Here is a 72089-nt window from a genome sequence, read left to right as displayed (position 1 = left end):
TCAGGGACTTTAATCGTCTCTAATAAGTGCTCCATTGTTATCTGCTGCCTCGGCCCATCCATCATACCCTCTACATACCATTCCATCTCCAATCAACACGCAGCACAATTAAATTACCTTACATACAAATAATACTCAGATGAATGCGTGATGAGTCAAGGATAAACAAGGATGTGTCAAGCTGTCAGTCGGTCTACTCGCTTATGCAACTCTGGTATTCCCAGAGTAGGTCAACATGGAGGGTCAGCAGCGCCGTTCGGACCAACTCAAAGCCCATTACCTAATTCGTCCGATGTCAGGAAGGCATTTGGCTGATTTGGAGCACAGTCCTCCTCACTGCCAGTCCATCTGCAGCAGTTTGGCCGTTTCAGATTTAATTACAGGATTTTGGCTAAATGTCGGCCGCTGAGGTCATGCAAGCTTTGGATGAGGAAGAAAATGAAAATAAATGGTGCCTCACGGTTCATTGTAGTGATATGTGGTAGTGATTTTTTTTTTTGTGGTCATCGGTTGATGGGGCGGTTCAAGAAATTATAATGTTATGCATCTGCGCCGCACATTTATATTTGACCATGTGGATTAAGTAAACAAACATGTGCAACAGGTGACATTATTTGGAGAGTTCATAACTTCTAAATATAAACTTACTAAAGGATGTTCAGGGATGTTCACTAGAGGTGAGCAGGGTCTATCAAGCTACTATCGTTTTATCAACGCGTAAAATTTTATGTGAAGCCAGAATTTTCTTTTTTTAAGTCTTTTGGGGGGGAGGGGGTCCAGAGAGAGACGAAAAAAATTAAGTATTTTCAGCTTCAACCCATTTTGAGATGATCCCTTATCATTTCCATTTGACTTCCAAATCCGCATTTACTACTGCTTCCCATCTAAAGGCCATTTAAAAAGTCATCCCCTAACCTGGAGAGCCACTCTACTAAATATATTAAAATTAAATGGGAAAGAGGGTAATTTTGTTTTGACGGACAAAGAATGGGAAAATATATGTACAATGGAGGACCACTGTCACATGGAAGGGTTAGGGTTAGGGTTAGGTTCTGGAAGGAATTCGTTCTTTATAACACCATGTCAAAGTGCGCATTCTTCACAGGGAGGGGCTGAATGTTGGAGATACTGTGTTTGCCAGGAGACAAAATGAAAATGGACACATTTGAAATGAGACAAAAAAATACCTTAACTTTCTTTCTTTTTTTTTATGCCATACCTTTCTAAATTCTTATTTTAACTTTAATCTGATTGGTTTCTCACTGATCTCGTCTTGTTTGTTTAATGTTTTTGAAAAAGAAAATATAATATTAATATAATATACGTATATATATGTACTAATAATGGCAAGGCAAGGCAAGTTGATTTGTAGAGCACATTTCATACACAAGGCAATTCAAAGTGCTTCACACAGCAGGAAAAATGCATTCAAATCACAAAGAAATTACAGAAACAGAAATACAATAAAATTAACTAAATTAAGAATTATCAATCCAACTGATTGTCTAAACTAATAAAATCACAAACAAAAGAGAAGAGTGCAAAGAAAAAATCCTAAAAATAATAATAATAAAGCCATCCCCATTCCCACATTAATGGGGTATAATTATAGAATTTGCAAATATGCAACATCACAGAAAAAGTTACATAAAGAAAGTATAAGACCAGGTGCTTAGTCACTGAGCAGCAGAATCCAGAGACACAATCCAGAAAATGGGGATCAAATGTAAACACCGTCTTCATATGACCAATGCTGAGTAAGTGCATGAGGAAGAATGAAACTGACAGAAACACTTCATATGGGCTCCTGATGTGTGATGTGTGTGTGCGCGTGTGCGTGCCTATGTGTGTGTCTGCGTGCGTGCGTGTGTGTGTGTGTCTGTGCGTATGCGTGTGTCTGCGTGCATGCGTGCACGTGCGTGTGTGTGCGCGTGAAAAGAGATGCTTCCCAAAGTTACCATGGACAGCTCTCCAACTCTGACCATAAAAGGCAGTTCTCTCACCAACAGAAGAGAAAAGGTCAGACGGCGGAGAAATCCACGTCTGTCCAAGACTTCTCTTCAAATGCAATAAATTGTCTTGAACTGAGCTCAATATGGGTGGGGGAAATGCAATTGAAGAAAATAAAATAATTGAACAAAATTAAGAGATCATTTTAACAAGCCCTGTTTACTTAAAGGGGCTGTATTTTCAAGTAATAAAGTAAAATCTGTTTTGCCACAGTATTCACCTTATTCCGGAAGCCCGTCCAGGCGCCGCCATATGACATGATCCTTCTTCCGGTTGTATTAGTTAACATAGGGATACTGACCTCGAGAGAAAATAAGTTTGACCCAGACTAAAAGTCATTTTAATGTTTTAAGCGCTGTCCTCTCGGTGTGAATATTTAGGATGCTCAGAATGCATTAGACGTGAGAAATACAAGTGGATTGCGGCAAACGGTTTAAAATTAACTTTTTTTTAATTCAGTTTTTAAGATGGTAAAACTCAGGTCCAGCACATTTAATTTAGTATAACATTAGATGAGACTATAATAGCAAATATTGCAATTAGAGTTGCGATGTATGTATAAAACTTAGGATTCTGTATGTTCATTTCGAAAACATCCAGGAGCAATAACATTTGAGAAAATAAATATAAACTGATTCAATAGTTCTGTGCATTTCAAAAAATGTTTGCAGAGGTCTAAAAACTAGAGGGGTTCGGTTTTTTTTTTCAATAACAGGATATTTTGTTATTTACATTATAAGTAAGTGCAGTCTTTGTGATTTGATAATTGGACCTACTCAAATTGCGATTTTGATTCAATTGTGACTTAACACTAATCAGACTTAATTATGTTGAGTAGTTGTGACCTTAGAAGCAGTGAGGCTCAATTAAAAACAAATAAATGCCACTGCTGTTTTCCTGATGTGTCATGTTCAAAGTTCTCACAGAACCCCATTCAGAGGCCTCACAAAATCCAAGAGCACTTTTCGATAATTACCCACTTTAATGACCCTTTCTGGGAAATTCCTAACAGTTTTTCCAATCAATGTCTCATAGTAATGTGGCATTTAGCTCTTATCGACCCATGTACAGTGCAAACAACATTAGCATTAGATTCAGTCAGAAGGGTTACACAGAAGACATGTTGTTAGGGCCGTAACTAAACGTTAATGAAAAAGTCAGTCAACATTTTTGATCAGTCCAATAGTCAAACAATTATTTATATACTTTACATTAAGACTTAAAAAAAGTGGGATAAAGGAAAATAATATATACTGACAGACAGCTTCTAGATACTTAAACTAAATCTGTAAACATAAACCTGTGACCAGCTGTTGTGTTACTTTTAAAAGGAATAATGGAGGATTTTTCGCCGATTTGAGAACTCAAGCGGAAGTGCGCATGCGCACTCACCCTCGTGCGGAAGAACGCAACAGCATCACTGCTACACGTGCGTTTGTTTATTAATGCCACGGATTGCATCGGAAATAATGAAGGTACATTAAACCATCCTTGAGGAAAAATGCAACCACATATGAGGCATATTACAGGCTTTTAGATAAAGGGCCGTCTTCTCGTATTTTGGACGGGGTATTTTAAAATGTGGACGGGCATTTTCAAGTGCAGGGACGGTCATTTTATTAATAAATCTTAGAAAAAAAGGGAATATTACAGTGTTCTCGCTGAGGGGTTTTGGCCGGCGGGCCCCCGCCATGCTGAAAAGATATAAGATATTAAGATAACCGTGCGGCGCGCTACCCAAAAGATAGCGTCAGGCTGAAAAAACATCCGCCAGGTTGTAAAACAAAGATCGTGTTTTTTATTCAAGTAACATACAACGCTATCATATAGTAAGAAAGCTACTCTCAATAACGTAGACTACTTCCATTCTGGTCCCAAATGTTTATTTGGCACCTGTTCACCAGATCACTGTCCGTGCGAGTGCCGTAGTGTAACTTTTCTGCTCACGCCGCCCACGGCGCTCGATAATAATATTATCAAAAGCCAATATGATCACACTCCGCCACTTAGGAGCGGGGTATGACATAAATTAAGAGAACACCGAGCGCAGTCTGGCGTAAATTACGGCGCTCGTTTATGGCGCATGTCATAACGTCAGACGGCGCACGCCATTAAAAGCGCTGCTTTATTTTGTAAAAGCGTCGGAAAATACGCCGCGATACGCCGCTCCTAAGTGGCGGGGTGTGATCATATTGGCTTTTCATAACGAGCCCCGTGGGCGACACGAGCGCAATTTTTTTCGCTTTTTATTAATCCGGAGAATGAAGATTTTTTTGCCTAGTCGGCCCCCTTGTTTTCAAATCCTATCTAAAAGCCTGCATATTTACCATCCCTTTAAAACATTCTGGGGAGAGCACTGCTACTGTAGTTGTACGTCTTCAAAGTATGTGCTATACCATAAGAAAAAAAAGACTCGTACCACTGTGAGCGTGGCGTGTGTGTTCGTGCCTCTGCAGCTTGCGATAACGATGTGTGTTAGGCCCATGGAACAAACTAAGAAGAACCAAGGCATGAGCCCTTAGCTCATTTTACACGCACAAAAACATAGATAGCACTAGCTATCTGGTACTACTCTGATACTTTTACTACACAGAGCCGAGATTCTGATATTTGCTCAGATGAACTTTGGCAGTAGCAAAGTAAGAACATCACACAAATGTGTCTGTGTGCCATCTTACGACTTTAAATTCCCCAAGTCTTGTAGTGTGACACCCATAAATGTTATAAGTAGGGATGCGTACCGCTCCGCAGGACCGGATCCGGACTTGTGAAAACTTTTCGGTTCAGGTCCAAAAAAACCGAAACCCTGATGATTCGGTTCTGGACTCATAACAAATAGCTCTCACATACCATATCCTTTTCGTTCTAGAATCTAAACCATCTTAAACCTTCCATAGATCGCGAAATTTGCGCTGGAAAAGACTTAAACTCTGACATCATTGTCAATGACAATGACGCACGCGTCTTCCGCGCGGCAGAAGTTGAAGCCGGCGAAATTAGACGCAAGACCGAACATTGAAGCGGCAGCTGTAAGATCACTGACTTTATTTGAACCGTTTTAAGCCGCCGCGTGCGTTGCCGCTTGTGCCGCTCGTGCCGCTCTGTGTGTTAGTTTAAGACGCTTGTTAAAGGAGCGGGTGGTTGGTTTGGGTGTAAATATTGTAAATTCTCGCTCAGGTCAGTAATGCTGGTTTAGTGCTCACAAGTTGTCACTTAATTTCTTGAACAGAGTTGGTTATTGTTGGCTGTAACCCAGCAGGGGCTGGTCCATTAAGGGCGCTGGGGCACCGCCCCCCCTGTCAATTTGCCAACTACGTCAATTTATTTTGTGTCTAAAAACAATATAATTTATTAAAAAATATCTTATATTCTTATTAGTGTAAATGTGTAAAATAATAATATATATCCATATATATATCTATAAATAGATATAGATGTATACTTTGTTTGCGCGGCGCGTGGTCTGCTGCCTGGCGCAGACTTTTCTACGTAGCCGTGGGGCGGTTTGAAAAGCGCCCCAGAGTCCCATAGAAAATCAATGGGGATTTTTAGCCAATCAAATCACAATCAAAAGTGACTACGTCACTATGGCTTTCTCCATAGGAAAATAGCGACTGATGGGCGTTTTACGCCATGGAGCTACACTTTTTACGCTAGAGACTGAGGCATGTGTGCGCGCCTACGCGGAAGTGCCACACACGCCGTGTTTTCCGTGTTTACGTCTTAAAACTGCATCTACAGACGTCTGTGTACAAAAGGTACGTCCGAAACAACTCATGAGCTGCTCAACTGTTTGCTGGCTTTATTTGTGTTGAAAGTGGCTGATTTTGTATCAATCCGAGCCGAGACATGTGTCAAACCTAGGGATGCAGACCTAAACCCACGTTCAGGTTCAAGTCCGGATTCAAATCCAGAGGTTTAGGTTCAGGTCCGGACCTAATGAGTCCGGACCTAAACCATGCACTTTTTGCATAATGTTACAACAGCGTAACACAAGCTACTTCGCTAGATTAAGTTGAAGACACTTGAACAAGGACGACCATCAAACACAAGGCTTAACTGCAGAGTGAAATAAACTCAACTTGTCTGGTTCATTCACAGTTTTTAACAGAACCTACAACTTACAAATCACAAGCTACTAGCTAGCAGCTAAACTATAGCTTAACAGTTAACACACATTCATGTGTTTTACTAGAGGAACAACTCAAGACTCAACTCAACAACAAGAGCATGTTGAGTATCGTTGACAATCTGGTCAGTCTGGGTCAAGGGTCAAAGCAGCTGTTTCATCTGATACAATGTTTTGCCTTTAGACTAGAGATGCACCGATCAATCGGCCGCCGATTTAAAAAGCCGGTTTTATGCTGAATCGGCCAAAATCGGTGACCGGCCGGTCCATGTCGTAATTGCCGGTTTTCGGCCGATCCAAACTGACCAGCGCGCGCATGCGCGGTGCGTAGCAGCTCAACGCGCCCAGAGCTAAACAGCTAAAAACTACAAGACTCTTTCAGAGCGCGGCGGCCAAAGTGTCCAGTTTACATTAAAGTCTATGTAAACGCGCGTCGAACACCTCCTGCGTTTCCCGCGGCGCGAGTCCTGCTTTTTCGGCGTGGAGCGCGGAGGGTGCGTTTTGCCGTTTTCCGCTCTAGACGCTTTGACAGGCATAAGCTTCAAAGCGTTAAAATTGTTCGTCGCAGAAAAGTTCAGATTTGTTCAACTTTGGTGGAACACAAGAAGGACGAGCCTGGAGGAGGATCAGAGGAGACTGGACTGTGGGGTAAGTTATTACAACTTTGAGACGATTACAATCTACGTGTTGATAGGTGATGCGGTCAAAATAATTTGCGCTGGTTTGTGTTTGACGAGTTCATGTGTTTATTCAGAGTTATCTGTAGAAGAGTAGGGACACATGAAGGGGCCAGAAGCAGCAGCAGGGCTGTCAGAAGAGTTAGTTGTTGTTGTTGTTCTGCTCAACTAGCAGAGAGCTAAGCTACGAGCTAATGCTAACAAGAGATCTCATCCACCTGAAATGAGACTTTAAAAATACTTTGATGCATTTGAGATCACATTACGTAGATACAAAACTTAAATTACTGACTCGAACAGCGAAATGAGTGACTACAATCTAATGTCAGGACTATTTAACTGTCCCACAGCCTCAAAGAAATGTTTACACAATCAGCTGTGCTCTAGAATCTATAGTGCTCTAGAATCTATAGTGCACAGCTCATTGTGCTTCTAGTGAGTGTGTGAAGTTATCAAAGAGCTGATGAAACTGGAAAATGATATTGGCAACATAAATGTGCCTCATTTAATATACTGTATTATAATAGTAAAAGTTTGAATAATATTGCAGTAAATGTACTGGGCTCAAATATAACTGCTGTAAAATGTTCTTTAAGATCTGGATTTGCCTTCAGCCCTCCCTGTTGCTCCTGCCCCTGCTGCTCCTGCCCCTGCTGCTCCTGCCCCTGCTGCTCCTGCCCCTGCTGCTCCTGCCCCTGCTGCTCCTGCCCCTGCTGCTCCTGTTGCTCCTGCCCGTGCTCCTGCTGCTCCTGCTCCTTCAGGGGATGCTGGCCCTTCTGCTGCACCCACAGGTGTAAAAGCATTTGGTTGGATTACAATTTGTTTTTTAGCCTGTGTCATCTAAATTGCAATGTTTGTTTATTTGTAGAACCACGAAGAAGAGGTCCTGGAGCCAGAGTCCTCCAGCTTTGAGAGGGAGGTGCTGGCAGCGTTCTGGGACTGACCCTCCTCATGTTCCACCTGCTTCCTCTCCTGCAGAGGGTTCCAGCTCATTCAAAAGAATGTGTAAAATTACAAATGTATAAATTACTATATGAAAATAGTTCATTTGATTTCAATCTGGAACCATTGGAGCTGCATCTTCTGCAGGAGAAATGGACTCCTTTATCCTCTGTGTCCCCCACTCTTCTCCAGGCCATATTAGTTAGTATATAGTTCTGTATTTATATATTATTTTTATATATAGTTATTTATTTTTCCACAAAATAAATTACATTTTATATTATAAAACGTGTGTCCTGTATACATGCAACTTTTTCATAAAATACTGGGTAGTTTGTGGGAAAATCAGTGGCTAGATAGAAAATCGGTATCGGAAAAATCGGTTTTGGCAGGTCAGACCTTAAAAACCGGAAATCGGTATCGGCCAAGAATTTTGGAATCGGTGCATCTCTACTTTAGACACATTTCCATCTTTAATGTTACAGATCCGTTGGCATCAAAAGTCAAGTAAAAACCTTCAAACAGACAAACACCAGTGTAAATAATTAAGTCAGTGTAAAATAACAGAGTTACAAAAACTAGCATAAAAGTCAACTAGAATCACTATAAAGCATCAATTTAGCAGTATCAAAAGTAGAATATGAAAATATTTTACACAACAAATCAAAATAATACATCATATTAGCAGCATTAAACACCAGACCATATTTAACAACAGTAGAATACAAATACAAAATACTATTACAAAATATAACCTCCAATCAATGAATGCAGCAATTAAGCAATATTGCTTTGACTTAGTATTTATTTAATGCCAAACACTTAAGTTATTTCATTCATATTTACACCCAAACAAGACCACGCTGACCCCGCCCCTTTAACACGTGACGACGCAGCACATTAACCATCACAACATCGCACGCGGCGGCCACAGCTTAAAACAGTTCAGATAAAGCCAGTGATCTTACCGGCTTCACTTCAATGTTCACATGTGGAAACACGGTTCTGCAGCTCGACACGTACGAGGCGCTCCCGTCTCTCGCATCTTTAAACTTATTTCGCCGGCTTCACTTATGCCCGGAAGACGCGTGCGTCGCTAATTAGGGTCCATGTGCGCTAATGACAGCGGCGCATCGCAGTGTTTACGTCTTTTCTTGCGTGAATTTCGCGATCAAAGAGTCCAGAACCGAATCACCGGGGTTTCGTTTTTTTTGGACCTGAACCGAAACGTTTTTACAAGTCCAGATCCGGTCCATCGTAGCGGTACGCATCCCTAGTCAAACCCCATGCTACGTTACCATGACAAACAAACACGCCGTTTTTTTAGTTTATTACTTGCATAAGGCTAACGCTAAGCATTAAGTATCACTTAACTTCTAACTTATCATTAACAAAAGTGGAAATAAAGTGTGTTTACTTAATTAATTCAGTTGTAAATGTGTATTTAAAATATGTATCCATACAGTCAATGTTAAAAAGTTCTATTTTGGACATTTAAAAAAAACAAAAAAAACACACACAGTCATGTCCTATAATTTGTACCACCAGCCGCCACTGCTGTAACCACGGCGATGGAAGAAGAAAATCAAAAATCACCTCGTCTCCTGAGCCCGCTCTTAGCTCCGCCCCAGAGACCGCAAACACACGCACACACACGCACACACACGCACACACACACATGGATCTATTATATTATCAATATGTAATGACCTGGACTCCACACAACAACAATGCATTAACAACAGTGTGAAAGGAACATTTAAACCAGATAATGCTTAAAGGTCCCATAACATGCAAAATCGACTTTTCAGAGCTTTTAACCTTCTTACACTGCTATTTGTGCTTCATATATGTACCCAGAGTGTTGTTTTGATTGATTCCCGCAGTGTTTAGCTATATTACAGACTATCTCCTTTCCTCCAATCTCCAAACTGACGGGGGGTGTTCACAGGACCGCGTCATAATCACAGGCACGAGTCATCATCCCCCCTCACCCTCCCCCTTTTTTTATATATATATATATATATATATATATATATATATATATATATATATATATATATATATATATATATATATATATATATATCTCTATCTATCGTTATAGTTTCTCACTCATTCGCGCGGCGCAGCGCGGAGCACACAGCTGTGGGGCACACACTACGTCACGGGTGGGCGGGGCACACACGCGCTCTGAGACTACGTCACGGGTTGGGCGGGGGAGCCAGATCGCTCTTCGCAAGGGTGGGGGCGAATATCAAACCAAGCCGTTTGCATTTCCGGGTTGGTGAGGGGGTCCAAGGTCTGGGTGATATTTCATAACTATTATGTTAAGGGTGTTGCACAACCCTTATTATAATCAATTATACACTTAGGATAGACTACGAAACGTGAAAAAAAACATGTTATGGCACCTTTAACATTAGGGTTGCTACAATATGAATAAAATAACTGTTATGTTGTGGTGTGATGTATTTAGCATTTATTTCAGTGGGTTAATGTGCAATATACATCATTATACATTAAGTAAATACTAAGTCAAAGTAATATTGTTTAATTGCTGGATTCATTAATTGGAGGTTATATTTTGTAATAGTATTTTGTATTCTACAGTTGTTAAATGTGGGCTGGTGTTTAATGCTGCTAATATGATGTATTGTGTAAAATGTTTTCATATTCTATTTTTGATACCGCTAAGTTGATTGATTTATAGTGGTTCTAGTTGACTGTTATACTAGTTTTTGAAGGTTTTTACCTGACTTTGATGCCAATGGATCTGCAAAATTAAAGAGTTGAAATGTATCTAAAGGCATTAAACTTCAAGTGTGGAGAACAGACCCGTCACCTAGGAGTTGTTTAGCTTGGGTGATCCTACCAGGGGCATGAAGCCCCCCAACAACATAGCTTCTATGAGCTGAACTCAAAGATATGAAACTTTATCTATATACACAAAAGACCAATATCTCCTCAATATTGTTGAGCTCTGGTGAGTATGCTAGCCAAACAAAAACTGGGATGTTTTCAGATTCGAGGACTTGAGAACAGATCCTTGCAACACGGACACGTGCATAATAATGCTGCAAAATGAGGCGATGATTGTGGATGTATATAGCAGAACAATGATGACACTCTGTCATAGCGATGACACTATGAGAGAGTGTTCCAGTTACTGCCAATATTCAGCAACTTTGGTGGCTATTTTGGTGTCACACCAGTTACTGACTGGCCTTTTATTGTGGCCAGTCTATGGCACACCTGTGCAAAATTCATGCCATCTCATCAGCATCTTGATACGCCTGCGAGGTGGGGTTATTATTATTTATTGCTCAGGAAAAAAAATAAAATTGACAGGATTGTGACCCATATTGGACAAAAAAAATGGCATTTTGTTTATCAAGACAAAGTTTCATATTTTTGAGTTCAGCTCATGAAAAATGGGAGCTGGGGTTTATATTTTTGTTCAATTTACAGTCTAAATTCCAGAATAGAGGCAAAATTGGAGAAATTGGGATTAACCCCAGAATATGAAAAATCCAGGTGGCTTTGTCAAAGTATAACCACTGAGATATATCAGAGCCTGGTTTAAACATATGTAACATTGTATTGTACATTATGTACGTAAATTATGACAGACACAAGGTAATATCCTGATTTTAGATTTTTCCAGACAAAAATATACAGATTTATTACATGCTTTATCACAAATTATACTTTTATTGAATATCAGATACAATTTGAGAGCTTGAAAAAGCTCACCAACACTGACATTTCTACACTGGGGAATAGAAAGTATGGGAGTGTCTGTAGACACTCCAAAGTGTATGGGTTTTTTGTGCCGCGGCTCCTGAAACTGCTGGGCTATTTGACCGCGCCGGGTTAGGGTTAAGGTTAGGGTTAGGGTTAGGGTTAGCCATGAGGCTATATGGCCGTGCCGCGGCTCCTGAAACTGCTGGGTTATTTGACCGCGCCGCGGCTCTGCAGCCACGGCCAAAAAGTATATCTTATTTTTGTTATAATACTTCAGGAATGTTTTACTTTCAGATGACATGGCATTTTAAAAAGAATAAATGTGTAAAATTTACCATTATCTTGTATTGTAAGATACACTTGTTAGATACTTGTACATTTTTTAAAGATTTTGTCACTCGTAGGCTTTATTAACAGGAAAGTACTGTGTGAAATTGGGGATGAGAGAGAAGGGAGAACATGCAATAAATTGTCGTTGGGAATCAAACTCACAACACTGCCGCCGGCTGCACCTGGAGCTTGGCATACGTGTGCTGTGCCTTAACCACTCGACCACCGGGCAGCACAAGTTCTATTCTATTTTAGTATTGAACGCCCATATGAAAGACCCATGGAGCTGATGGTCTGTCCGCTCAACATGGGCTCGGTGAACACAACAATGTCCCGAGCCAGCTGGCACGGTCTCCTGTCTCCCACAGACACCAGAACAAATGCTAAAACAGGCTTTTCTGGATTTAGGCAAATCTCAATCAGATCCTTAACAAATGCCACTTTAGAAACAGTATGAAAGATTCAAATGTAACTTGTCCATTTTCACATTTGACATTTTTGGGGAGGTAGTGTATCCAGTTATTTGAGTGGATTGGTACCAGGAGTAGGCTGGGAGACTTCAGGGGACCCTTCAATAGGAACGGGTTTCCCTTGATTTTTTTCATCTGCGATACAATCAGGTTTTCGGGTCAGGGCATGCTTTTAGCATGAACCTTTTTGTTTTTCATTTGATATTATCTTCCATTTCCTGTTTCTGTAGTTCTTGCGTTTATGTGTTGTGTTCAACCAGAGAATGTCATAGCATTGTAAATTAATAAGAGCAAACTCAATACAATCAACCCTAAGGCATCGGAAAAGACAGAAATACTTTTAAGCGAAATTTTGTTATACATTTTTTTTTACTATTCATCATACAGATGCAAACACAAATCAACACAAGACTCAAATCAAATAGTTTTTTAACAAAGTTTTGAATATAAAGACAAAAACTACAGATATGTACTTGTTAGAGAAACTATTAATGGAAAGGTTTAGTGGTGGTCGAGTGGTTATTAAGGCCACAGAGTCATGAGTTTGAATCCAGGCTCCAACCGTTTACTGTATGTCTTCCCTGCTCTCTAATCCCCAATTCACGCTCAGCTATTCTGTCTAATAAAGCTTTCGGGCCAAAAAAATCCAAGTGCATGCCAATACACCCACTTTTCTAATCTACATACACTTTACTCTAGAATAGACAACTTTTATTTTTTTATTTAAAATAAAGATACAGGCGCAATAGACTGAATTGATCATGCTCCTATCTACATTACGGAAGGGAAAAAACAAAAACTTGAGGTTCAATGCAAACCTGATTAATGATCCTTTGTTGTAAAATGACATTATGTGGAAGAAAATGACAAGAAAAATGATGGTGATGCTGCTAAAGCAGTTTTAAGAGGTAAATTTATAGCCATTGCCTCGACAAAAAAGAAACCAAGGGAGAAAAAGCTAAATGATCTGCAAGAAAAACTAAAAGTGCTCAAGGTAATTAGTGGTATAAAGCTTTAAAAGAAACATTCCTTTGCTTTTAATAACTTTTAACTGGGCAATTCAAAATTAAAACGTCACCTAGTTGGAATGAAACCAAATCTCTAATACATAAAGAAGGGAAGGCATGACTTGATTGTGTCCCATTGAGGCCCATTTCTATTCTGAATGTGGACTATCATATATACACCTCAATTATGTCCAAAACAATGGAACAATTACTCCCAAATTTAATCCACAATGACCAGACAGGAGTTATTAACAGATGAAAAATACAAGATAACAAAAGATGATTTTACACAATGAAACATACAATGAACAAGAAAAGCGAAGCTGTAATCATTTGGTTTGAACGCCGAGAAGGCTTTTGATTCTGTTAGCTGCCCTTAATTATTTACTGTAAAAATTTCAAAAAGACGACTTTATCATAACAAAATATTGGGGCTTTTTACCATGGTCAATGGGCACTTCACAATAAAGGGCTTGGTCCTGTTTGCTTTGTACTTGGGACCATTGGCCTAATATAAATTAGACAATCCAAAACAATTCACGGTGTTAAAATTGATGGGATGGAACATAAAATTGCCTGCTAAAACAAATGAAGTTCCATTATATTCGATCAACCCATACCTAATGTGATGCCTTCTTGGTCCAATGTCTGTCAACTAAATTAAATGTACAAAAACTGAAAATCGTTCTTTCTTGTGACCAGAATCTTCTAACCTCCAGGCAAAAAGCGTGCATCTGCAACTATCAAAAGAATAAAAAGATTGGGGTTTACCTTGTCTGAAAACTTACTTTATTTCGCGCTCAAATCAGAGCGTTGGTGTTCAGGTGTGACCCAGAATATGAAGCTTAATGGAAAATTGTTGTGATTAATGTTATGCCAGGGGTTCCTGTGCAGGCCTTACTGGTAGATGACAATGGTTGAGTCATTTGGAAGAAGTGGAAAATCCCTGGGTAAAATATGTACTTGCGTCCTGGAAGGAGCTAATCAAAACATCAAGCAAGTAAACTAAATGTAATATAAGATAAAATAAGTTTTTATTTGTCCCACAATGGGGAAATTCCAGTGTTGCAACACAAAGTAGGTACAGTAGTGAATAATAACAGAATAACAGATAACTTGATAAAAAAAACTCTTGGAAAAACCTCTTATACTATATTATAATAATAACAATAGTGACGCTCTTATTTACAGCTGTTATATGGACAGAGATTTTTTTTTAAACAGTATTGCACATGATTATGAAGATGAGTGACACATTCAGGGCTAACAGTGCTTGTTGTAAAGTCTGACAGCAGCAGAAGGAAAGACCTGCGAAACCTCTCCTTCACACAGCGAGGGTGGATCAGTCTGTCACTGAAGCTGCTCTCCAGAGCGGACAGAGTGTCCTGCAGGGGGTGAGACTCATGGTCCAGCATAGATATGCCACCACAGGGCCACTCCTGAAGTCAAAGTCTATGACTGTCACTCCAAAAGACCTAAGTCTCCTCAGGAGGTAGAGCCGACTCTGGCTCTTCCTGTACAGTGTGTCTGTGTTCAGTCCAGTCCAGTTTGTGGTTCAGATGAACACCCAGGTACTTGTATGAGTCCACCCTCTCAATGCCCCTTTCCTGGATGTTCACTGGTGAGGGGGCAGCAGAGTGGCGTCTGCGGAAGTCCACCACTATCTCCTTGGTCTCTCCTTGATGAGGAGGTGGTTCTGCTGACACCAGTCCACAAATCCTGCTCCAGTCCTCTGTACTCTGCATCATCGTCGTCCGTGATGAGTCCAATGATGGCAGAGTCGTCAGAGAACTTCTGCAGGACACAGCTGTCTGTGTCGTGTCTGAGGTCTGCAGTGTAAAGGGTTAAGAGAAAGGGCGCGAGGACGGTTCCCTGGGGCGCCCCCACACTGCAGGTCCGAGTGTCAGACACACAGTCCCGGGCTCTCACAAACTGGGGTCGGTCTGTGAGGTAGTCCAGGATCCACTCTGCCAGGTCATACTCCACACCAGCAGTCTCCAGCTTGTCCCTCAGGAGCAGCGGCTGGATGGTGTTGAAGGCACTGGAGAGATCAAAGAACAGGATCCTCACAGAGCTGCCAGGCTTTTCCAGGTGAGAGAGAGAGCGGTGCAGCAGGGAGATGACGGCGTCCTCCACTCCTATGCCAGGCCGATATGCAAACTGCAGCGGGTCCATGGCTGAGCCCACGGTGGAGCGGAGGTGGTCAGGACCAGCCGCTCCAGTGTCTTCATCAGATGGGACATGAGAGCCACCGGCCTGAAGCTGTTGAGGTCTTTGACGCGTGGTGTCTTGGGCACAGGTACCAGACAGGAGGTCTTCCAGACCTGTGGTACCACCCTCAGTTTCAGGCTCATGTTGAAGACATGCTCCATAACTCCACACAGTTCATCTGCGCAGGACTTAAGGAGCCTGGGGCTGATGCCGTCAGGTCCCGCTGCCTTCCTCACTTTAATCCTCTTCAGCTCACTCCTCACCTGTGCTGCTGTGACAGTCAGTGGTTGGCAGGGGGACTGTGTGCTGGGGGGATGGGTGCGTCCAGGGGGACTGTGTGCTGGGGGGGATGGGTGAGTCCAGGGGGACTATGTGCTGGGGGGATGGGTGAGTCCAGGGGGACTGTGTGCTGGGGGGATGGGTGAGTCCAGGGGGGACTGTGTGCTGGGGGGATGGGTGAGTCCAGGCGAAGTGGGGAGCTGATGGTCCGGGGCGGAGAAATGAAGCGGAACGGATGCAGGGCATTGTCCAGCTGTGGAAGAGGGAGCATGCAGTTGTGCAGGGGGAGGGGCGGGTGACCGATCAAATCTCAAGAAGTGAGCTTTTAAATCATTCACCCACTGTAGATCCCCCTCTGTCTGGGCAGGGGGGATTTTGAAGCCCGAGATGGTTTTCAGGCTTCTCCACACTCCCTGAATGTTCTTCTGCTGCAGCCGCTCCTCCATCCTCCTCATGTAGCCGGCTTCAGCCTGCCTGATCTTCCTCCTCAGCTCTTTCTGCACAGTCCTCAGCTCCTCCTTGTTCCCTGACCAGAAGGCTCTCTTCTTCTCCTTCAGCAGAGCCTTCAGTTCACGGTTAATCCATGGCTTGTTGTTTGGAAAACACCGCACCGTCCGGGAGGGAACAATGTTCTCAAAACAGAAGTTGATGTAGTCCGTGATGCACTCTGTAATGGTGTTGATGTCCTCCCCATGTGGGCCATAAAGCTCAGTCCAGACAGTGGTGCTGAAGCAGTCCCCCAGAGCCTCCTCGCTCTCCGCAGACCACATCCTCACCTCACGGGACACCACAGGCTGCCTGCGCACGATGGGTATGAACCCATCGTGCGCAGGCAGCCTGTGGTGTCACAGGCCTCAGATGTAAACGGTTGTGGTCCGAGCTGCCCAGGGGAGGGAGGGGGGAAGAAGAATAAGCCTCTTTGGTGTTGACAAAGAACAAGAACAGATTTAATAACATGTTAAAGTCTTTTACTGGTTGGCTTATGGCCAAAGTTTTGCAACTAACAGCACAAATCTGAGATTTAAGTTCTGGACAACAAAATTTAAAAAAACTTCTACCAGACCAGTAAAAGAAAATCAAATGAAAAGCTTTGACATGTTGAAAGAATCCTTTGACTTGGATAAACAGGACTTTTATATATGGCCGTGGCTGGAGAGCCGCGGCGCGGTCAAATTGCTGCGCATTTTCTAACCCTAACCCTAACCCTTATAGCCTCATGGCTAACTCTAACCTTAACCCTAACCCTAACCTTAACCCGGCGCGGTCTAAAACGGCGCTAAAACGCGGTCAAATAGCGGCGCAGTTTTCAGGAGCCGGCACATAAATAACAAGGCAGTTTCGGCCGCGCGCCGCGGCACTGCAGACACTCCCTTTATATATATATTTACAAATAAGGAATTATTAAATCCAATATGCAATAAACAACGACCACTCTAACTGTCTTTGTATTCGTTTTGATAGAAGAAGTGGGAAGGTGTATGTCAATAGAGAACCACAAAATCACATGGGGGGGAATTTTGTTAAAAAAATGTAACACGTTTCTTCATAACTCCATGTCAAACTGCACACTATTCACAAGGAAATTCCAACTACATTACCATGTGTTTTTGGGAACTGACCTGTTGCTCAAAAATGTTGGACTGAGATCAATAAAGGGCTACAAATAGTCTTTGACACCACCATCCCGCTTGATTTCAGAAATATGTATTTGACTCTAAAAACCTGTGCCATGGACACAATAAATGGATACCTTTAGAAACATACTCTGGTGGCAGGAAAGAAGGCAATTACAAAAACAATGGAGGATTCATACAGCATCAACAATCAAGGACTGGACCCAAATTATAACTGACATTCGAAAAATGTTATTTAGGTGGCGTCTTGATTTTGTTTACTTTAGATTAATATGCTCTTTTTCATATTACGCAGGAGAAGGTCCAGAGCCATCACTCGGTTAAATGTACCCATCAATCTGATGTATCCATTAGTCTTCGCGTGGACAAGTGCAGATCTCTCAGCGGCTGATGTTACAGCACAGAGCGACGCAGAGCGGTGTGGTTTTGCTCCGCATGGAAAAACAAACCAAAGACCGAAGACCTCGTCTGAGCTAAAAAAAAAAAAATTGGATTCCAATTTAAATAAAAAATGGTGCACTTATAGTCGGAACTGCCTGCCAACTTTTATAAATGAGACCAGCAGTACATTAATTACAAGTGCCCTCAAAAATCTCTTGCCACAGAATCAATCCTTCCTCAGTTGTGAATTCCAGAACAAGATGAGATGTGGTTTTCTACAGTATTTTCTGAAAAATATTTCCATTACAATCCAGCGTACAGTAAAAATAGATTATAGCGCACAGATTAGGCCTCTCATGATAATTACAATATTGACTTATTTGTATAAATATGCACAAGATAGATAGACTAGATAAATGTGTGTGTGTTATGCTTTCCCGGAGCAAAGCCAAAGCTAGTGTGTTTTGAGCATGCTACATGTGGCTGTGTCTATGTGTTTTGAGAATGCTACATGTCGCTGTGTCTTGAACACGCTACATGTCGCTGTGTCTATGTGTTTTGAACACGCTACATGTGGCTGTGTCTACGTGTTTTGAACACGCTACATGTGGCTGTGTCTACGTGTTTTGAACACGCTGCATGTGGCTGTGTCTACGTGTTTTGAACATGCTACATGTCGCTGTGTCTACGTATTTTGAACACGCTACATGTCGCTGTGTCTACGTGTTTTGAACATGCTACATGTCGCTGTGTCTACGTATTTTGAACACGCTACATGTCGCTGTGTCTACGTGTTTTGAACATGCTACATGTCGCTGTGTCTACGTATTTTGAACACGCTACATGTCGCTGTGTCTACGTGTTTTGAACACGCTACATGCCGCTGTGTCTACGTGTTTTGAACATGCTACATGTCGCTGTGTCTACGTGTTTTGAACACACTACATGTCGCTGTGTCTGTGTGTTTTGAACACGCTACATGTCGCTGTGTCTGTGTGTTTTGAACACACTACATGTCGCTGTGTCTGTGTGTTTTGAACACGCTACATGTCGCTGTGTCTACGTGTTTTGAACACACTACATGTCGCTGTCTGAGTGCAGCAGCTTTTCCTCCTCTGCATAAAGGTGGAAAGGGTTTTTGCATGTAACGCAAATCAGCAAACATCATGTTTTGGCCAGAAGAGAATAAGAACATCAGACATACTGGACTCTGTGACTAATCAATGCAAAAGCAGAATTCTCCGCCACACAGCCTATGTCAGCGCTTTTAGTCAACTTCAACTAAATATTAAAAAGCAAGTGCCATTTATCAAGATATTTTCAGAGGCAAATTATATTGACTGTCAAAAATGATCGGGACAGGCCTAGCACAGATGTGTCTTAAACTAATCTATGACTCCCAAGCATTTCAGAACATGTTTGTCGAGGTCTAACTAAACCACAGGGCTAACAGGTTATAAATACAGAATAAGACCCAATGGAGACATTGAGCCATTATAATTAAATAGTGTTATTTTGTGTTCTGTCCTTTCTTTTGCACACGCGTCAACAGGAAACCCACATTCGTTTTTCCATCAACACTATTAGATCAGAGCCGACTTTTTTTTTTAACATCTCTTTCATGCAATATTCAAAAGCTCTTTCTTCAATAATCCGCCTATTTGCTGGTCAAATGTAGCCAGAGCGGGTTCCACTCCCTCAGACTTTATATGGCTCGATGAGAAGATTTAATATGCTCTGTTGAAGCATTGTACACAGGAAAGACAACAAACCAACTGCCCTTTTATAATCCAATTAAGGTTTATTAGTTTTCCATTCCATCCATGAATCCCTCGTAAAATCTTCAATGTTACCTGCTACTGTACTTGTACTTTTTACAATCAGACACAACTAAATTGATATTTTTTAAATGTAATAGGACCACTTTCTGTAACATCAAATGTGACTGATAAGATTCTGTGGACTTATTCTCATCCATGAGTTTGTTTTGAGGAATTATCTTCACTCTATTAAATTAAGCAAAATGAGCTAGTGAGGCTAGACTGCTCCTATTAACATTTCTATATAGAACAATTTAAAATAAATGGTAAAAAATAAATTGTGTGGTGCTTTTTTGTTATGAAAAACAGCAAAAAAGCATAATTTGTCTCCTTAAAAAGTCTGCTTGGTTTTGTTAATGAACCTTAATTGGAAAATGTATTTGTTTTTCATTGAAACATTTTTTTGCCATATCACCCAACCCAGGGCTTGTGATCTCTTTTCTTCTAAATAAGTCACGATGTCATTCAGGTTAAAGCCATATCTGAGCGAGTTATGAGTTTGTTTTACTTATTTGTCCTCAAGCCAGGAAATAAAGATAATAACAAATCTCAATATTCAAAAACCTGTACACACAATTACCTGTATCCTCATAATACCAAGCCATTATGTGTTCCGGCAGCGAAGGGTCACGCCGAGTAGAAAGAATGTTCCACCCCTCTCTGTGACACCAAACATTTACATACTGCGTGCTCGTGTTCAGGGACGTCAGCAACACTGGAAACACAACGCACTACTTCCTTCCTGCACATCTTTCACTCAACATCCTCAGTATATGGAGCAATGACAAGCACCCAGCCACATCCACATACCCAACGCTGTTTCTATGCTGCCATCTTCACAGTAACTCTCCTCTGTATTGTGAAAAAACGACACTTTAAAAAAAGGACCTTGTGCCCTCATAAAAAAGTAAAATAACGTACTGAAGGCAAGATGTATATAGTTTTGTTCACTCATTCATTAATCCCATTTACAAACTTATCTCCCTTTGTGCCTCAGAAATCACTCTCAGTTCCACAGATTGGTGCGTGGGTCTCCTGTGCCGTTTTTAAGTCCTGGAGGAAGTGGACTATCTCTGTTCTGCATCAAATTCGTCGGAGCTGTGGTTGCAGGTGTTGGCTCTTTGAAAACCTCTCCATACTAAATGCATGGATGTGGGGAAAAAAAACTTTGGGGGTTGTTTTGAGGTACAATTAACACTAATAGAAGGTTAAAAGCTCACTAAAGTCGAATTTGCATATTATAAGATAAGATAAGATAAGATATTCCTTCATTGTCCCACATGGGGAAATTTCATTGGTGCAACGCAGGTAGATACAGAGGTAGATACAGAAGAATAGATCACTTATAGGAAGTCTGAAAAACACTTTCAGTAGAAGATCTCCTATAAATAAATAAAAACTCCCATAGACAAATAAATAAATAAATAAATACCATTGCATGTGATCCCGACAGTAATTGCACATGAATATGTGTCACGACAGCACATAGATTGCACATGAATTTCACAGTAATTGCACATGAATTGCACATGAATTCCAACAGCAATTGCACATATGACAGAATTGCACATCAACCTTTAGGACCTTTAACATGTAATGCCCTCTCAGCCTGTGGTTACCCCGCTTGGGCCCTCAACAGAGTGAAGAGAACCAAAAAGCAGGACAAAAGGGAAACTGAACAGAGAAGGAAGGGTGTTTCTATCCCTTATGTGTCTGGCCTGTCGGAAAAACTGCAGAGAATTTTTAGACAACACGAAGTCCCTGTTTATTTTAAACCAGGAAACACTTTAAGACAAAAACTGGTTCACCCAAAGGACAAGTTGCCGACTCAAAAACAGAGCAATGTAGTTTATTCGATCCAATGCAGTGAAGAAAGCTGTAAAGAACGGTACATAGGTGAGACGAAACAGCCTCTACACAAGAGACTTTATCAGCACAGAAGAAATACAAGTTCAGGACCTCAGAGTGCCGTGCATCTCCATCTTGAAGCCTCTAATCACTCGTTTGAAGACGGTGAGGTGAAGGTTTTAAGCAGGGAGAAAAGATGGTTTGAAACAGGAGTCAAGGAAGCTATTTTTGTTAAAAAAGAAAGACCTTCTTTAAACAGAAATGGAGGGCTAAGGTTTAATCTTCCTGTTATTTATAATGGGTTACTGAACCCCTGGAAAGGTAGAGGACCAGGACAAGGACATTCGGATGCTAATCAGGTACTCAGGGTGGTTGAGCCAGGGTCTCACAAAGACAAAGAGGATTCTAATAGCCCATTAAAATTCTGAATAGGCTAGCTCGGTAGATACAAGGGGGGAGTTTCTGTTGAAACAAACAACTCTTTCTACTTCAGGAAGGCTCCTCCCAATGGGCGGGTCTTACCACAGAACAGTATTAATATCGGAGTTCTCGATCTAAATTCTTTTATTGACAATGACTCTTGGATGAGAGTCGAAACGTCTAATTTTTCAAACTGAGTCCAGATGACTACAACTGAAGCCTTTTCTACTTTAACATGTAACTAATTAGTAAGGAAGGAATATGCCTCCACACACATCTTTGAGGAGGCCGCTAGTACTTGAAAGTGCTTAATTAAAAGATCGGAAAAGAGCTGACCAATGAGCTATCCACAGACTGAGCCATGTGTCTGGTCCTGGGCTCAACACAAATGCTCATTGTACATTGTGGAGCCTGAAGCCTAGACAGGACTGGTCTGAGCCTAACCTGATGTCACATATTATAAGCATTTTGAAAATACTTTTGGGACAATATGATTGATAGTTCATATTTTGAGAACATGTTATTTTTTATTTAGGGTGCATTCAGGTCTAATTTTTACCCTCACAGTCAAAAAATTAGATCGCAAACTATACTTTTGTAGTACCATATTGTCATAAACATATCGAAGTAAATGTACTGAATGTGTCATCTGGGCTTTTTTGAATCGCAGTTGCAATAAGTGGCATTGTCATTCAATTATTGTATTAAAGCGTCAAACAAACTGAATTTTTCATTTTAGATGGTTTATTGCACCAAAATGTATTAAATATGTGTCCTAAACGTGAGCGGGCTGCATCTCCTTAAACATGACTATCTGCACGTTTTGTGTGCAAGTGACTCCACATCCAGAACATTACATGCTGCGCCTTTAAATGCATCATACAAATATGGATAAGACCATTGTCTAAACCACCAGTGGGAAACACTGTGGGACTAAACCCAAAACTAAACCAGGACTTGAATAGGATATCGGCCTGTCCGCTCAACAAAATATAGCTGATACAGTATATTTTGGGCCTCAATCGCACTCCAAAATTTGTTATCATGGCAGGTCAGGTAGGACTTAAACAACTTTAAACCAGGACTAAACTGGGCAAGAACACACCCCAAGTTTAATCAGTATAAAAAATACAGATGTGCATCTCTAATGTCCATGACACAATGAAATCAAATCGAGTGCCAGAGCTAAATGTAACGTGTTCTTCTTCACTGGGGCATAAATGAAAGAGAGCCAAGTGGTGCAGATCAGATTCGATTCACACTAGCCAGCAGCTCTGTCAGACCACAGCCACTTACGGCAAAGACTTTCAACATACAGCTGTGATATCTCAGTCCAACTGCAGCAAAAAGTATGCTTTATGTATGCAGTATGTTTGGAACGACTGCGCTATTCTGATATCTGTAAAACGAATAGGACCAACACTACTGGCATTCTATAGTAAGAAAGTATTTGACTACCCAAGAGATTCAATGTCAGTATCAAACCTGCAGATAAGAAGAATTCATAATTCTTATTACCGGTAAATTAATAGGACTCCATCATTACTCAGACATTGAATTCTTAAAGTCTTAAACCATTTTAAACGTGAGACTGAGTGCAAACCTTGAGGGAAATGACGAGAAAAGAGAAGAAATCTTTAGTCCTCCCAGTGCAAAGACTACAGAGCCAAAAGTTGTGGGCTAACAAAGCTAGTGTCCATAGTAACGCGACTCTTAAGTGTTCAAAACTAGAGCTGAACTTCTAGTTTACATGGATCGGAAAAATAATGTGAAAAAGCTGCCAAACTACACAGGAAGTAGAGTTGTTCTTACTGTATAATCTGCAGCAGCTTCACCAATCTTAGCAGAACACTGTAAACAGTTTACAGCTTAAAAATGGCTTACCCAATCAAACGGAGCTAATCGGGCCTAAATCTGGCAAATTCTCCTGACTTGTAGTGTGTCGGCCTCCGGAGAGCGTGGCCGTCCTTCCTCTACCACAAGAAGACCGAGTAAGTGTGTGTGTGTCTGTACAATCACTGGTCTGAAAGAGGAACTGAAATGATCTAGATTTAGGACTGTGTCTTTTTCTGATAACATAAGTAGTGAAGTAGAATGGTGAAGAACGGAGCTGACCGAGGCGCCTGACTGAACCACAGAGTGTTATCTGACCTCTGCCCGCTCCCACTCTCACACAGACCAGTAAACAGGACATATATTTACAGGACACATATTCTGCATTATTTGTATTTTTATCAGCCTTTAAACTTTAAATATATTCTTGTAGCGCTGCCATGGAATCTCATGTTTTACAACTTAAATAATCAGTCTACAAAAAGCATGCATTACTTCATTATCAGTCAGAGATTTGAGTTTGAGCACCATGACATGACACTGATATGTTTAAAGTAAGTACACAGTTGTATTTCTGCTACTTTGATAGCAGAAATAATCAGAACGAGTCTGGCGAGGATTTATGGCTTTAAAAACTCCGAGCTTGAAATGGAAAAGGTGTTTGAGGCTCAGAGGGAGAGGAAACGGGTTTCATCAAACAAGCGTGAATGAAGCTAAATCCAACTGCTGGTATGCTTTTGATGAGGAAGCTATTTTATAACATGATTAATTTTGAGGTAGGAGTTTGCTTGCCTGCCCAACCTGCTGGTCTGTCTGCGGAGGAGGGCACAGCCCCCACTGAGAACTGGTTAAGCAGAAGTCTTTAATGCCACACCTCCGCTCTGTCACTCACCTACAGCACATTCACGGATCGCTGCAGGGAAACTGAAGGAAAACAAACATACGCACACTTCTGTGAGGTGAAACATAGAACCTCCACAAAGCAGCAGGACAAAGGTTGTGTGCAAGGGAAAATGTGGCAGAACTGAGAAATCCATAGTTATTTTACAAATTAATGTATACAGCGAGACAACCAGAATATATACTACGTCTACTTGATATATACACTAATGTCTACTTTGCACGATAACGATGTTATAGAAATTATCCTTCACATAATACATGGCAAAATTTGTGACAAGCATTGTAATTGCGATTGGATTTATGATTTTAATAGTTGGATTCCATTCTGACATGCACATTTAAAACCTGCCCAAGGCCAAGGGTTTTCAAAAGTATGATTAAATCAATACTACAATTAGAATCGAAAGTAGATACTTATTTGAACAAGTACTGATACAACAACAAGCAAACAAACAGGATACAGTTGGACATTTCCTTTACAGTTTTAGAATGTTGTTGAGTTTTATCAGAACTAGACCAAATGGTATGCTAAAAATACTACTAGTATTCTATTTTTTGTATGGTTATTGCTGCGGTATCAAAATCAGTATAGAGTTTTGAATCATGTGTCAAAAGACTATTTGAAATATTAGTATCATGATAACACTACCAAGAACCGTAACCACATGAAGGCTGAAATACGAACCGCCAAACCAAGAATCCCATTTTCAGGATGCATTTCAGGATGTTTGTAGAGGTTAAAACCACAGGGTTAACAGCTTCTAACGTTTAATAAGATTGAACATTGCTAATTCCCAGAGTTATTAAAGCAGCCATTATGATTAAATATATCCTCATCTATGATTGTTCTACGTACTGCAGGCCTGGGAGGGAAATTACATTCCTTTGCACCTGCACCAGGTTTTTTTGGCTTTCTAAATGCAGGAAACCGCAGATTGACACCGTTATTGAAAAGTGTTACGTCGTCGTCAGAGACAGAGGTGCTCATGTTTGGGCAGGCTTCAGAGGAACGGCTGTGTTTGTGTGCGTGTGCGTGTCAGGGCCTACTCTCCGCACACACACACTCACACACACTCACTCACTCACACTCACTCTCACACACACTCACTCTCACACACACTCACTCTCACTCACTCTCACTCACTCTCACACACTCTCACACACTCTCACACACTCTCACACACTCTCACACACTCTCACACACTCTCACACACTCTCACACACTCTCACACACTCTCACACACTCTCACACACTCTCACACACTCTCACACTCTCACACACTCTCACACACTCTCACACACTCTCACACACTCTCACACACTCTCACACACTCTCACACACTCTCACACACTCTCACACACTCTCACACACTCTCACACACTCTCACACACTCTCACACACTCTCACACACTCTCACACACTCTCACACACTCTCACACACTCTCACACACTCTCACACACTCTCACACACTCTCACACACTCTCACACACTCTCACACACTCTCACACACTCTCACACACTCTCACACACTCTCACACACTCTCACACACTCTCACACACTCTCACACACTCTCACACACTCTCACACACTCTCACACACTCTCACACACTCTCACACACTCTCACACACTCTCACACACTCTCACACACTCTCACACACTCTCACACACTCTCACACACTCTCACACACTCTCACACACTCACACACACTCACACACACTCACACACACTCACACACACTCTCACACACTCTCACACACTCTCACACACACACACTCACACACACACACACACACTCACACACACTCACACACACACTCACACACCAATGTCCCTTTTATTGACAGTTACGTGAAGAGCCACAGCGCTGCCTCCATGACTCACCCGGTCCGGCCGCGCTGAGTCAAGAGGCCCCCATCCATGTAGCATTCACTAAGAAGAATGAGCACACCGCCCCGTGGTGGTGATGGGAAAACGGCTATGTCAATATTTGGACTTGAATTACATGTTCATTTGTAAAGTCAACATGTCGTTTTGTAGCCTAATTTAGTCCTCACAGCAGGGAACGGCTATGAATACACGAGCGCGTGACGTACATCCAATTGTTTGAATGATTTCTGGGCTATTGCACTTAGAACGCAACATACTTAAATTGTATTTCAATATGAATTCATAAACATTTCGTCATTCGATTGGAGACTATGAAAAACCTCCAGAAATATCACAAAATTGCATTTGCACGAGGTGACAAACACAGTGATTAATTTCCATAAAACATAAAGGAAACACTGTCGCCCAATTTAAAGATAAAAGAAATACATAACAAGACCTTAAAGAGGCTAGATATTTTCAAAATGTTTTGTTAAAAGATCATTCCAAAAATATAAAACACTAATCCCAAACTTGTTAGCCAAATTTGCTGTTGCAACTTAACGATTATATAAAAGTAATAAATGCTGTATGTTTCCGTTGTTGTGTCCTCAGCGTACTTGCCAGAGGTGTTTCTAAGCAGAAACATAATGTGTGAGAAATGTGATTATGTTTCTGATACTGTTACTGTTAATTAATGAACCAACAAGACTTAACAAGAGTACAAATATTAATGGAATGTCACACTGTGAAGCCAACGCAGAGATTAGACAGGGAAACGGTGCGACAAAAGGGACACTTTTCTGACGCTCGTGGATTTGCACAAAGCTTCATCACTTTTGACACAGTTTGGCATTGCACAAAATCTCCCCAACACTAGATCTGTTTCAGCACCAATAATATAACAAATGCTAGATTAAATTTTTGTGAAAAATAAAACACGGAAGGGTTTAACGACATTATTAATCCAGTACAGAGGTTTAGAGGGAAATGTGACAGCAACCAAAGAATATTCACTTGTGTTCATGATCAGAATTACCAGCAGGTTCTTTACCATCAGAGCATCATCAGACAGGATTAAGAAGCAAATAAAACATCAACAACAATCAACTCAGTCTAATGTGGGCGATGTGACAAAAAATATTAATCATGATTGCTTTTCCTCATATTTATCGATCACAATTTGAGTTTAGCTTATAAAAAACTAATAAAAATGGCCTTCAATATTTATTTTCCAAACATAAACAACACTATTAACAAGGGTCTATTGTATTTTATAGTTCTTTTACATTTCTCTGTTTTACTATCTGGAAACCGAGAGTCCCAGAACTGTTCTCTCGTCTTTCCACTTCTCAACCAATCATCTTTTAGCATCCGATGGAACTTGGTTATTTTGTGAAACTCAGTGTATTGTTTTTCCTTCGTCTGGTATCGTCGCTTCCCGTTTGCACCCCGGTCCTCATGTACCATCTCCGGGCGTCCTTGACCACATCGCCGCTGGCACCAGTGTGTTGTCAAGTGATAGTGGCTGATGGTCCGTGGATTAGGGCTGCAACGACTAATCGAGTAAATCGAGTAATTCTTTGATCATCATTTTATTGTCTTGTTGATTTACATTTTTAATTACGTACCAGAAATTACCAATCTTGAGGAAAAGATGGGAGTCTGATGAGCTTGGCAACTGGTCTCGAATAGAACTTGTCTGCCATATATTGAATCACAATTATGCAATGAATATTGACATTGTACATGTAGAAGGAATATCTATACAATAAATGTGTGATTCACTTTATTCATCCATTACTAATTGTACTTTATTTCTATATTATAGAAACCATCCACACACAAGAGAACTTTAGGATGAACCTTTTTGAATAAAGAGTGGTAAAAGTGTACACTGGAGACATTGAGGATTATCAAGTCAGGCGATATACAGAGGTTTGGCTGTGATCTCCATTTAAAAGATCGATGTGATTAGAGATAACTGAATCTCTAATCAAACTTGATCAATTCCACAGGCCTAGCATGTAACTCACTCATTAGATTACCAGAACGACGCAAATTCATTTCATTTTATCTCCTCTCAATCAATACTAGCTCCGCTCCTGCCACTACATTGTGCCTTATCATGCACCTGATCATCCTGTTCAAGAACACCACGTACAATCCTGTCACTTCACGCAACAACCAGACATTCTCCTCTTCGAGATCATGAAACATTTATCATAAAGCAAATGTTGCCTTGGAGCTCCATAATCAAAACTATAAATAAGAGACATGTCTGCCCTTTTGTGGTGGTCCGTTCACGTTTGGTGCTGGAATTGAACCTCAAACCAAGACATTTAAAGCTGAAGATAATAATTACGACTGTCAAGATATGATGATTTTTCATAGTCGACTAGTCGCGATCAGTTGATTAATCACTGCAGCCCAAGACGATGCTCTTCTATCACGTCACTTAAATCATCAGCAGCAGCAGCAGCACACGGACCCCCACACGCACTCGGACCGCCACACGGACCCCCACACGCACACGAACCCGCACACCGCACACGGACCCCCACACGCACTCGGACCCCCACACGGAGCCAGCAGCAGCACAGGCCCGTCACGGGAAGGCAAACTTGGCGGGGAGTTAGTTACGAAACCAAATGACTATGAAACAAAATGGCATTTGAGCAAAAAAAGAAACGTTGCTTCTTCTTGTGGAACATCTCCGCCGCCGCGTGCACGCCAGCGAACCCGCCACTGCTGCTGTTAGTTACCTAGCAACATGGCAGCGCGGTCAAAAGCACTCAAAATGATGGCTCGCGACGCCTGTCACGCACACGTACCTGGACCTGATGCACACCGGCGACACCGGGGAAGCGTTACAAAACACTCCAAAGTTCAAGGGCCGCGGTCTGGTCCGTCAGGGGCCGTCAGGGTCCGTCAGTCAGCACCACTGGATGACGAGGAGGTGTAGATGGAGAAGAAGGGGTGGCATGTTGGCGCTAGGTGTTGGTGGCGTTGGCACCCGAAATTTAGCAAAGCGTCGGTGCTCGGTTTGGCGTGGCCCGTGCAACGCTGAAGGAGAAAAAGGAGGAGGCGCGCGGCTGCAGGTACAGCGCGGGGAAAGAGCAGAACAACATGGTGAAGCCCATTACATCCGTGTTTACACCGCCAGCCCACGCCGCGTTCACTTCAGCCCCGGCGGAGAGGGAGAGAGAGAGAGGCGCGCAACAGAGACTTCCTCCGTCGACAGCAAAAGGCCAAAGTCGCTATGGTAACGCGAGAATGTCCTTGGTTATCCAGAAGGGAAAAACCGCAAGCGTCGTAATGTTGCTAAAAAATGGCGCGGTTGAAAAGTTCAGCTCCACGGCCACCAAATGCCTCCGCAAACCCGCGAAGAGAGCGGAGAAGACACGGAGACGCCGCTCACATCGTAACTTCACTCGTCAAGTGTTGAACCTCTGCAAGTCTACACACACACGCGTACGCACACACTGTGTGCACACACACGCGTACGCACACACTGTGTGCACACACACGCGTACGCACACACACGCGCGCGCACGCGCACACACAAACACGCGCGCACACGTGCACACAGCCCTCAAACCAAGCCCCCGGAAGCCAAGATGGCCGCCATTGAAACCTATGGAGCGTGCTCATTGGCGCATGGTTCCAAAAAAGTTTTTTAGTTCCGCATTACTTCCTGAATACTGTCTCATTTACGCCCACTTTTGTGACGTCATCGCCATAAGGCTTTGGCGTCGGGAGCGCGCACGTCACAGCAGCGTGAAAGACTGAGAACAGTCAACATGGACTTTTGGAATGATTCGGCTTGAAATAGTCTGTTTACGTAACGTATAATGATGGATTGTTATATCCATCTATAAATATACATGTATCATGTTGTAAAGCTCTGATATTTAAGAGAATTATAAAGAAGTGTTAAGATAAAAAGTCTGGTTTAATGACAATAAATTACATTTAGAGGTGTAATAACGTCCTCATCATTTTCTGTAGTTTTTGGTTTGGGTATATATTTTGTTATTAACTTTTCAGTTATTTATTTACATAATATGATTTGGCCAATATGCTTTTTTTTAATAAAATGAGAAGAAATATAAAATATAATCAACAATTCTGTTACATAATTGAGTTAAGCAGTATTTAATCATATTCACTTTTTCCTTTTGTGTCGTTTTTGTGTCATGTCAATCTTTAATAAATACAAAACACATTTGTTTATTAATGTATTTAATAAGAATAATGAACATGAATGAACTTGTTCAATTAAATGCAAATCTGTTTATTGCTACAAATGATAAATTGATTTTAGCCACAGTTTTAGTTGAGTTTTAAAGCTGCAATGTGGGAGTCCCTTATTAAGGAGTTTTGGAGTCTGTGTAATGTTCATTATTATTATCATCATCATTAATAGAATCAGAAAAGGTTTATTGCCATTGTCAAAGAACAGAATTCACAAACAGTGGAACTTGCTTTGGTGATTCAGTGCAACATAAAAATAGTAACAATGATAAAACAACCTGTATAAGTCAAATAGAACATACTGAATAAGATAAAATATTCCTTTATTGTCCACACATGGGGAAATTTCGTTGTTGCAACACAGTAGATACAGAGGAAAAGGACAGAAAACTTATAGGAAGTTTAAAAAACACTCTTAATAGATCGATCTTAATAGAAGAACTCTTATAAACAAAAACTCCTCTAGACAGAACTCTCATTTCTTAATAAGGAATGGAGGGGGAAAATAGAGATAAAAATAAAATAAAAACAGCTAGCATAAGACAAGATAATACTAATAATAATGGTAAAATAAACACTCTTTTTACATCAGTTATATGCACATGAATGTGACATTATTGCGTTAAATACTGAATATCTCAGTATTTAACAAGACTTTGTTTCCATGGCTACGCAGTCTTCTGATGAAAAGGACTTCAGTAAACTCCTATGTTCAGCTCCATCGTTTGACTGAGAGACAAACCGAACATGTCACAGCTTTAGATTATACAAGTCATATAACATACACTTCACATGTTTTAGATTATACAAGTCATATAACATACACTTCACATGTTTTAGATTATACAAGTCATATAACATACACTTCACATGTTTTAGATTATACAAGTCATATAACATACACTTCACATGTTTTAGATTATACAAGTCACATAACATACACTTCACATGTTTTAGATTATACAAGTCATATAACATACACTTCACATGTTTTAGATTATACAAGTCATATAACATACACTTCACATGTTTGTCCTGAAGCTGTTTTACAGACACATGTGACACAGCAGTGGCTCTTTTGAAGAACAATTATTATTTAGTTTTTTTGGTCATAACAAAACAGACATTTTATAAATTCAAAGTACTGATTCTACACTGTTTACTTTTAGTCGAGGCACAAGTTAATATTAAAATACCTTTTGCTTTGGAGTCGTCAGGAGTTTACTTGAGATGACTGTCTGCAGTGATCAGGTCTGCAGTGACCTGTAGAGCTCTGGACAGCACAGATCGACTAAACTCACTGGTCAGCACTGAAGATGAGAAAGATACTCATTAGAACATTGATATATTATGCACATTTAACAGAGAAAAGCTGGAATATGTTATTGACAGATTTACATTTCGCTCTGTAACACAAAAGTTCCTCTTTTAACATTAATTTTTAAAGCTAGAACCAAAATTCGTTTACTTTTGCATAAGTTTAAACCTTAGAAGTTAGAACATAACTGACATGTTTGCTAAATCTCTACATATTCCATGGAAGTAAATCCATGACATTCCTATAGAAAACAAGCGTGTGCTTTGCTGTTTAAACACTTCATTATGAAATATGTAATAAAACCTCAAATGTCGTCTTATCAGCCCTGTGAGAACACGACTGTCACTTTTAAATACGTTTACATTTATATATGTAAGATATGACCCATTTCAGCAGGTTGTATTTGAATTATTTGTAGTTTTTGATTGCACATCATACAAACATCACTTTATTTCCCCTTCTTTCTCTAGTTTTCCTTCATCTGTGCTTAACCTTTTGTCTCTTAGAACATTTAGTAGGAGAAATAATGAGTTATTTATTTGCAGAAGGCACGAGCCATCACGACGTGTCGTTCCAATGCATTTTTGTGTAGCTAAACGTTAGCTAAACGTTAGCTTGTGTTAGTTTGTGTTAACTTGTGTTAACTGTGTAATCGTTGTTTTACACTTCACATGGAACGATGTGTGAAACGTGAGGAATGATATACAAACACAACTTACGTGTATCGTTGGTCTCGTCTGGTGACTTTCTTCTGCTTGTGTTCAGTTTCCGTCACATGTTGTTGTTGTTGTTGTTGTTGTTGTTGTTTTATGGCGGTTGGCATCCGAGTGTTGCATTACCGCCAGACTTTATTCCCCAGACTTTGTCGTAGTCCTAAAAGTTGTTCTTCCAGTGCTTTGACAAAGCCCAAGAGGTCATGAGATGCATTTGTCATGCCCGATAGAGAGGATTTTGTACTCTTTATGGTGGATGTTGTAAACTGTGCTGCTCAGACTCAAAGCAGAACTGAAAGGATCAGGATCATTGCTAAAGCTACAGGGAGATTCCTTGGAACAAAGGAGCTTGATTGGGCAGATATAGAAAACAGGCTAAAGGCGCTAAATGGGAGTCGGAGTGATGGGGGTCTGCTTTTGGGGAGTCAGAGTGATCAGAGTGACGAGATGGGGGTGGGGGTGGTCTCCTGTCCTCGCCCAGTTGTTGTTGTTGTTGTTGTTGTTTTATGGCGGTTGGCATCCAATTGTTGCATTACCGCCAGACTTTATTCCTCAGACTTTTCGTAGTCCTCAGACTGTCGTAGTCCGTAAAAGTACTCCTTCCATTGCTTTGGTGTTACATAGCCCATGAGGTCATGATATGTCTTTGTGACTAGAATAGTTGTTGTTGTTGTTGTTGTTGTTGTTGTTGTTGTTGTTGTTGTTGTTGTTGTTGTTGTTGTTGTTGTTGTTGTTGTTGTATGGCGGTTGGCATCCGAGTGTTGCATTACCGCCAGACTTTATTCCTCAGACGTTTCGTAGTCCTCAGACTCTGTTGTTGTTGTTGTTGTTTTATGGCGGTTGGCATCCAAGTGTTGCATTACCGCCAGACTTTATTCCTCAGACTGTTGTCGTAGTCCTCAGACTCTGTCGTAGTCCGTAAAAGTACTCCTTCCATTGCTTTGGTGTTACAAAGCCCATGAGGTCATGATATGTCTTTGTGACTAGAATAGTTGTTATTGTTTCCAAAGCAATGGGAGGAGTACTTTTACGGACTACGACAGAGTCTGAGGACTACGAAACGTCTGAGGAATAAAGTCTGGCGGTAATGCAACACTTTTACGGACTACGACAGTCTGAGGACTACGAAAAGTCTGAGGAATAAAGTCTGGCGGAACAACAACCGGCTTTATTTCAGAGACCAACCGGCTTTATTCCAGGGAGACTCTTCTTCATCTTCCTCTCCTTCTTTGACATTCGGTGCTTCCACCGTACAGCTTTATTCTTTAGGCTTCATTCTATAGGCCTAATATTTCCACTGATATCGCTGCTTGGTAGCCGTGCGTCTACGAGACTGGACGAGGACAGGAGACCACCCCCACCCCCATCTCGTCACTCTGATCACCCTGAATCCCCAAAAGCAGACCCCCATCACTCCGATTCCCATTTAGCGCCTTTAGCCTGTTTTCTATATCTGCCCAATCAAGCTCCTTTGTTCCAAGGAATCTCCCTGCAGCTTTAGCAATGATCCTGATCCTTTCAGTTCTGCTTTGAGTCTGAGCAGCACAGTTTACAACATCCACCATAAAGAGTACAAAATCCTCTCTATCCACAACCAGGGTATTCTCATTAATTCTGGAACCTGCACACTTGGGACCTCCACTCTTGAAACCTTCACACTTCTTGGGAGCCACGCTGGCCTTTCTCATTTCGCCCTGGCTGGGAGCAGCGCTGGCTCCTCTCTCTGTATTTACTCTAAACTCGTTACTTGAAACTTTCTTGACTGCATCTGCATAGGATATACCTTGAGAGACCTTTATTTTATGCACCTCAGCAGCTCTTTTGCTAAACCTGCATCCCCCGTAGGCAGAGCTATGTTCTTCCCCACAGTTACAGCACTTCAGTTTTGCTCCCACGTCACACTTCCCATACTCGTGATCTCCTGCACATTTACCACATCTTTGCCTCCCTCTACAGACCGCTGCAATATGCCCAAAGCGCTGGCACTTAAAGCAACGCAGGGGCGGTGGAACATATGGCCTAACGTCATGGCACATGAACCCAATGAACACCTTACTAGGCAGGCACCTCCCTTCAAGTGTTACCATTACCGACAAGCTGTCACATCTTACCCCAGACCGGGTCACCTTCAACCGCCTAGCGTCCACCACCGTAGCTCCAGTCAAATTCTCCTTAACTTCATCCACAGACGTCGTCGTAGGGACACCTACGATAACTCCTCTGACCGTGTTTCTTTCAGCATCAGACACAAGAATGTCCTTTCCACCCAGACGTTTAGTTCCAATCGCCTTCCGTTGCTGAGCCGCGTCCTTGCACACGACCAGCAGCGAGCCATCTCTAAAGACTCTTGATCACTCCCACAGCTACAGTTAGGCTCTTTGACAATGCCACTGAATTCCACTCCTTAAAGGATGCACTATCCTGTGCAAGCTTTATGATCACCTTACAGTCTCTGCTCTCACTCCGGATATCAATAGCTTCAGCCTCATCCTGCTGCTCATTCCCAGAACCCTCGGACGAGCTAAGGGACTTTTTACGTTTCCGGGCACGTGCAGCCAGAAAAGGCTGCTCCTCCACGCCGTCCAGAACGTCTTCCATCCCCGATCCACTCTCCTCCGCCATCTCCCGTCTCTCCAGACCGGGTGTTGAGCAAGGTCTCCTCACAGTTTTGTACAATAATGGCGGTTGGCATCCAAGTGTTGCATCTGTTGTTTTTGTTGTCCCAGTGCCTCAGACTCTGTCGTAGTCCGTAAAAGTACTCCTTCCATTGCTTTGGTGTTACAAAGCCCATGAGGTCATGATATGTCTTTGTGACTAGAATAGTTGTTGTTTCAGAGACCAACCGGCTTTATTCCAGGGAGACTCCTCCTCATCCTCCTCTCCCCCCCCCGACGCTCGGCGCTTTGGAAGTACAAAGCCCATGAGGTCATGGGACGTCTTTGTCGTTTTATCCTTTAGAAGTCCTTCTTCCATCACTTTGGCGTTCCTAGGCCCGTGAAGTCAAAGCGCGTTAGGACATCCTCTTGCTCCTCATCCTCGGCTCAGTCTCCAACACCCCCCACCTCTATAAACGTTTACCCAGCCCTGTGCTACATAAGTAAGCAACCACAGCCTGACACAAACCCTGTGACTGGATCGCCAGAACGTTCCGCAGATTGAACTCCCGCCCATTATTCCGAAACCACAAGGCCAACCCGGCCCTTTCTCTATCATAAGCCTCACAGCAAATCAGCACATGCTCGACAGTCTCCGGCACCCGACAGTGACCACACAGACCGGTCGGATGTTTGCCTATCCTACTCAGTGACCAATTGAGTCCAGTATGGCCAATCCTCATGCGGGCGAAGGCCTTTTCCTCCCACGCGTTCCTGCCCATAGACCCGCAAGGACCCACACTACCCTGTATGTGATAGAGATGCCGTCCAGTAACACAGTGGCTCCAAAATTCCTGCCAAAGGCCTACCACATGACTCTTGATAACGGGCTTGATTTCAGATTTGCTTAACTCAACCGCCACATCAATTGATGGCCGCCTAAGGGAACGTTTAGCCAGTGTATCAGCCATTTCGTTACCATCCACCCCCACATGCGCAGGGACCCAAATGAAGGAAACCCTCACATCCTTCCTGGACAGGGAGAGCATCAGACAGAAGATGCCATTCAACACATCCTGTCTGCAATCCGATTTCCCAGATTTAATGCTTTGCAATGCAGAAAGGCTGTCAGAGGCCACCACAATGCCGCAACACTGCAAAGCAGATTCCGCCCATTCCAATGCCAACCGTATCGCTATGAGTTCCGACGTGAAAACAGAAAGGCGATCTGTCAACCTCTTCTTGACCGCCAGCCCCTTTCATGGGCCTAGAAACGACAGAGTGATGGAAGAAGGACTTCTAAAGGATAAAACGACAAAGACGTCCCATGACCTCATGGGCTTTGTAAAACAACAAAGACGTCCCATGACCTCATGGGCTTTGTACTTCCAAAGCAATGGAATAAGAATTTTTAAGGACTACGACAAAGTCTGAGGGGAGGAAGAACTTCTATAGGATACAATGACAAAGGCATCTTATGACCTCTTGGGCTTTGTCAAAGCACTGGAGGTCAAAGCACTGGAAGAACAACTTTTAGGACTACAACAAAGTCTGGGGAATAAAGTCTGGCGGTAATGCGACACTCGGCTGTCGACTGCCATAAAACAATAACAACAGCAATAACAGTCTAAGGAATAAAGTCTGGCGGTAATGCAACACTCGGATGCCAACCGCCATAAAACAACAACAACAACAATAAAGTCTAGCGGCAATGTAACACTTGGATACCAGCCGCCATAAAACAACAACAACAACAACATGTAGTTTTAGTTGTGTAGTGTGTAATGTGCAATGTGCAAATTTGTGGAAAAGGTACTGCATGTGTGTGAAAGTACTGCATGTGTGTAACACGTGTGTCAGAGTACTACATGTGTTGTTGAAAATTTTCAATATTTGTTGAATAATATTCAGCCTTCCTGCGCGGCCACCTTCCCGCTCGTCCATGTTTTCTGCTGCGTTTTGCGGCATTCCAATGTAGTTGTTTGCGTCTCAAATAGTTGTTTGTCCTGACAAATTGCAAGATCGTGCTGAACGCAGACCTGAGCAGGGAAAAAGGGAGAGAGAGCCTCGGTGACTCGGCTGCACCCCCTCCTCCCTGTAGAAACGCTAGCATTAGCGTTAGCAATTTACTTTTGCAAATACTGAAAAAAAGACAGTGAAAGCGATTATAAAGAGGTATAGCTTGTTGAAATCGGTGAAAGTGTTAAGGAGTTGAAACGTGTCAAAAATCCTACAAACCTCAAATACAAGAACATATAGTGTCTGCTTTATGCAGACACTATATGACCACTTTTAAACATGCATGAGATAAACTAAGCCACCGTAATGTTGAGGTTCGTGAGACTGACCCATTTACACTTAACAGACACACTTTTCTGACAGTTTAAATAAAGGTGTTTTAAGGCATAATTGTTGTGTCATTCATATGGATTTTGTCTCTTGTTTACAGTCTGGTAGTTTAGGTAACAGTTGTGGAATGTCCTCTACCAATGTCATATTTGTGCTAGTGTAAAAACGTAGCATGGAAGCTTGAAACTAAGTGAAGGCATTTCCCCATTGTGGGACAAACAAAGTTTCTCTTACCTTTTGTGATGAATTGTTGCTGCTACAACATGGTGACCTTTTATGCACGTATAAGAGACAACACAACACGCAGATCACGTAATACTGCACCTTATATAAAACTGCACACCTTTAAATGCGATGCACTTTAACTTAACAGGGGTGAATATCACCCAAAACTGACAAAAAAGTCGCAATCGGAAGTAGCAGTGACTTTACGTGACTAAAAACACAGTTTCAAAAGTGCAACACAACAGGAACTTTACCAGAAAACTTCCTCAAATGCCCGTTATAAATGCCACAAAATGCAAGTGTTCAGGGGCAGCAAAGCATAAGGAATGGAATAGGAAAAACTATGGGCAGTAATGCAGGGCCGGCCCAGCCTGTAAGCGAACTAAGCAGCCGCGTAGGGCCCCGAGGCGTTAATAGGGCCCCCAATCTGGCAACCCGTCTTATGCAAAGTGCAAGCGCAGCGTGCGCCACTAGTGTAGTAGCGCTGCTGGAGCGGCAGCGCACACAACTGTCACATATAACGCACAAACCGCATTTATTTGTAATGACAATCTGACAACCAAGACACCAAACCTGCGCTGATTGGGCAACTTTATTGTGCGCGAGCAGAACAAGAGCAAAACATAAACATAACAACGTGGTCCTCATGTCCAGAAGAATGTATCTCCTGGTGCCGAAAAACGAAAGAAGAAACTTCTTGACGATGTAAAGAAACTGCAAACTCAACAACACTCTCCAGGTATTGAACTTCTCTTACAAAGAGACGGTTAATGCTGCTGTTTGAAACAACACGATTCTGTCACGTTAGTTCGCTCAGGCTGGAGGCGAGACGAGAGCTCTGCACCGCACACAATATGTCAGAATGAAAGATAAGAAGCTTAAAGGTCCCATAACATGCAATATCGACTTTTCAGAGCTTTTAACCTTCTTACATTGCTATTTGTGCTTCATAAATGTACCCAGAGTGTTTTTTGATTGATTCCCGCAGTGTTTAGCTATACTACAGACTATTACATCTCCTTTCCTTGAATCTCCAAACTGACGCCCCCCGCCCCCTTCCCCTCGGCTCCGCGCTGCTGCAGGCTGTGTCTCCCTACAAGCCCATTCCGGAGTTTTTCTGCTTCGATTTACGAGGAAACACGGCTCAAAGAGGCCCAAAACTTCATTAATGATATCGCACTCTTTACTATTATCACAATGGTGAAGATTTATGTGGCAGTTGATGCAGCAACCGGGAAAATAAACGGAGAGAAGTTCTATCCGATACCGAAAAACCAAGAAATAAGAGCGCGATGGACATAAGACTTATATATATATATATATATATATATATATATATATATATATATATAGATCTATAGATATAGCTGTTCTGCGCACGCTGTAGAATAAACACCAGATTTATTTAGGCTCAAAGTAGTGTTAATCTGAAGTTCTATCGTTTCTCACTCATTCGCGCGGCGCAGCGCGGAGCTTGCAGCACCCAGCTGTGGGGCACACACTACGTCACGGGTGGGCGGGGCACACACGCGCTCTGAGACTACGTCACGGGTTGGGCGGGGGAGCCAGATGGCTCTTCGCAAGGGTGGGGGCGAATATCAAACCAAGCCGTCTGCATTTCCGGGTTGGTGAGGGGGTCCAAGGTCTGGGTGATATTTCTTAACTATTATGTTATGGGTGTTGCACAACCCTTATTATTATCAATTATACACTTAGGATGGACTACGAAATGTGAAAAAAAGCATGTTATGGCACCTTTAACATTTACACCAGCCCGGTAGTGTGAGCTGCAGGGCCCCTGTGCAGCCTCAGTTAGAGATGAGCGGGTTTGAGTTTGCGTCCCTCTCTCTCACATCACCATGTGTGAGATCAATCGTGACTCGTGATGTCTGTTTTACTTTGACTTCTTAACGTGCAATGAGAGGAACATAAAGGTTTATGCATGTAAGGTCCATCAGCCAATCACATCGCAGCATTGTTTCATGCAGGAGTCCAGTGTGTGATGTTCTGATCAGAACAAACATTTATATTGTAATTCACTTTTAATAGAGCAATAAAACATTTCAATTTATTTAAAAAGCATCATTAGACTATTTGTTATAAATTATAATAAATTGATAGTGAAAAATAACCAGACATATTATGATTACGTCTGTTATAGAATAATACTATATATTTTTATACAAAAGTGGCAAAGTTGCAGAAACGCAGTCTCTTCACTATAGCTAGGTTTGGACCTTCACTTCTCGTTCTGTTCATTCTCTGGGAATAACATGTTTGCACTGTTTTATCAGTGTTAATTGTTAATCAAGCAATGCTTATGCCATTTGTTTAATTTAATATAACTTGTTTTGTCACTTTGGCAAGAAGGAACAGTTGGGAGCTGTAAAAGATAAATTAGCAAGGATAACTATTACTTTTACATTTTCAGTTAAAATGAATCAATTTGACCATAATTATTTTTCATAGCCAATATTGTATTGAGTAATTTAGTACACTAATGTATTAATAACTGGCTTCAGTCATTTTCTCCTGGCACAGTTTCATCACATCATCATTTTATAGCATTACAACCTCAACATTTTACACTTACTTTAGCCGGCTGGACCACATTAAAATGCAGCAGAAGACCCAAAAAAGGTCTGAAATTTTTTTTTCGAATCTAGTAAAAAGATTCATTGTATATAAATGCAATTAAAAAAGTTTCTAATTTGATGTAAAAAAAAAAAGTAGATGCAAAAAATGAATAAATTCGATGTAAAAAATAAATAAATTCAATGTCAAAAAAATTCAGATACGTAAGTTAGTTTTGTGTTTTTATTACGACCAGACTGAAACAATCGAGCTGATCGTATTGTTCCCATTACTCCCCATGGAGCTGAAGCAGGCCCCGCACTCTCCTCACATTCACACATACTTCCCCGGACTGTATATATCTGTATTTAATGTAAATGCTACTGTCACGTAAATGAATGCTGTCTGAGGTGTAAATAAATTAAACTAAATATTTCTGGTATTTCCCCTGTCAATAAATATTCTTAAAAGTATATTTTTTGTGTGTAATATAATAATACAAGAATATTCTATAAAGGATTGAGATATCATATAATAAATAATATAAGTAAATGGTTTTATTTCTCTCCAGAACATAAACTGAACACAATAGTACAGTTCAGATGTGATAGTGTCACCTCTTCATGATTGTTATAGTGTTTGACATCAGAGCACTTGTGGAGCTGCAGTGCCTCACAGTTGGATATGTATGAACCGAGCACTGTTGGCTTTTTGTGTTTTGTGCTACATACATTCCTAAATGTAAATATACATACATATCATAACCCGCACACTTGAACCATTCATTTAAAAGTATATTTTCTTTCTTAAAAATCAAAGCGTACGGAATGGAATAGGAAAAGCTGCTCATGGAGAGTAATGGGAACGTATCCTTCAGTCTGGTCATAATAAAAACACAAAACTAACGTCTCAGATTTGTTTTTTTTTTTCGATTTTTAAAATTTTTTTACATAATTTTTTTTACATAAAATTTAATTTTTTTACATAGATTTTGTTGTATTTTTGACAGATTTTTTTACATAGAATTTTTTTTTAAAAATACATCGAATTAAATGTTTTTTGACATCGTATTTTTTAACATTGAATTTAACTTTTTTTTTGCATCCATTTTTTTTAAATGGATTTTTTTTAATGTAATCATATTTATATACAATGAATATGTTTTAGTAGATTCAATGTTACAAACAAAAATATTCAATGTAAAAAAAAAAATATGGGAAAAAAACTAAATCGTAATAAAAACAAAATAACCTTTAGTTTTCTATAGTATACTCTTCATCCAGACGAGGCGCAGTTAAACTCATGTGACTGAAGTCTCCTTTGAAGCACATCATGCCAAAATTACACAATTTTCCACTTAAATTGACACAGGGTGGTTAGGTTTTAATGGGCATGTAAACACTTACAGTAAGAATGGAGATTTGTCTAGGTATTTGATACACAAGGTCACAAAGCCATTTTTGTTTTTTTAAAAATCGACGGGAAAAGGATATTGTAGTTATTATGGTTTCCTCTTAAGACCACTAGGCGGCAGCACATGTGTTTTTCCCTTTATCTGACTCCCAAAAGAAGACAGAGCCGTAAACAGTCCAAAGGTGACGCCCGCTTTTTTACATTTGAAGATTTGAACGCATCAAAACTTGTAAATATCTGTGTCCTGTGCGTCAGTGCGATGCGCCGTGATCCACGCGCACGCACAGACACGCAGACATGTCCCGGCTGCTCGTGTCCGTGAGGGCTTTGTGTCCTGCGTTCTGTCCCACACGGAGGGGCGGCACAGTCTGCATCTACCCCGGGCTCAGGGCGCCTCCTGCCGGGCTCCCGAGTGCGCTGGCTGCAGTCGGGAAGAAGGACCTGGTGGAGCTGCCCGTCCTGAACGAGGAGGAGCTGGAGGAGCAGTTTGTGAGGGGACACGGGCCCGGGGGACAGGCCACCAACAAGACCAGCAACTGTGTGGTCCTCAAGCACGTGCCCACCGGCATCGTGGTCAAGGTGAGGCTCTGAGGGACCTTTTCTTTAGTACTAGAGTACAGTATCAAGCCAGGTCACAGTCATAACCTGTCATATGCTCTGACAGGTTCTTATGTTTGTCTAATTATGACTTGGTCTAATGGGACTGTTCCTGTGTTCTATATTTATCTTGGTTTTACATCAGTCAAGTGAGAGAAACATCGAAAAAGTAATCATCATAAAGTTCCAGGAAGTTGTACTCTAGTCTAAAACATCATTAGCTCATCAATGAGCGACAAAATGCAAAATGCCGGGACAATTTACACCTAACAAACAATTGATACTTTTACAATTTAGTGGTATTCAGAATACAGAAAATGGTTACTAAAATCAAAAGAATACATTACTTTATCTGATAATATAATGTAGGCTTCTCACTACATGTTGTCATCAAGAAAATAAGAAAACCGCTCTTGCAGTGTGTGCATGTGCAATTTATTCTCTAATCAATAATAAATAAATGCACTCTAAAACTGTGCGGTTATGTTGTGTTTTTACTAGGATATTACCTAGTACCTCACCATACAATGCATATCCCAATACACAGAACTTTACAGAACAGATTCATGGATATCCCTCAAAGCCGGTGTTAAAGGACTTTGACTTTAAAATGACTTTATTTTCGATAAACGTTTTGTCAAGAAGTCCGTCACATTATACTGCGATATCTATATATTGAGCACGCCCTAGTTTTTACACTATAATATAATGCAACTCAGCTTGAGTTACTTACAGTATTGTAAGTATTCAGAATACTGTGTATAGACCATGTAACGGAATATGTTACTAATACATTTGAATGTATTATGGTATTAAGAGTTTCAGATGACATCACAACATTCTACAGGCCAATAATATTGAATACAGTAGGGAGAAGCTAAAAGTAATATTGTTAAAATGCAAACTTTTGTTGTAGAAGTGAATAAGTCTAGCAACTAATTGAAATTGTCAGATGAAAAATGTGTAAAGTTTACTTTTTTAATTTAGGATGAATTCTGGCTCTTGCCCCCATCTGAGGTCATGACATCACATATTGTTAAACCTGAGCTAGAGAAAGGTCTGGAGAGGTTGATGCTCTTTCTTTCTCTCCTTTTTCTTTACAGTATAGCGTAAAACACATACTTTGAATACGTACAACTACAATAGGTGGGGGTAAATGCACCTTTTCAGTTTGCTGCCAACCGCCATTAAAAGTAACACAACTACAACAACAAGAGGTTGTTTTCAGATTCTTGAATGTGATGATGTCATGACCTAAGATTGGGGCAAGAGCCAGATTTCCCTATTGATTACATTGTATTTGCTGTGAAATATCCAAAAGGTAAATCCACAAATGTTTAATCTGACCATTAGTGGTCTGACTATTAGTGACTAGATTCAATAATGTCTTGTATTATAAGAAAAAACTGCATTTTAACAGTATTCATTTTGCTGCCTCCATCTGTATTACGTTTTATTGGCCTGTATAATGTTGTGATGTCTTTTGAAACACAGCAATAGGTTGCGTTCACGTGGTAGTATTTGATGATCTCATAAGGCCAAAGAAAATAAATTGTGTGTTTCCGGTAAACATTGAAAAAAAAAATTCAGGTAGGTCGGATCATTTTTTTTAATATGTATTTTAAAATCCTCGCACAGGTTTTGCAGACAGTTATCTTTTCTCAGAAGTAAGCGCTAGTGAGAGCAAAATGAGAGTACACACTGTATTGACACTGAAACAAAGGCACAGAGAGGAGCGCGGAGGACAGCAGCGGGGGGAGCGCGGAGGACAGCAGCTGGGGGAGCGCGGAGGACAGCAGCGGGGGGAGCGCGGAGGACAGCAGCTGGGGGAGCGCGGAGGACAGCAGCGGGGGGAGCGCGGAGGACAGCAGCTGGGGGAGCGCGGAGGACAGCAGCTGGGGGAGCGCGGAGGACAGCAGCTGGGGGAGCGCGGAGGACAGCGGGGGGAGAGCGGGGGAGCGCGCGGAGGACAGCGGGGGGAGCGCGGAGGACAGCAGCTGGGGGAGCGCGGAGGACAGCAGCGGGGGGAGCGCGGAGGACAGCAGCGGGGGGAGCGCGGAGGACAGCAGCGGGGGGAGCGCGGAGGACAGCAGCGGGGGGAGCGCGGAGGACAGCAGCTGGGGGAGCGCGGAGGACAGCAGCTGGGGGAGCGCGGAGGACAGCAGCTGGGGGAGCGCGGAGGACAGCAGCTGGGGGAGCGCGGAGGACAGCGGGGGGAGAGCGGGGGAGCGCGCGGAGGACAGCGGGGGGAGCGCGGAGGACAGCGAGGGGAGCGCGGAGGACAGCGAGGGGAGCGCGGCAGCGGGGGGAGCGCGGAGGACAGCGGGGGGAGCGCGGGGAGGACAGCGGGGGGAGCGCGGGGAGGACAGCGGGGGGAGCGCGGAGGACAGCGAGGGGAGCGCGGAGGACAGCGAGGGGAGCGCGGCAGCGGGGGGAGCGCGGAGGACAGCGGGGGGAGCGCGGAGGACAGCGGGGGGAGCGCGGAGGACAGCGGGGGGAGCGCGGCAGCGGGGGGAGCGCGGAGGACAGCGAGGGGAGCGGGGGGAGCGCGGAGGACAGCGAGGGGAGCGCGGCAGCGGGGGGAGCGCGGAGGACAGCGAGGGGAGCGCGGAGGACAGCGAGGGGAGCGCGGAGGACGGCGAGGGGAGCGCGGAGGACGGCGAGGGAAGTGCGGAGGGTGGCGGGGGGAGCGCGGCGGGCGGAGGGCGGCGGGGGGAGCGCGGAGGATGGCGGGGGGAGCGCGGAGGATGGCAAGCATTCTTCCCAAAATTATGAATCAATAAAAGCTGGCTCAAGCAGACCTACCTACCATTATTATATTTATTTATTTTAGGTTTACTATTTTATATTATTTAGCTCTTAGCTACTACTTTCATCCTTTTATAATTTTAAGGATTTTTGGAGCAAAATGTTTTCCTTGTAGAGCCCTCTGCACCAAGAGTAGCGGACAGAAATAACTGCAGGGGCCTGTCTCATGGTGCCCCTGGTGGAGTGCTGTGGCTGCTCCTGGTGCAGATGGCTCGTCCGATGATGCTTTCTCAACTGGATCATATGTACTCGGCTTAGCCTGTGAGTGAGGGGATTTAATTCAAATTGTCTATGTCTCTTGGTAATGAAATTAAGTAACTATGGTCAAAAACAATCCTCTGCATCTCCGGGATAACTGGGATGGTTCCGAGAAGTCTAAATAAATCATCTCCAGACTCGTTCTGTGACTTTCTGTCATCTTATCATGATCAGTACAACTGCATGCTGAGACCAGGAAGATAAACTGAAAGCGCATTTGTTCAATAAAATGTATATCTTAAACTGTTGAGTGGTGGCGCCATCTACCTGCTGCAATGGGAAATTAAACAGTTTGCAGAGTTGGAAATAGGGAGCAATGTTTTGTTTGTTATAAATATTTTATTTTTTGTTCTAAAACATGAGATGCCAAACTGAAGGTACTCAAGCATGTTTAATGACTAATAATATAAATAATGCATTATATTTTCCCTTTAATATATATACATAGCTGATGTTTTCTATTTCACATTACTCAGGAACATGATAAATACAAGGAGCTCATGCTCTCTACTATATACTATAATATGCCATTGCCCTGTTTCCTTCCACAGTGCCATCAGACACGGTCAGTAGATCTGAACCGTAAACGTGCCCGGGATATCCTGAGGGAGAAGCTGGACGTGGCCATCAAAGGAGAGCTCAGTGAGATCTCTGTGAAGAAGAAGGAGTCTGTGCAGAAAAAACAGGACAAGAGGAGGAAGGTCAACCAGAGTCTGGAGAAGAAGAAACTGTTCAAAGAAGCCCTGGCTGCAGACTCCAAACCCACTGAAAGAGAGTCATGAACAAGCTGCTGCTAAAAACATTGATTCTCTGCTTCCACTTTGACTTCTGATGCAATTTACCCTCACTATTTAGATGGGGGTGAGTGAATAATGCATTTAAGGCTGAGGCTGACTATAAATATTAAACAACACGTTTATAAGAATACTGTGCGGTCTGTGTGCTCTCTCATTCGTCCAGGCGTGGTCCATGGAAGAAAGGGTCATTGTCAAATATCATGAGCTGTCATAATATAGTGAAGTTCCTTTGGTTAAAATCTGTTTTTTTGCAACAGCAGCTAAAGAAACATATAGTCATCCAAGTACTTTGGTTTCTTTCTAATTCTACCTTTAAATGGAGTCTGTGTGTCACTGTCTGTGTTTAGAAACTCGCTCGTTGTTTGTTTCTTCCCTTTCAGTCTGTGGCTGAGTCACTTCAGTTGGTGTCGTTATCCACTCAAAGTAGTGGTCCTCTACTTGGTCTATGTCAGTCTGTGTCTGACTATGTCACTTCTTTTCTTATGAAATGGACCAGTCTGTGTTTTGGAACTTTGTTCGTCTCTGGAAAATAAATCGTAAATAAATAAATAAATAATAGATAAGCTGGTGAACGACGGTCAAAACTCACAAAAATTCCCTTTTTGCCTTTTGGATCTAGCTTTTTCCTGTTTTGTTCATACACCACACAATATGAACCAAACTTTTTCATTTTTGACAAATCTGGTCTTTTGCCAGTGAAAAGGTAATAATGTGTCTCCCCTGTTCTCTTACAGTAATAACTGTTTCTTATGATGGCTGCAGTTCTAGCCGCATAGGGCCATAGCTCTTTTGGTAGTCCTGACTCCATCAACATGCAGCGCACCATTTCAAACTGTACGAAAGATCGAAGAACAGGGTCCTCACAGAGCTGCCAGGCTTCTCCAGATGAGAGAGAGAGCGGTGCAGCAGGGAGATGATGGCGTCCTCCACTCCGATGCCAGGCCGGTATGCAAACTGCAGCGGGTCCATGGCTGGGCTCACGGTGGAGCGGAGCCTTATCCACAGACCCTCATTTAGAGTCCCCTCATCCACAGACCCTTATCCACAGACCCTCACCTACAGACCCTTATCCACATACCCTCATTTAGAGTCCCCTCATCCACAGACCCTCATCCACAGACCCTCATCCACAGACCCTTATCCACAGACCCTCATTTAGAGTCCCCTCATCCACAGACCCATATCCACAGACCCTCACCTACAGACCCTTATCCACATACCCTCATTTAGAGTCCCCTCATCCACAGACCCTCATCCACAGACCCTCATCCACAGACCCTTATCCACAGACCCTCATCCACAGACCCTTATCCACAGACCCTCACCTACAGACCCTTATCCACAGACCCTCATTTAGAGTCCCCTCATCCACAGACCCTCATCCACAGACCCTTATCCACAGACCCTCATCCACTGACCCTCATCCACAGACCCTTATCCACAGACCCTCATCCACAGACCCTCACCTACAGACCCTTATCCACAGACCCTCATTTAGAGTCCCCTCATCCACAGACCCTCATCCACAGACCCTCATCCACAGACCCTTATCCACAGACCCTCATCCACCGACCCTCATCCACAGACCCTCATCCACAGACCCTTATCCACAGACCCTCACCTACAGACCCTTATCCACAGACCCTCATTTAGAGTCCCCTCATCCACAGACCCTCATCCACAGACCCTTATCCACAGACCCTCATCCACCGACCCTCATCCACAGACCCTTATCCACAGACCCTCATCCACAGACCCTCACCTACAGACCCTCACCCACAGACCCTCACCCACAGACCCCCACCCACAGACCCCCACCCAAAGACCCTCACCCAGAGACCCTCACCCACAGACCCTCACCCAGAGACCCACAGACCCTCATTCAGAGTCCCCTCAGCCAGAGTCCCCTCACCCACAGACCCTCACCCACAGACCCTAAGCCAGAGTCCCCTCAGCCAGAGTCCCCTCAGCCAGAGTCCCCTCAGCCAGAGTCCCTCATCCACAGACCCTCATCCACAGACCCTCATCCACAGACCCTCATCCACAGACACTTATCCTCAGAACCTTATCCACAGAACCTCACCCACAGACCCTCATCTACAGACCCTCATCCACAGACCCTCATCCACAGACCCTCATTCAGAGTCCCCTCATTCAGAGTCCCCTCATTCAGAGTCCCCTCATTCAGAGTCCCTTCAGCCAGAGTCCCCTCATCCACAGACCCTCACCCACAGACCCTCACCCACAGACCCTCACCCACAGACCCCCTCTCACTATAACAGCTGCTACTCTGAATATCACCAAAACAATAAGTAACTGCACCAGAAAACAGTTATTCTAAATGAGTATTTGTGGTACATGTATTCAGTTACTTCCTAATACTGGAAGAAATGTAATTAGCCGATATTTTGTATTTATTTATCTTCAAAAAAAAAAGGCAAGAATAAGCCAACCCTAAACAAGTTTGACACATACGAGGTACTTTGAACCTCGAACCTGTTTAGACACGTAGAAGAGTACGCTAAAGTCAAAGTAAATATAATAAGTAAATACAACCCAAGTTTGTGAAGAAGATAAACATTTTGTCATTTTTTGCTGTTTACAATAATATTAACATATAACGCTACTGAAAAAGTATAGAAAGAATGTTTAGTTGTTTTATTAGTGTTTTTACTTCTTTCATTGGGTTTCCACTTACACTTGTGTACATAATTAATGAGCTTTATTGTGTTTTATCTCTGCGTAATTGCTATCTATATATCTTGATTTGAGTATATTTTTACTGTCTTGTAGTAAGATTTGAAAATGGAACAAGCATAAAACACAAGCTGCTGCAGCGTAATCAACCGGACTGAAAAAGATCCTGGACCTAAAACATAAAGATCCTGGACCTGCAAATGCACACAATAATAAACTTTTATTAAAACTTGAAATATAAAATAAACACATAACTAAAATTACATTTAAAGACATACCAGTTTGTGTTGTTACATTATAAATATTCATGCATCACAATTAGCATTAGTGTTAGCATTAGCATTAGCGTTAGCATTGACACACAAACACATCCCTGAACACAGAATCAGTGCTAGATTCTCGGGCCGACAGAAGTGATGACATAGCTCTGGTTCCCATGGTAATGTGTTAACTGCTTTAGCCATGAACAGGCCTAAACTCTTCTATTTTCTTCTATTTTACGTTTTTGGTGTAAAATGAAAGGCTAACCAAACTTAAAGCAGGAGACAAATTTATATTTATTTATTTCCTAAATTTAACCATAATCCTGTTCCTAAACTGACCTTAACATTAACCTCTTCCTCTCCTTCATCACCTCGAATGACCAATCGCAGCAGACCGTCCCTCCAAACCTGACACTCTTACAATCAATACATAAAACTTTCTGACAGTAAGGATAAGATATGTAAAACAATGAAGAATTTAGGGTACAAATGATTGACTGTTTTTTTTTTCTATGGCTTTAGGACTTTGTATTCACTAAAAAGGTCAGCTTCTTAGCTTGTGTTTCCGAGTGCCATGACAGGCGGTTCAGATGTCAGGATCGGGCGGTCAAAGTTGGCCAAACAGTCCATGCTGGAAACGCCTCCTGCCTGGAAGACTAATTTCTGTAATAAAATGTAAATATATATTATATTTGTGTGATATATATTATCTGCATAATGATAATATGACTATATTTGTGTGATATATATTATCTGCATAATGATAATATGACTATATTTGTGAGATATATATTATCTGCATAATGATAATATGACTATATTTGTGTGATATATATTATCTGCATAATGATAATATGACTATATTTGTGAGATATATATTATCTGCATAATGATAATATGACTATATTTGTGTGATATATATTATCTGCATAATGATAATATGACTATATTTGTGAGATATATATTATCTGCATAATGATAATATGACTATATTTGTGTGATATATATTATCTGCATAATGATAATATGACTATATTTGTGTGATATATATTATCTGCATAATGATAATATGACTATATTTGTGTGATATATATTATCTGCATAATGATAATATGACTATATTTGTGTGATATATATTATCTGCATCATTAGAGGGAGAAACGCTGTGAGAATCGGAAGGTCATCAGGTTGCATACAACAACTTGATTTGACTTGCCTTTGTGGTGGCTGGATCAATGCTCGTTTGGGGCGTAGGGTGTAGACAAAGGATTCACGCTGACAAAGCTCTGCAAACTTTTCAAGGTAGTTTATTTACAGAGAAAGCAGTGTCAAATACAGGACAGCAGAAAACAGCGCCCTGGGTCCGCTGGTGATCAGGAAGACGAACCTCGTCTCTGGGTGTACCTCGCCTTTATATACTGAAACCGCACAAAGACCGATAAACAATATCTGACAGGTATGACCCTATCCATGTACCAACGGATTAGCCAATGAGAGAACAAGATGTAAAGGTATCCTTATTTGGGTAGCACCAGGAGAGAAGTTACAGAAATGAGATCATGCGCTTACACAGATGTACACAAGGCATCTCAAGGCCTCGCAGCCAATGGAGACATCTCCCATTCGGTAGTTAATCAGATGTGGGCCCCTTACATTCCGTTATATTCCCGTGGAATAGACATTTTGGTAGAAACACACATATTCCTAAAAGCCAGTCTCAGAATGAGGCCTAACTTTGCATGGACCTAGTTTTAATACACTTCACCTTTCTATCCCTTGCAAGCCATACAAAGTCTGACGTTTCTGTGTCGTTTTATATTCTAAGTTGAATTATGTTCTCTGACTGTTAAGGAATAGCATTGATTTATGTGTAATTTCTTGACAATTTCACTCTCAGATAAGAGGTAATTACCGTAGCTCTCAAGCCCCATGCATTCCGTTTGAAATTCTAGCACATAGAGCTCAAGTATGGTGAGCGCTTTAGACATTTTATTCTTTATCTCTCTCTCCAGAACAATCACTGATTGAGGCTTTATTCCAATTTCAGACAGCAAAGAGTTTCCATGATATAAATATCTGCCTCTGAAATTGAGAACTTTGCATTAAACTGTGGTTACACTCATCTTTTCTTGTCTAAAGGCGCAATGGACGATTTTTTCGGCAATTTGAGAACTCAGGCAGAAGTGCGCATGCCACTCCCCCGTGCACATGCCACTCCCCCGTGCACATGCCACTCCCCCGTGTGGACTGATACAACACACACGTGCGTTTGTTTATTAGCGCGACGGATCACATCGCATCTCTCGTCTCCCGTAGATTTCCATCTTTTATGAGTCAACTCGAACAGTCTTTCTCCGTCTTCATTTTGTCCCGTACACTGAGGGAACTATATTATGATAGATCAATGCGCTTAGACACGCAGAACCGTGCTGCTCTCGGGGGACGAGCCGCACGCGGCTAAAGGTGAGCGGTAGGTGCGTTTTGTGATTGACACGTGGCAGGACTAATCGGCAGTCCACGCCACGAGGAAATAAGACTCAAATTTGGGCCAAAAAAAATCGTCCATTCAACCTTTAATATATAAAAGAAATGAAATCAAAAGCTGGCTCCATTGATCAAAGTCTTCATTCAAACTAAAGTTTTAGTTTGAAAGGACTTTACAGGTGGACGGCCTGTACCTGGACAGTAGTCTTCTTCTTTGGACGACTATGAAATCTTTGTCCACAGGTCCTCGACGGTCAGACGCTCAAACTCCTCCTCAGTCTCACAGGGTACGACTTTAAATGATTCACCATTTCAGGGCCGTATTGTAACCTCACATATTTTTGGCCTTGAAGAAAAGAACAGTTGTTTATTCGACTTCAAATACTTTGTAAAACTCAAAACTCAAATACCTAAAAAAAGTGTCCACCATTCTCGTTACAATGTTTTTAATTTAGGCAGTGGCTGCAGAGCCGCGGCCCGCGGTCAAATGGCCGCGCAGTTTCAGGAACCGCGGGACTTCTCTTATAGTGTCATGGCTAACCCTAACCTTAACCTTAACCTTAACCCTAACCTTAACCTTAACCCTAACCCTAACCTTAACCTTAACCCTAACCCTAACCCTAACCTTAACCTTAACCTTTACCTTAACCTTAACCTTAACCCTAACCTTAACCCGGCGCGGTCTAAAACGGCGCCAAAACGCGGTCAAATAGCGGCGCAGTTTCAGGAGCCGCGGCGCGCGGCCGGCACAATAATAACATGGCAGTTTCGGCCGCGCGCCGCGGCTCCTGAAACTGCGCCGCTATTTGACCACGTTTTGGCGCCGTTTTAGACTGTGCCGGGTTAGGGTTAAGGTTAGGGTTAGGGTTAGCTATGACGCTAAAACGGGCTATAAGGGAAATGCCGCGGTCCCTGAAACTGCGCGGCCATTTGACCGCGCCACGGCTCTCCAGCCACGGCCTTAATTTAAACCTAAGTGATATCTATTTGTTCAGAATGTTTAATTTAGGCAAATGGATTTAATAAAAATAATAAAAAATGGCTAAACAAGAACAGCCGAACTAACAGAATCAATCTTGAGAATGGTTGGTCTATAACGAAGACCAGTGGCGTCCAAATAGGGTTCGGGTCTGGGGCTTGGGCCTTCAGTGAGGTCCTACACAGTCCCACCCCAATTAATCCACCTCTTATTACCATCATTATTATGTCATAGCTCTAGAGACTGTACATTTAGACAGAAATGCAGTTTAACCAGGTGTTCTATTCAGACAATTGCAGGGGAAAAGTACAATACAGTACAGTTCAACTAAGTTCAATATTTCCCTATTTTTCTTTACCTTTTCATTGTGCAGCTCTGTTGCCCTGCCCGCTCCGTTGCCCACTCGGTTGCCCACGCCAACATCCGGCTGAATATAATTGGATAAAAGATCTAACATTAAGACCAGTCCTTCAAATTTCAACCTGGGGCTGGAAGCAGTGCAACCAGGAGGAAATATATGAAATGAAGAGTATAACTCTTACTCTGGGGAATAATTTAATACATATTTGTGGGAATATATATATATATATATAATCAAATTATATTCTGATTATGTTTGGGCTAGCAGAGAAGGCCCACCACTGATAAACACACAGCAACTATAGACATACTTGCTATTTCCTTGGTAATTTTAATTTTAAAACCCAGATAATAAAACAAAACCATGCACCAATGAAATTTCCCCATGTAGGACAATAAAGGAATATCTTATCTTATCTTAAGTAAGTTATTGTTAGTAATTAGATCGTATCAATACAATGTTGCATTCATGCGCTATGGGAATTATGCAAAACCACTTTGAATATTGCACATACTTGGATGGATTCTGCCTAAACTTGTATAAAACTCTACTACAAGTGTCTACATTTATCACCGCTCTGTTCTGTGTTCTGTGAGGAATTACTTTTTATTCAAGTTCAATTAACACAACACATAAAATAGGACTAAACAATGTCTAAATCAGAACTAAATAGGTCTGATCTGGGACCAAAACGCACTGCAGTTCAGAAAAAGGTATAAACTTGGACTAAAACCAGGTCTGTATTGAATTTGACTGTTTCATAGTTTTATAGATCAGTGTAAGCAGAATTGTGTACCAAAAGGCTCTTTTCTATCATATTTTAAACTGCACAAAGTTGCAATACATGAAGCAGCAGGACAGACTGTTCTCCATACTGGTCAGGGAAGGCGCGTCAGTTAATCTAAAAGAAAGAAAATACATGGCACATTTATATTGAACCCACAAAGTGCCTTTAGCTCATTTTTAAAAGAAAGGCTCAAACGTGCAAGTTATAGTCTGTAAATCGCACTCCCGCCTCTGTAAATCACGATCCTGAGAACGTGCACGTGTCTGCGCATCACATGACCTGACGCAGCAGCGCGTCTGATCTAAAGTGTTTTACATAAGTTAAAATGAACGAAATCTCAAACTGTCATCACTGTGGCCTGTTTATATCAAACTGTGTGTAAATCTCTTTGTTTAAGTGTTAGAAATAAAACAGAATGACCACTGACCAAACCGTTTATCCAAGGGTGGACAAACTACGGCCTGCGGGCCACATCCGGCCCGCAGAGCCTTTCAATCCGGCCCGCCAAACTTGTCCAAGTAATATTAAAATATATATATATATATATATATATATATATATTTATTTATTTTATTTTGCCCTCAGGCATCTGTCTGCACTTGTATCCTTAATAGATATGACGTGAAAATAATTAAATAATAGATTCAATAGCCTATATTTGACAGAAAAGTGATATTTTATATATTTGATATTTAATTTTTGGGATTTTTTTTTTTTCACACCAATGATCGTGGGCCGGCCCTCCGCTACTTACCTGGATTCGAATATGGCCCTCGGAGGAAAATAATTGCCCACCCTCTTTTGCAGTTCAGGGGGTTCAGCCCTTTGTTCCCCGGTATCTATGTTCCCCGACACTTGGGTTAGGGTTATATGCTGCTATATTTTATTTACCTGACCAGCCAGTCCCTCCCACATTATGTTCAAATGCGGAAGGGTCTGGATTCGGACCATCGGGGGGCGTCAGAAAATGCTCCAGCATTAACCGGTCCAACCACCGCCGCTAAATAGTGTCACGTGTCTCTCAAATGCGGAAGACATCACTCAAATATTTTCTGAACATTCAGAATAAAACGTTCCGGCGGAAGATGGCGGAGGGAGCAGGCGCTCGGTAAATATCTCTGATGCAAAATCCTGATTAAGTTCAAACTGGACCAATATTCATCAACAAGATTTACTCTCTGACACCTTTCATAAACTACCTCCGCCGGGACCGGGACAAAAAAGCTAAATAAAGCTAAAGATAAAGACAAAGCTAAAAACTACTATTGACTTAACTCTAACCGAAATGTCGGCCAAAGCTAATGCTAAGGGGACAGCTAACGCTAAAACTAAAGCGCTTGCCTCCCATGACGAGTGTGAACAAATAGAAATCTATCCTCACCCTCAAAACCTACGCATCCTCCGAAAAGAGTTAAGCCAAACGAAACCTCGGACTTGGAGCCAGTTTACGTTGCTACTGTTTTGGCGGCAATCAAGACCCAGTCTGAAGACATCCAGGCTCTCCAAGCACTGATAACAAACATGAAGAAAGATCTGAAAGATAACACGCTGACCCTTATCAACCTCGCCAAATCTGTGGAGTTCAACTCATCTGAGATTAAAGATTGCAAGGAGAAAAACTAAAAGTTGGAAGTTGAAGTAACCTATCTTAAAGAGAAGAACGCACAACTAAAGAAAAGGGCAGCAGAGGTTGAAAGTCGAACAGCAGAGATGGAAAAATACAAGAGAAGATGGAACTTAAGAGTGAATGGTCTTAAAGGAGACAAAGAGGAGAACACCCGAGAGCTTGTTGCAAATCTTCTCCTGAAGATTGTCCCACACCTGAAGGAGAAATTGGGCTTCATTCTGGATTCTGTACATCTGGGCCCAAATCTGGTAGAAACTCACTCAAAGGAAGACGACATTTCCTTTTGGTCTCAGGACAAAGCATACATCAGTCATGGCACATCCAGATCAGCAGGGGTCGCTTTTCTTCTAAAAAACTTTGGAGGCTAAATTATTTATAAACGTAATATGGCAGATGTTCATGTTCATTGGTTGATTCTTATTGTTTATATTGACAACGTCAAATTCACTCTGGTAAATGTATATGGGTACAATAATATCAGTGACAATAGAAAATTACTGGAAGAATTCACTTTACATCTGGAGCATCTGATAAGTATCCCTGAAAATACATTGCAAGTCATCCTAATATGACATTTATTAATTTTCAATTGGTTGATTTCAAACAATCTAGTATGTTTTGATATTGATTGTAATATTTCTGCCCTTCTGACTGAACACAGTGTTATTTATTTACATATAAAAATCTAAGAATAGATCATATTCAAATAAATACTGGAAATTTAACTCAAGTCTGCTAAAAAATGAAGATTATTGCAAAAACATGAAATTAATTATTAACAATATTAAGTGTAATGAGGAACTTGAAACCCTGGTTAAAAATTTAAAGTCTGAGAATATTAAATTTCTTTTAGCAGAAAGTTAAAAAAAAGAACTTGACCAAAAAGAACATGACATTATTAACCAATTAAACTTTTACTGCAACAAACCTGTTCAAAGTGAAGAAGATAAGCCGAGAGACATAGTCTCTCCAGCGTGTCCTGGGTCTTCCCCGGGGCCTCTTCCCGGTGGGACATGCCTGAAACACCTTCCGAGGGAGGCGCCCAGGAGGCATCCGGAACAGATGCCCGAGCCACCTCAGCTGGCTCCTCTCGACGTGGAGGAGCAGCGGCTCTACTCCTAGCTCCCCCCGTGTGGCCGAGCTCCTCACCTTATCTCTAAGAGAGCGCCCAGCCACACGGCGGAGGAAACTCATTTCGACCGCTTGTATCCGCAATCTTGTCCTTTCGGTCACTACCCAAAGCTCATGACCATAGGTGAGGGTAGGAACGTAGACCGACCGGTAAATAGAGAGCTTTGCCTTTCGGCTCAGCTCCCTCTTTACCACAACAGTCCGATGCAGCGACTGCATCACTGCAGCCACTGCAGTGATGCAGTCGCTGCATCACTGCAGCGACTGCATCACTGAACCGGTGACAAAGGGCAGCCCTGGCGGAGTCCAACATGCACTGGGAACAGGTCTGACTGCCGGCAATGCGAACACAGCTCCTGCTCCGGTCATACAGGGACCGGACAGCCCTGAGCAAAGGGCCCCGGACCCCGTACTCCCGGAGCACCCCCCAAAGGACACCCCGAGGGACACGGTCGAAAGCCTTCTCCAGATCCACAAAGCACATGTGGACAGGTTGGGCAAACTCCCATGAACCCTCGAGCACCCGATGGAGGGTAAAGAGCTGGTCCAGTGTTCCACGACCAGGACGAAAACCACTCTGCTCCTCCTGAATCCGAGTTTCGACTATAGGTCGGATTCTCCACCTTGGTCTGCCAGTCCAGAGGCACGGTCCCCGACCGCCACGCGATGTTGCAGAGACGTGTCAACCAAGACAGTCCTACAACATCCAGATACTTTAGGTACTCAGGGCGGATCTCATCCACCCCCGGAGCCCTGCCACCGAGGAGTTTGCGAACAACCTCAGTGACTTCAGCTTGGGTGATGGATGAGCCAGCCCCGGGAGGTTGAGCGATACAGACTAGATAGTCTGTATCGCTCAACCTCCCGCACAAGCTCAGGCTCTTTCCCCCCCAGCGAGGTGACGTTCCATGTCCCCAGAGTTAGTCTCTGTGTCTGGAGATCTGGTCGCCGAGGCCCCTGCCGTCGACTGCTGCCCAGATCTCTCTGCACTGGCCCCTTATGGATCCTCCTGCGGGTGGTGGGCCCACGGGAGGGCGGCCCCACGTCGCTCTTTCGGGCTGTGCCCGGCCGGGCCCTGTAGGGTAAGACCCGGCCACCAGGCGCTCGCCATCGAGCACCCATCCCAGGCCTGGCTCCAGGATGGGGCCCCGGTGACGCCGATCCGGGCGACGTAAACGGCCTTGTTCTTGAACTCATCATAGAGGGCTTCTGAACCGATCTTTGTCTGACCCGTCACCTAGGACCTGTTTGCCTTGGGAGACCCTACCAGGGGCTTGAAGCCCCCGACAACATAGCTCCCGGGATCATTCGGGCACTCAAACCCCTCCACCACGTTAAGGTGTCGGTTCAAGGAGAGGTAACATTCAATCCCTGTTAATTGACAACATTGAAATTTCAGAGGAAAAAACAATATCTTTGGAAATGTTTAAGTTTTATAACCATCTTTACAGCTCCAAGTTGTCTGTAAAAGACTGTGAAGCTTTTCTAACTGAGGTGCTCATCACCATCAACACCCCAAAAACAGACGAAGATTATAAGGAAACGTGTGATCACCCAATATATATAAGATAAGATGGATGAACTTGATGCAGCAATCTGCAGATTATCTCCTAATAAAGCCCCTGGTTCAGATGGACTCACTGGAATCTTTTACAAATATTTTTGGGAAGACACAAGACAATTACTTTATCGTTTTTTTTTTTGTTGAGATTTTTTAAACCTGCTCACTTCCAACTACCTACCTACCTACTGTTTACCTACTATGAAACATGGGGTTATAATTTCCAAAACATAACAACGATCCTAGAATCATAGAAAACAGAAGACCTATCACACTTAGAAATTCTGATGGATATTAACATACATTTTTGCCTCTCGTCTTCAATCAGGGCTTTCAAATATCATTGCGGAGACACAATCAGGGTTTTTAAAAGGCAGATCAATTCATAACATTATAAGACGGATTACGGACTTAATCGAATATCGAGACTGAATAGAAGATGATGGGTTTATTTTGTTTTTGGACTTTTACAAGGCCTTTGATACAGTAGGACATCCTTTTACTATTTCTGCACTTGAACATTTTGGGTTTGGCATTAAATTTAAAAAAGTAATTAATGGACTCTATAAACATGAATAGCTGTGTCTCTCAAGGGGCTCCACTCAGAGCTTCAAAGTAGATGTTGGCATCCCTCAGGGCTGTTCCATCTCACCGCACATCTTCATTATGGTCACTGAGTTATTAGCCATTTATATTCAAAATAAAAAATCAATGATATTGAAATATGAAATGTCTTGGGCTCCGAAATAATCATCAGTCAGCTGGCAGATGATTCAACTTTATTTCTAAAAAAACAGCATCAAATTAAGAAATCCATTGAAAAAATTGAAAACTTCTCTAGAGCTTTAGAACGATGTTTGAATCTTAAAAAATGTGAGCTTTTCGCTCTCCATGACGTTCCATTCAAATAAATTTGCCACATCCCCATCAAAACTGAAATAAAATATTTGGGAATCCAGCTCTGTAAAGTCAGTCTATGAAAATAGAAAGGAGGATTAAAGAATGTAAAACAAAATTAAATATTTGGCTTCAAAGAGACTTGTTAATTCTAGGACATATAAATGGAAAGTTTATCCAGGTGTATTTACCCACTTTACTCGAATGCCATATCTAACAACCTATCAAATATATAAATCAAATAAACCTGAATTTCATTTGGAGAAATAGACCACATTATTTGAAGAAAAGTCATATAGTTAAAAGAAATAACGAAAGTGGTCTAAAAGTAATTGATTTAGAATGTCTTACTGCAACAAAATCAACTGGTTAAAATTGTGGATTTAACATGTTAACTCTTAATGGTGCTGCATCCCTAACTTTGTTTTTAACAAATTGGGCAGACTAAAACTTCTACTAGTATGTGATTTCAATAGCAAGCTTCCTGTGTCTCAATCTGAGTACCACAAGCAAATTTTATTGTACTGAAAAATGTTATATGCTCATAACTTCTCTCCGCATTCCACAATCATCTGGAATAACAGATATATTTTACATCGTAACAAACATTATTTTACTAAGACTGGTTTGAAAGAAATATTTGGTCTATAGCACACCTCATGGACGATGATGGAAATGTATTAAATTATACCAATTCTGCATAAAACATGATTTTACTCCTTCTTTTTAGGAACTAAATTGTAGTAGCAAAATAATTTGACGACACGAAGACATTTGGAATACAACAGTAATAATTCACACAAAAGTCTAAGCATTTTAAAAGTATCATTTCTAGAATTCTGTTAGCTTCTTCACAATATTGCAATAAATCTGATACTGTGAAATGAATATCATGATCAGATATACTGTTATATACCTAGTTTCAACTGCAAACCAGACGTCGTCATGGCAGTCGAAACGTCTCACTTTCTTAAAAATTGTCCATAAGACTAACTTTGAAACCATTTCTGCCAGTGTTCCGTTTATTGCGTAGTTAATTATTTGCTCTACAATGGGACAATGTTGCAGATTGTATAACCCAGTACTCTGGTTTTGTTTTTGATATGTGAACTTTTATTTAATCATTTTACCTTCCATTACATCACGTGCAGGGTGTGATGGGTTCTCTACGGGGGGTGGTCTGCCAGGGCTGTTTTCCACAGCTGGAGTCATACTATGTAGTAACCTGTTATAACTCTGCAGGAGAAAGCATTGTCAAAACAAAGACTAACATGATTAAAACTGTACAGGAACAGTAATTACATTTTATTTGATAACTTTGACTCGGAGCAAGTTGAAACTATTTTTTATCTGGACTGTAACACTGAATTGGAACTTAGAATAATGACAACAATAATAATATAGTTCCTATGTTTGTGAATTTATGGTCTTTGGCAATGGCAATAACGGTGTGTTGCTGCTTTATATTGGTTAAAGGGGTCACAGATTCAATATAGAGGTTCATTTTGACTTTGAAAACTTAGCTTTATGGACATGAAATTTGCCAATAAAAATATATAAATGGACAATTTTTCGATAGGTTAATCATTTAGCAGCTGCTTGCGTATTTATTCAGCGGCCAATCACACGGCTTCTTCCACGCTCGTGCCGGGCCCTCGAGACGTGAGCAGCCAATGGGATCCACAGAGGGTTTTTTAAACGATCCTCGCGGCGCCGCCTCCTCAGTGTTGTGATGTTTGTGCCGACTGGAGCCGTGCTATAAAACCAAAGGATTACGGCTCAAAAGGGACAGTATTTGTCCACCATTGGCTCTCCTCTGTGTGCTCTGTGACCCTGACATGGCAAAAGGTATCCGAAAATTCAATTATTGTTGACGTTTCTGCAAGCTAAGCATGAATTACGTGGCGGCGTGCAGGGGAAGGCTCGAGCACGCTGCAGGCTACGGAGCTTTGTGTACAGTAAGCCAGCATATGTAAATTAGACCAATTTAGACGGTATTCCACCTCCACGGCGCATGCATACGGCTGTAATTGTGTGTACGTATATTTATATTGTCTATTTAATTGTTTAAGGAAAGCAGACTGTGCTAAGAACTGACAGAAAGCCCGACGACTCCGTGCAGCACAAAGTTAGCTCTTCGAACGAGACAAAGGAGAACAAACCAGCTTCCAGTAAGGTATGTCATGTGTTTTGGACTTTACTGTTCACGCCACACGCCGTGGAGTTCTAATGGCTTCCGGTGCAGGCAGTTGCATCGTTATACTGTCTTTAGACGACGGCACAGGGCGAGGGACATTTAATGCCTGACTTGTGCAGCTGCTGTTTCCCAGAATTTCCCCCGGAGCACTGTCTGTCAGGAACACGAGACCTTTGGAAAAGAACAAACCGCATCGCAGTTTCTCCAGCAGGTCATTGTGCTATATGCATACATATATTGTGCAAAATGTACCTTTTTTATAATAGTTTAACCATGTTGTGTTATTGGCATAGAAGTTGTATTTTGCTTTTTTCGCAATTCATATTCACATGTTTACTGTATTGTGATCATTTGAGACTTTATAGCTCAGAAAATGTATGTTTTCACCTTCCTCCTTCCTCTGCCCACATGGCTGTACTTGTAGCCATTGTTCAAAAATAAAAAGGTATAAACGAAAATCCACTGCATGTTACAGTGAAGTGTCACCATGAGGAGTGTTAGTATGAGACTTATCAGTTCTGTAGTTTCAAGTTTCAAGTCAATGGACATGTTTCTACTATTAAGCTGTTTTAGATCAATATTGCAGCTAACATTTTTAATGTAGTCTTAGTGGAATAGTCCCACTACAATCGATTGCCTTGATGAGTGACTGTATAAATATATTTATTGGCATGTAAGGCCTTTTACATTACCAGGGACTGCAGGTGGAACTGAAAAACAAACTCATTAAGCTTGTCTCCTGATGCAAGTCCAGTGTGATCTTTGACAAACTGCAGCTTTTTCTGCTGCACATTTAACATCTGACTGGAGTCTCCTTTGAAGCACATCACATGGTTAGTCATGCCAAAATTACACAATTTAACACACTTGAATTGACAGGGTAGTTGAATTTTATTGGGCTTCTATATTTTTACACAGCATTAATAAGGAATGTGCCAACAACTGCTTTAATTCCGAGGAGAAACGTTGCCTTTTTATATTGCATTTTATGGTTAATCCTTCAGCTTTTGTCCCATTTTGAACCTAAAATTTACTGATAAGATTTCCACTGTGTTCCAGGGTTCCCAGCATAAATCCCTGTCCATCCTCCAGAGCCTGCAGAGTCCAGCCAAAGCCCGCTCTCCCCTGGGCCAGTCCAGCATGTTGATCCAGGAGGCCAACGACGCCGACCCGACCAGCTCCGACTCAAAGTTGAAAAAGGGTTCGCCTCAGTCTTTAACCTTCTAACTCGCATACCAAAACATTTGAAATCGTGCCTCCTCCACTGCTCCCCTTATGGTCAGCAGATCCACATGTTGACGTTGCCTGTGCCCCTGAATGCTCGCACTGTTTTCTGGCTGCCTATCTTATGACACAACTTAGTCTTGTTTTGTTAAGGTACCTCACGCTCTCCATACTGCTGCTAAATTCCTTTTTTGTATTGTTTTAGACATACCTACAGAGGGGAAATGTGATGCCAAGGAGCAAAAGACTCCGACCTGTCCTGAGAAGGCAGAGAAGTCGGCAGCCAGTGAGCTCAAAGAGTCCGGTGGCCAAACCAAAGTAGGCGCTGCCAAAGACAACAAGGCACCAGCGTCCAAGAATCGCAGTCGGGCTGGGCATAAGAAGTGGGTCTTAAAATGTTATCTGCGTACATAAAAGTACAATACTGACATTATTCCTTTTTGCTGTTTAGGAGTGAAAATAAAGCCCCCCAAAATAAGAAGGTGACAGACTACTTTCCAATCAGAAGAAGCAACAGAAAGACAAAAGCAGAGCTAAAGGTTTGTCATTGATGCTGTTGAATTGAACATTGTAATGCACCAGTATTCGATCCTTACCCTTATTCTTTGACTGTAGATTGAAGAACACAGGCACCTGGACGATCTTATAAAGAATGGTGTGGAGGATGGAATGGAGGCGAGTATATCTGGCCCGTGGCGCTGACATGACCAAAGACCTGTGACGGAATGAGCTGAGAATCTGAAACATGCAGGCTTAATTTGATGTGCTCTATTCACAACATATTCATTTATTGTGTTAAAATTGTTGGGGGAACACTATTTAACAATTATTCAATTACTGAGAACTGAGATCATCTTTAATCCTCTCATTCCCATTGTGTAACACATTTTAACTATGTATTGTGTCAAAATACTTAATATTCATAATTTTAGTTGGCAATGGCCTGAATAGTCACACTTATCACTGATTATCTAGACATCCCTAACGAAAGCAAAGTCATTGTTTTACAAAAACAGGTTGACTATGTTAAATAATATGTATTTTAGATTCCCTTGAAACGTCACCTTAATCACTTGGTGTTTTCTAACTTGTGAATATAATCAATTGTAACAGGTGAAGGAGATCGAGGGAAAGGGCCGAGGGGTTTTTGCGGTGAACGTCTTCAAAAAGGGCGACTTTGTGGTGGAGTACTACGGAGACCTGCTGGAGCTGTCCGAGGCCAAAGCCCGAGAGGCCGAGTATGCCCTGGACCCCTCCACAGGCTGCTACATGTACTACTTCCAGTATCAGACCAAGACCTACTGGTGAGGGCGCACTTCTGCACATGTTCCACTCTTCACTCCCAAGAGGCTGCTGACTGCTGCAGTAGGACGTTTGACTCATTGTTTTGTGCTCTAGTGTGGATGCCACTAAAGAAAGCCGTCGTCTGGGCAGGCTCATCAACCACAGTAAGAACGGGAACTGTCAGACGCGGCTGCACTCCATCGACGGGACCCCTCACTTGATCCTGGTGGCGTCCCGGGACATCTTTGTGGACGAGGAGCTGCTCTACGACTATGGAGACCGCAGTAAATCCTCCATCTCGGCTCACCCCTGGCTCAAGTTCTGACTGAACGCCTCACGTGCGCCTTTTACAACAACTCCATGGCTTTTTAAATGGAGGCTAGAGCTTCCTGTATATTTTTGCTACAGTTTTATATAGTGCTTTTATATTTTTCTCTTTGTATTGAGATATATGCTTAAGGAGCATTAGTCAGAGTGAAATATTGTCCAATGAATTTCATAAAACAATGTCACTGTAAATTATTACTTGTACTCAAAGAATAAAATGTTTTCCATGCCGGCTCCTGCAAGATGCATGTTTGTGTGTTACCTTTTAATGGCGGTTGGCAGTCAACTGGAAGTATGCATTTACCGCCACCTACTGTAGTTGTACGTCTTCAAAGTATGTGTTTTACGCTATATACGTAAAAGAGAGGATATGAACCTACACCTGGAACTCCTGTCTTTTTATGGTGCCCATGTTGTCTTTTGTTTCGTTTTTTTTTTCTTTAATTATAAAATGCCATACAAAGACTAACCAGTGAGTAAAATCATACATATCAAAATACATGTTCCTGTTCATTCTCTTTATCAATATATACATCCATATTTTTACAAAAGTCTAACTATTTGGTCCATTTGAGGTTGCTTGTAGTGGTCGCTTGTTCTAAAACGGTTGGTCTTGTCCACAGTGCGTTCTTCATTTCCGTCTGAAGGAGAACCTAAGAGCAGCAGAGACAGCGCCGGGTCAGGGAGAAGCGGCTCCGATAATGAGTAAACACACTTTTCTGACATTCGCCACAAACATCAGCATCCACTCATTTTGGTCACAAGTAAAGCATTAGGACGTGCTGTGAGAACTGGCTGTCTCACAGTCTGGAGAGGAGCTGCACACTCGGTCACACACGGTCAGATGACTGAAGGTTCAGGCTAATTAAACTCGACTGGAGCGATGGTCAGAACATTGAAAGTGTAAAAATGCAGGTGTATTTGCCTAAAGAGGAGGTAGAGTAGCCACAATGTGAACTCAAGCGTAACAAAATGGAGTAAAAGAGAAACTACATTTTGCATCCAAACTGTTAATCGGTACTCAAGTAGTAGCCTATTTGAAATTGGAATTATGATTTACAATAATTTAAGAAATGACAACATCCACAAAAATAAATAATAAAGACCAATTGTTAAAATAATGCAATGAATCTTTTGTCACAGGTAGATTTAGTCACAATAGGAAGAGGAACCAAACCTTTTACTAAAGTATGTGTGTTCATTAACATGCACTGTCCCGACCAAATAAGTCCAAAATATTAATATAATATAGAAGTAGAAGTATGGAGTCAGAAAATTGACAGATTCTCAAATGACTGTAGTTTGTAGTAACCCAGCCTCTTCTTTAGCGTCATGTCTCTTCTATTTCCATTATAACTCACTCGTCTGTTTAAAAAGACATCTACTGCAACTGACAGAGGAAGATTAGACAAAAGTATTGGTGCTGCTGAATAAAATAACGTTTCAATATCGGAAACGTCGAAGAAACAAAATACAAATTGCACTGTAATTGTCTGTTCATGTGACAACATTCTAGAAGGCCCAAACTGAGCTGAGACGGGTCAGAATTCTCTGTTTAACGCTCAGATTGCAGATTCGACATGGTTTATGGATCATATCTGTGCTGACTGGGCCAAAACTGACACAAAGTTCAACGTCTTTAGAATTTTAAGCTGTGAGATGAATATAGCAGGTTTGTGGAGCCAATCCCAAACAATTAAAGATACGGTTTAATGTTTGGAATTTTATTTTGGATATTTTCTTCCAAAAGCGTCGACTCTCCCAGTTACATAGGCCCCGCCCACCATGATGAGATCTGTTGTAATTCTAGAATGTGAATGTAACACTATTGTCCGTCACTACTTCAAACGTAAGAGCAGGAAGGTGCAGTATTTATAGTCTGTGGTCCCAATCAAATAAACAAAGTATAAAATATGTCACCCACAATGTCAAACACTGAACACATCCTAGTTCTGGTGACTCACAGTTTCCCGATGGTGCTCCGCTCGTCTTTGGCGTCGCTGAGGTTGGTTGAACTGTCCTCAGATGCAGGAGGAGTGTCCAGGTTGACCTCCACCATGGCGGCTTCAGCATTGGGCAGAATCCCACTGGACACAAGTGTGAGGAGAATGACACATGAAAAGACATCGCAAAGACACATTTTGATCAAATGCTTAACAGTGGCAACAACATTTATCAAACATTTGTTTTATAGTAAAAAATTAAAAATTCTCTCTCTCTCTCTCTCTCTCTCTCTCTATATATATAATATATGTGTATAGAGAGAGACTTAAAACCTGAAAAATGTTAAAACTGACAAGCTTTAGCTCTCCAATAACTTTGTAAAAGTTTTCTTTTACAAAGTGCAGCTCATTAAATATGCTCCTGTTGTATTTAACTTCATGTTTTCTTACAGTGCTTAAAGGCCTCTGAGAAACTTTCCGTTTCTACCCTTACCTCTGTCCCAAAATGGTAAAGTGCATTTAATACACAATTATGCTACTTAAAAATATCAGGCAAACGAAGCCCTGGGCAAATGAACACATTAGGTTCCACATCAGTTTAGTTTGAACACAGGGCAAAATTACAGTGAGACAAACACTACTACATTACACTACAAACATTACTCTAAATCATGATCCTTGATTCGTCTTAATTTAGCTCTATGTAAGGTTTTTTTCTTTGTTGAGTAACTCTGTGTTGACCTGCAAATGAGGCTCGAGTACTAACCCTATCCCCGCCCACTTCTTTGTACTTCATTTTCCACATAATCACAACTAAGACTCCAAGTTATACATGTCAGGTTCTGAATGTCAGGGTTAGTGAATGACAATCTGGTGCTTTTTCCAGTGGAACGTCACAATGAAGTTTTGAACAGGAAGTCAATAGACCTGTTTCTATTACGTCGTTTTAGATGAATATTCTGTATTTTACAATGAACAAAATGTAAAATCATGTACTTGCATTGCAGTTCAATACTAAGTATCTGGAAGAAAAGCATGTCTCCTTTAAAAACATGTGTAATTGAAAAAATGCATGACAGATCCATTTAATGCTGTGGAACATTCCAGGCAAAGCAGAAACATCTCCATGGAGACAAGTTTGTTGTTCTTCGTCACACTGTCCAGTTATCAGAGCTTGGGTCTGGCACAAAAAAATACTAGCTTTTGATTGGCTGGATCTGCTCTGACACCAATTCCTGTAAATAGTGCTTCTAGTTTTTTTTTTTTTTTATCTTAGTTTAGGTATTTTTATATTTATCACAAAACAAGACACAAAAACAATAAAAATGTGCAGTTTTTCTTGTGAGTGATGCAGACTTTGAGCGTGTCTGGTCATGGGCACCTCCTGTACAGCTGCAGCTCCTCCTGGGCCACCATGAGCTGAGCCTTGAGCTGGTTCCTCTCCTGCAGAACCTCCTTGAGCTCCTGCATGGTGAAGCGCGGTCTGTTTGGGTCTGTCAGGTCCACCAGCAGCTGGTTTGGTCCAACTGTCTGCTGGATAACAACACATTCACAGCCTGAGTCAGCATTCTCCGACTAAGGACAGAATAGGACAAAGCAGGTTTACAGAAGGACCAAAGTAGAGCGTATTCAAGATTTGGTTAGGTCTAAAACCAGGGCTAAAGTTGACATTTCTAAAGGGCTGAACTAGGACTTAAACAGGACTATGTAAGAACAAAATCAGAAGTCAGATCTAACTCAAGCACGTGTCATGACAAACCAGGTTCAAAGGAGGACCAAACCAAGACTATGAGGCTGCTGTCGAGGTAACTGGGGGAAAAGGCTTAAAATGAACCCAGGATTAAACCAGGTCTAGAGGAGGACCAAACCAAAAACCTTAAACATAATTTTTTTCTGAGAGAAGAGAAAAAACTAGGACTAACCTGGACCAAATGAGAAAAGAGTGCCAGTAGGCCAATGAATTATAGCCTATTTTTATTTTTGACTGTTTTTCTTTTTGACTTATATAGGTTGTTTTATCATTGTTCATTATTTTACGTTGCACCAAATCACCAAAGCAAGTACAATTTTTAACATACCCACATTATAACGAGTTAACTTACTAAAAGCACATTTGCCCACCGAAGATGACACATTTTTTTCTCGATAATTTGCCTTTTTTTAAATATTTGAGCTGAGAACACTCTTTACAGGTCATCTAACTGACCAAGTAGTACATTTCTTGTTGCATCCCCGGTTGAAATAATGGTCTCTTTAACTGATGTTTAAGTTTAGTTTTTACCAAACTTTCACAGCACACAAGGTGCATGCTGCTTTTTAATTCGCTGGAATGGGAACTTTCATTTCAGAGACACCTTGTAGCTGTTACACAATGCCCTTTCAAAATAAAAGCGTTGATGATATTACAAACATATAAATCTGAGAAAGCAATAAAGAAGTAGCGCTTCATCACAACCAAAATGTAGGGGGGAAAATGATTTCCTAATGAAGTAATGAACTTTAACCAAACCTGAAGGGGTAAACACATTACTCCATATTCAAAATGAACTCAGCACCGTGCGATCAACAACCGTCTGTTTCCCGGGAACAATGTTCTTTTTCAACGTTCTTTTCTCAATTACAAAACTTCACTTTTCTTACGAGTCCATCCTTAATATTGTGTCTAATCTCCATTTGTTGCCTGGTAAATCATGCCATTTCTGCCTGTTTGCAGTATTAACGAGATATTGTCTTTCCCAACGTGACCAAAACTTTTCGGTTATGTACTGCAGCTGCCTCCAACATTCTGGTGCTCTGTCCTCTCTGATTCATTTACCTGGCAGTGGCAGTTCAACCACAGACCTCTTTGTGCACAGATGATTATGGGTCAACGGTTCTGGACTGTGAGGGTTATTTATGTATTGTGCACTGTAAGAGGCCAACTGTTCACAATAGAATATGAATCATCCATTCTGCCTGATGATAATGAAGCTGATGAGCGAAGAACGTTTCAAATTGTCCTCATTTGTCTTTCCCATATACATTGGAATCTACTTGTTTCAAGAATTCCTGCAGTTTATTTTTAGCTCTTATAAAGTTCCTTCCTTATTTCTCTTACTGCTCATGAATAAAGGCGTCTGTGGTCATGTCGTCCAACATTTCTATGTGAACTTGTCTGCAACAAAGGCATGTGAAAACAAGTCCATAACGCTTATGCACTTTGCAGCCTTGTTTTGCTAGAAAAGGACCAAAACAGTCCATTCCACAATATGGGAACGGTATAGATGGGTCTAATCTTTGTGACAGAAGATCAGTCATCTTTTGTTCCTCTGTGCCTCTGCTTAGCTTACGACACATTACACACTGATGCACAAAAATCCATTTGATCTGATCTCATTAACCGTCTGTCCTTTTCCCTGATGTTGCACTTTACTGTGAAATGAGCTGTTAGCAGTTGGTGACATGGTGATTCTTAGGGACTATGACTGGGTGTTTCAAAGTAGTTGTGAATGATTTTTCATCCGTGTGCTCTGGACTCTCAGGTGTTTCCATGTTGAGGATGGGGCTGATTCTCAGTTGACCTTGATTGGAGCCGTGGCGATGGGACCGTGCTGGAGCGGCTCTTTGTGGATGAAGCTCATACTATAGCATCCCCGGTTGAAATAATGGTCTCTCAAACTGATGGTTCTCAATTTTCATTGAATGCCTGGGTTGTGAACACACCGTAAGAGCTTGTTCCCTCATTAACCATAACCCAGGAGCTAGGGGATACTTTGAACCATCTTTAGCACAATACACAAAGTGCGTTTTAGAGATATCTTGTGGTACACAAAGCTCTTTCAAAATAAAAGTGTTGACGATTATTGCAAAGTTATAAATCTGTTAAAGCAATAAAGCAAGATCTTTCAGGTAATTTACATTTCTAAAAGTCTATTTTCTAAACATTCTAATTGAAACAAAAATGCTTAAAACTAATAAAATATCAGAATATATATCAGAATATGTTTTACATGAAGACCAAAAACAACAAGCAAAAACTGCAGTAATGTAAGTTAGGGACTTACTTTTATACATTTTGGCTCCACTAATATTCTAGTGATGTCACTTTTATCTTATGGTGTTGAAATTAAAACAGAAAACACCAAAAGTGATACAAAAAACAAAAACACTTTTTGCATTTTCAATTCCTCCTGATTCTTTTTTTTTTTGCACTTTATTAAATATATGAATGAGTAAAGCTGGTTTCTGGATTGAGCATCTGTTGGGTGTTGACAATTCTCTTTTAAAAACTGAAGATAAATTCACTAAAAATGAATTTTAGGGACTTGTAATAAAGCAAAAATGTCCAGGTGGAATCCATATTAAAGTCCTATTCATTTTTCATATAATTTTAGTGTCATTTGTGGGTTTGGAGTATAAACTGGCCCTGATTCTTGCCAGAATTATTGGTTTGACTGGAAAAAAGTGAGTTACAGCATTAAGTACAACATGTCAAGCAGCCAGAGAGTTCCCTTTTATCAGATGTGGACAAAATGGAATAAATATAGTCAAATTCCAACGTCCCACGGGCGGGTAAACAACCTGAAACTTTATAACACATTTGTGACTGAATATTATTACTTCTACCAAACTAAACCGGGTCTGAAGGAGAAATAATCCAAGTTAAACCCGGCAAGACAAGACTGAAGTCAGCATCAAACCAGGACGTTCATGCTGGACCTCACCAGTGTCTGGACCGTGGGAAACTGACCGTGCCCTCCCGGGACGAGGCGCCCTCGGACAGCACCTTCGCCAGCTCTCCCTTCAGGTTGTCCCGCTCCATGCGCAGCTCCTCCAGGGACAAGTTGTACTTATTGACCAGCGTCTCGAACATCTCCAAGACGCGGACGATCCTGAACTGCAGGTCCGATACCTCCTCCCCGGAGCCGCTGATCTTCAACAGATCGCGGCCGATCACGTAGGAGATGTCGTACACGTCCTCCACGGTGAGCTCGAACGCGTCCTTGTCGAAAGCCAAAGCGGGCGATGACTCCTCTCCAAAGTCCATGGCACCGGAACGCACGGACACGCGCGGGCGGGAAGCGCACGAACGGACCCGGAGGGTGTTTGAATGTCGTGGGATGTTGGAAGTTGTTGAAACGTTTTGTCGCTGAATCTTTACGCAAACAGAAGAAGGTGAAAAGAAAAGTTTGAGAGCGCGTAGGCGGCACTTCCCACGTCGCTCATCCACGTGACGCACTCTGCAACAGAGGAGGGCAAAGTATCCTAGCGACAGGTGAACAACATAGAGCAGCAGGAGACAAGAGGACTACATGCACTGCACTGGCGCACTGCACACTGAGGCACTGTACACTGGAGGGCTGCACACTGGAGGGCTGCACACTGGAGGGCTGCACACTGGAGGATTCACACTGGACACTGGAGGGCGGCACACTGGAGGATTCACACTGGAGGATTCACACTGGACACTGGAGGGCGGCACACTGGAGGATTCACACTGGACACTGGAGGGCTGCACACTGGAGGGCTGCACACTGGAGGGCTGCACACTGGAGGATTCACACTGGACACTGGAGGGCGGCACACTGGAGGATTCACACTGGAGCACTGCACACTGAGGCACTGTACACTGGAGCACAGCACACTGGAGGGCTGCACACTGGAGGGCTGCACACTGGAGGATTCACACTGGACACTGGAGGGCGGCACACTGGAGGATTCACACTGGACACTGGAGGGCGGCACACTGGAGGATTCACACTGGAGCACTGCACACTGGAGCACTGTACACTGGAGCACAGCACACTGGAGGGCTGCACACTGGAGGGCAGCACACTGGAGGATTCACACTGGACACTGGAGGGCTGCACACTGGAGGATTCACACTGGACACTGGAGGGCGGCACACTGGAGGATTCACACTGGAGCACTGC

The 72089-nt window shown here is 42.0% G+C and overlaps 4 protein-coding genes across 10 annotated transcripts in view; 2 read left to right on the top strand and 2 right to left on the bottom strand.

The window, feature by feature from the left end:
- Window positions 1-29588, bottom strand: part of LOC140347554 (membrane-associated phosphatidylinositol transfer protein 2-like) — a 99716-nt gene extending 70128 nt beyond the window's left edge. For all 6 annotated transcript variants that reach the window (XM_072434046.1, XM_072434050.1, XM_072434049.1 and 3 more), the window contains exon 1: window positions 29347-29588. The gene's annotated coding sequence lies outside the window, so the exon portion shown is untranslated. The remainder of the gene's footprint in view (window positions 1-29346) is intronic.
- A 12563-nt stretch (window positions 29589-42151) lies between these two features.
- On the top strand, window positions 42152-46551 carry mtrfr (mitochondrial translation release factor in rescue). Its single transcript, XM_072433708.1, has 2 exons — window positions 42152-42534; window positions 46170-46551. The coding sequence occupies exons 1-2, from the start codon at window positions 42253-42255 to the stop codon at window positions 46398-46400; spliced, it is 513 nt and encodes a 170-aa protein (XP_072289809.1). The 5' UTR covers window positions 42152-42252; the 3' UTR covers window positions 46401-46551.
- A 14354-nt stretch (window positions 46552-60905) lies between these two features.
- On the top strand, window positions 60906-64478 carry kmt5ab (lysine methyltransferase 5Ab). Its single transcript, XM_072433265.1, has 8 exons — window positions 60906-61050; window positions 61275-61378; window positions 62459-62600; window positions 62829-63006; window positions 63075-63162; window positions 63239-63298; window positions 63737-63927; window positions 64022-64478. The coding sequence occupies exons 1-8, from the start codon at window positions 61041-61043 to the stop codon at window positions 64230-64232; spliced, it is 984 nt and encodes a 327-aa protein (XP_072289366.1). The 5' UTR covers window positions 60906-61040; the 3' UTR covers window positions 64233-64478.
- Window positions 64479-64726: 248 nt separating this feature from the next.
- Window positions 64727-71270, bottom strand: rilpl2 (Rab interacting lysosomal protein-like 2). Of its 2 annotated transcripts, none has more exons than XM_072433263.1 (4): window positions 70907-71270; window positions 67559-67710; window positions 66199-66321; window positions 64727-64887 (listed from the first exon to the last, which is right to left on the bottom strand). In XM_072433263.1, exons 1-4 carry the CDS (start codon window positions 71201-71203, stop codon window positions 64866-64868), a joined length of 594 nt encoding a protein of 197 aa, XP_072289364.1. In that variant the 5' UTR covers window positions 71204-71270; the 3' UTR covers window positions 64727-64865. The 2 variants fall into 2 exon arrangements, with proteins under 2 accessions (XP_072289364.1, XP_072289365.1); XM_072433264.1 differs by having other exon boundaries at window positions 67559-67707; window positions 70907-71260.
- Window positions 71271-72089: the final 819 nt, after the last annotated feature.

Source organism: Eucyclogobius newberryi, unplaced genomic scaffold (genome assembly GCF_026437365.1).
Source record: "Eucyclogobius newberryi isolate DKJ021-1_F unplaced genomic scaffold, fEucNew1.0.hap1 SCAF_6, whole genome shotgun sequence".
NCBI lineage: Eukaryota > Metazoa > Chordata > Actinopteri > Gobiiformes > Gobiidae > Eucyclogobius > Eucyclogobius newberryi.
The sequence above is the reverse complement of the archived record's forward strand: the minus strand, read 5'-3'. Positions and strand labels throughout refer to the sequence as shown.

Excerpts from the sequence above, each read along its gene's own strand:
- mtrfr (XM_072433708.1), top strand. The coding sequence starts at position 42,253 with ATGTCCCGGCTGCTCGTGTCCGTGAGGGCTTTGTGTCCTGCGTTCTGT. Across the intron at positions 42,535-46,169 it reads CCACCGGCATCGTGGTCAAG|TGCCATCAGACACGGTCAGT; the intron begins GTGAGGCTCTGA and ends TTCCTTCCACAG.
- kmt5ab (XM_072433265.1), top strand. Across the intron at positions 62,601-62,828 it reads CGACTCAAAGTTGAAAAAGG|ACATACCTACAGAGGGGAAA; the intron begins GTTCGCCTCAGT and ends GTATTGTTTTAG. Across the intron at positions 63,928-64,021 it reads TATCAGACCAAGACCTACTG|TGTGGATGCCACTAAAGAAA; the intron begins GTGAGGGCGCAC and ends TTTGTGCTCTAG.
- rilpl2 (XM_072433263.1), bottom strand. The coding sequence starts at position 71,203 with ATGGACTTTGGAGAGGAGTCATCGCCCGCTTTGGCTTTCGACAAGGAC. Across the intron at positions 67,711-70,906 it reads CCTCGTCCCGGGAGGGCACG|CAGACAGTTGGACCAAACCA; the intron begins GTCAGTTTCCCA and ends GTTGTTATCCAG. Across the intron at positions 66,322-67,558 it reads GAGCTGCAGCTGTACAGGAG|TGGGATTCTGCCCAATGCTG; the intron begins GTGCCCATGACC and ends ACTTGTGTCCAG.